Source organism: Panicum virgatum, chromosome 6K, assembly GCF_016808335.1.
Source record: "Panicum virgatum strain AP13 chromosome 6K, P.virgatum_v5, whole genome shotgun sequence".
Taxonomy (NCBI): domain Eukaryota; kingdom Viridiplantae; phylum Streptophyta; class Magnoliopsida; order Poales; family Poaceae; genus Panicum; species Panicum virgatum.
The window spans coordinates 37,956,416-38,027,249 of NC_053141.1; the positions used below are offsets into that span (position 1 = coordinate 37,956,416).

The following is a 70,834-nucleotide window of genomic DNA, read 5'->3' on the forward strand; positions in this document are numbered from 1 at the left end:
TCTACACCTTTTGTTTTGGGCAAAAGTTCATTCGGGCTAAGGTGTGAGAGTTGACTTTTTGGTTTAATTAAACAGATTTTTGACTTTTAAGTAATTTGAAAATCGGGGGGTGTTAACTTGTCATTTCCCATTAATTGCATGTTTAAACAGTGATAATCACTGGAGGTGTCACAGTGGGAAAGCTCGGGAGGAGGAGAATCGGGCAGCTAGCCACCGTGGCGGCGGATCCATTCTACGGACGAAGTCGGCGAGGACGCCATGGTCCAGAGGCCGATGGTCGTGGCGGCGGCGCCGTCGGTGGAGGTTCTGCGGGAGCGGTTCCACGTGGAGGCAGCAGAGGATCTCGTGGCGGAGCGCGGCGCACACGCGGAGGCTAGAGATTCCAGGAGTTCGAGCTACCTGGCATGGCCGGAGGATGGTGGCACTGGAGGAGATGGAGCAGCCGCGCGGCGCATTGCCCGGATCCAGAGCGGCAACACCGGCGAAGGAGTGGCAACGCATGCACATGGTGCCTGCCAACGAGCTCGCCGTGAGGCTAGGCGCAAACGCAGCTGCCTTCCTTCCGTGCCGGCGCCGACGTGGACATCCACGCCATGGCCTCGCTGCAAGCTGGCCTCTGTACAACGGGCGACGCCATGGGCCGCGCCATCCTCGACGTGGAAGAAGTGAGGATGCGGCTGGAGCGTGGCGTGACGGCTTGCTTTGCCCACCGTAGGAAGCTGCTCACCTGGTTGCACAAGACATGCTCGATAAAATGCTTGAGACGGAGATAGAGAAAGCAGGAGAGGACTGAGAGAGGAAATGACTAATTAGCATATCATGTCAACGTTACATGCTTATGTGGAGAGGTATGGACCTGCGATGAACGACTTAACAAGTTTATGTACCCAAAAATACATTTTCAAAGTTAGTGGACTTAAATGATACCTCTTTACATGTTGATGGACCTCCGGTGTATTTTATTCTTAAATAATTATAGATCTATACAAATATGATTTAGCATTATGTCCTAGGTGCCGCATTAGGTTCCCGCTGCTGATTGAATTAATTCTCTATGTGCCGTGTTAGGTTCTCCGCTACACCTAAATCAATCCCAATGCCTTTCACATTAGCTTCTTACCTACCTGCTGTTCTACTTCATATTAGGTCTCCGTACTGAGTTCCCACATTTACCAATTGTTTCCTAAATATGCAGGTTGGTCTAATTGCCGTTCCACATCGCATAATTGGTTAGATACTGATGATTGTTCCCTGCAAATATAACTAAACAGGATTGGTCCAAACATTATCTACATTCATTATTATAAAGGCAAACACGACTCTTCTTTCTCTTTGAATGCTAGCAATTCTTCAAAAAACAAGATTACAAAATATATCCTGCTTCTCTTTCCTTCGAGTGCCAGCTGCAAACCTAATGATCGCATATTACCAATTCATCACCATCTTCCCAGTTTAATTACTAATTGTGTGGTACTTTTTTATTTCTACTCTCATTGCTACACAGTAAGAAATCTCCTGTACGAATGAAAAGCTCCAACTGAATTGGACACACCTTCCACATCGACTTTATTATTGCTGGTAATATACTTCTACTCTTGCCTTCTTCCTGATAATTCCTGCTGCGTTCTTTAATTTTCCAACCCCCATGGATTCAAATAGAAGTGTCCAAGTCATTACAGCTTGTGCATTTAACCCTTGTCAGATTCACGACTAATTTAAATTAAGTAGAAAACAATTATATACCCTACGCTTATATGTGCACCATGACTGTATATAAACTTACGGATTGGCAATAACAATAGGCATGGTGTCTCTAACTGGTTCCAGTGGTTCTAACTATTGTTATTAGTAAAATTGAAGTGAATATCTTACTTACTAAAATTATCTTACCATATATACTGTTACTTCCTTTGCTTTGGCTTCCAACCTGGAAACCCTGTGCCCATTCAGACTTGAAATTCCGTTTTCTTTTCCTTTGCTTACTCTGAGCCCACATCCTAAATTTGCATGTATTCACTTCCTACTGTTTACATTAATTTACTCTTTTAATTCCTTTTTCTCTGATACACATTTGTAACTTCTATTCTTTTCTTTTTACTTTGATTATGTTTCTCTTTTTTTTCTTTCTCTTTTTTCCTACAACTTTTGTGCAATAGCTCTACAAAGGAGAGGTGCAACACCTGGCACTGTCACAAGAACACCATGTTTGTAAATGGACCATCTCCAATTGCACTCCTCCATGCTGCAGTTTCCGAATGCCGTTTACAATATGCATCTCTTATCACTGAGATTGCAGATGACCCAACGGTACTATGTGGTGTCGAATTGGAACTGCCGCAGTTGGAGCTGATAGGACCACACCATGAACTTTTTTTCTGGGAAGCTACATATTTAGATCCTTCCAATGCATATGAGAAAGCATGCCTCAGAGCAGTTTCCTTTCTACAGCTTTTTTACAACCTCAAAATTTCAAATTATTATTCCAATGGACATTATTATTCCAATGGTATACCTCCCCATGCATTTCACATAAAAAGCATGTATTTCACATAAAAAGCCTTTCTGTATTGCTTGATCCCTATTGTGAGATCGAAACCTATGCCATGGACAAAAAAATAGGAATTTGTACTGTCGAAGGGACTGCATTGAGTGTCAATTCCATCCCAATCATAGGTTTCCTCTCATATCCATGCCGTTCTGGTTATGAAACAGCACACATACATTCCCTGTTACCATGAAAATCAGCTTGCTATCTGTACCAGAAAAGAACTCCTCTGATTGGCTACAACCTCCTTACCTCAACACATATCCGCACAACGAAAATACATCTTGCAATAAAGTTAACTATTATTACTCCACTGCAGCAATGTATTTATCATACCTAAAATCTTATCCATAACTCTTTCCTTCCAGATCCAGAAAAAGATGTAAATTCAGACATGGTGAGGGAATGCAACAGAGCTGTGTACGAAGGTCAGCTACATTTTTTCCCCTCTTCAAGAAATAAATTATATTTCTTTCTACGCAGCTGTATTCTTATATACAGCTGCATCAACACTACAGTTGAAATAGAAGATGAAAGAAGGATGAAGAACTTGCCTACCTTCCATGGTTTCACATATTCAGGAGAAACTTCAGACGAGGACGACCCAAACGAAGCGGAGCCAACTATTATGCAGGTGAATTTACTACTCAACAAAGCATGTCTACTCCTTCATGTATAGCAAACCATTCTGAGTGCATTAACATCTAAATCCTATTTATCCTTTCAGATCCAGATCTCGAGCCAAAGAACTGGCAGCTTAAAGCAACAGGTACTTATTCCGACTGCAAATGGCTCTCAGAAATTTTTTTTTTGAAATAGAACAAAACTCACACCAATCTATCAACTTGCAGGCTCATAGCAGTTCAAAAAACTATCCAGACCTGCCCCTACAAACAACATAACATCCAGTGTCGCACCCAAGGCTCAAACGACTCATCTTTTGATATTAATGCATATGTCTATGTATGTAATATATGTATGTATGTATGTATATACCTACGTCGGTACGCAAACTGTCGATGTTCTTCAAAAAACAATAACCATTGCTTACTTACAACTGCCTTATGTAATATATCCGCATGCTCGAGAGCCTACCAAACAATTTTACTATTCCATACTAAATTTTTGAACGGCTTCTTCTTGCTCGCCAAAGATTAGATACATCCAACTTAGAATACTTAATTTAAAAAACAATTTCACTATCTTATATGGCAAAACACGCAAGGCGCGCGCAAGCGCGCGCAAAGTACTCGTTGCTCAATGAAAATAGTTCTTGTAAATGAGACCACCAGCTCTGGAAATTCTTGGACCGGCTCCCTATGCATCCGTCCGATTAAAGGTTGGCCGGGTTTCCTAGTAGAATGATGTCGATAGTATTAATGAGGCTGTCACTTAAAAAATTTGGTGACATGATAAGAGGAGTCCCAATAAAAAAAACTGACACAATTTTTATATCACAAGAAATCATCTATAGAAACTATCCTCCACAATGACAGTGTCTTCGAGTAATAAATATTTTCTCTTTCTCTCCCCTAACTCTATCTTCTTCCTCCAATAGCAAGCCAGCATGAACCTCTTAGAAACTAGTGGTTTCTCCCCAATGGTGATTTTATAGTTTCTTGGTGCATTGAGTGAGGTGAAAACTTGGTTTCTTCCTTAATTATGTTGTCATGCCAACATTTTGTTCTCTTTCTTTATTAATTATGTTGTCATGTCAACATTTTGCTTAGGTGGCAAGTCATTTAATGAGGATAGAAACCATCATCAATACACCATTGGGATTGCCCTAAGAGAGTTAATGAGAAAAAAGATAGACATAATTTTTCATACAAAACACTATGTCTACACAAGAACCAAAAAAGAGAGAAGAGTGATAGGGTGAGATAAGAAAAGAGATAATTCGATGAGATTTATTTTCTTTATTTGTCATAGACACTATGCATTAGGGAGGTAGTGTTTATGTGTAGTTTTTTTTTCTTAAACAGCACCTATAGGCACTATAGGTTGGGAATGGCGTAACTGTCTAGTATTTGCAGGTATAATTTTTAGCTAATCCAACCATGCATTCTCTAGAATTAGGCTTCTCAAAAAAAATTCTACAATACCTGTTACATCGAATGTTCGGACACATGCATGGAACATTAAATGTAATTAAAAAATAACTAATTACACAGTCTAATTGATTAGCACGAGATGAATCTTTTAAGTCTAATTAGTCTATAATTAAATATTATTTGTCAAATAACAACGAAATGTGCTGCAGTAACAAAATTAACAATTTTTCACCAATTAAATAGGGCCTACTTTCAACCTGTGCTGAAAAATGACTGGCAGCTTTGACCTCAATCACTGCGTTCGGCTGGTCTTGTATCCTCCTGCGCTACAGTAGTTTTCTCTCACACCACTCCAGCCACCAGCTCCAGCTCCAGCCAGCCCAACAGTATTTTTCTCTCACACTATTCCAGCTCCAGCCTCCAGCTCCAGCCTGCCGAATGCTGTGAATGAAGAGTTGTATAGAGTATAGACTAGATCCACCACATTGTCCTTTTGTATGCTTCCACAAAGATTTCGAACCATGTTCTGGTTCTACACTTCCACTGCTACGGACTCTAGCAAGTTGACCTATGAACCTAGTGGCATTCACTCACAGTGGGGGCCCGTCTCTCTCTCTCTCGGTCATTACCAGGGCCCACTGGCAGTGGTATCAGTAGTAATTTGGCCCAGCTGCCCAGCATTATAAACCGTGAGGAGGGATTTAATTGGGCTTTGAGCCGCTTGCTGATAGACGTTCTTGCAAAGTCAAAATTAGGTTACCAAAGATCCAACTAACCATGCCTTCTCCTAACTCGGTGTTGGTGCTACGTGCTTCTAATCTCTCTTCTCTTTTGTCCGTAGTTAAAAAGTCCACACACCATCTCAGTTAGGAGTCCCACTTGCACTAGTTTATGGCTCCCAAGGCAGTGGTTTTGTTTCGAAAGGATGAACAAATCTACACTCGACACGAGTGATTTTTTTAAACGAAGAGCGATTTTTTTTTGAAGATGCAACTTCTATCTAACCATCCATGCGACCATGCCAATATGTTCCCAGACATTACTAGTTGTACGCATAGTACAGGCGCACTAATTACCCAAACCTACCCTCTTGCTCAGCCATGCGTCTCCATTAAACTCAACAGGTTTTGAAATGAACTCCCTCCTCCCCTCCATGATGATCTGGGATGTAAACTTGATGGTCCCGTTTTAGATGGTCACGTACTGTCTCTGAGATTTACTCCAATGAGTTTCCTTAAGGCCAATCTCAGTGAAAATGTCATAAGAGTGTAATGACATTAAATTTGCTAACATGTATCAATAGTATGAGGAGAGAAGAGAGAAGTGTCATGAAATGTGAGAGGAGTGTCATAGTGATGACATTTCAGTGGCACAATTCTTAAGATTTCAGTGTAGGTAACTGTGTCGATAACACTCCTATTAAGACTGGCCTAAAAAAGATTTACTCCAATAAAAGTAAAAGATATGACTAGTTCCAATGAGTAATGAGTTCCAACCTTGAATTTTGTTTTTTCCTCGGCACACATCAATCCAGAGTTGAGGTTAGGATTCGGGGTTGGAGTTAGTGTTCGAGTGTGTTTTCATAGGAGTCGAGCAATTTTACAGGGTAACTCAGCGGCAACAAATCAAGTTGATAGTGGCCGGCATTTTTGGGATAGTAGTGGAAATATGGGCTATTGGTGGGGTTAGAAAAAAAATCATAGGGTAATGACAACGATATGTTAACGAGAGAGGAGATGGTTAACAATTATATAGGTCTAGAGAAAAAGACGCTGGGCATGGGGAAGGAGGGAGATGGCTAATGTGACAGCAAGAGGAGATATATTATTTTAGGCTGGATAAGAGAGAAAGGTGGAGTATTTGTGTTTTAAAGCTCATGATGAGTAATGGATAGGAATAAGGAGTTGAGTCTGGAGAGTTGTACATGCAAGCAAACATCGATTATCTTCCTTGATTAAAAGAACTTGAATGCTACACACATGAATCATACCTACTCCCTTCATACTAAAAAAGAATGTTCTTTTGGACAGCGACACGGTCTCCAAAGCTTAACTTTGATTTTTTATTTTTATAAAAATATTTATCGCAAAGTTATATATTTATATTTTTATGAAAGTATTTTTCAAGACAAATTTATTTTTATGATTTTGTATTTTGAAACTTAACAATTTGAAAGTTAGTCGCAAAAAAAATAATTTGAAAGTTATTCATGATTTATATTTTCAATGTTTGACCCAAATCTTATTCAAAACGACATTTTTTTCGAGTATGGAGGGAGAATTCTATAATTTCAATTCAATTTCTTTTAATCCGCCCTGGAATATGTATTGATATTGCATTTATTTGGTATTGTAAGTAGATGTTAATGTAATAGTACATTTTTTATAAACTTGATCAAATTAGAAAACCTTGATTATTAGGCTGAAATCATAACATCTTAGATACTGGAGTATTTTTTTTAAAACACAAAAATTTTGTCTGGGATCTTTTAATTTTCTTTCAGTTAGTGGTGACAAAAAAAATAATTTTCGTTTTCTACTCCTCACCATCACCATCCTTCCCCCCTCCAATTTTTTCTCCCCTCATTAAGGATCCATCTCTTTCCTAACATTGACCTCTCTCTCTCTCTCTCCAAACCCGCGCCTGTTCAAACTCTGCCTTTGTTCCTCTGTTCTTCCCTTCTTTACAACACAAGGATCGAACACAAGATTCCCAGTGATGATCCCCTCTTCCTCCTTGGCTTCTGTCTCCATCGCAAGAAGAGGCGACAGACAAGAAGACGACACGCGATTCAGGCGGCACTCCCACCATTGCTGCTGACCTCCTCCAAATTGTCTTCTTTTCCCCCCGCTACCTGGCTCTCCAGATCGAGTCACGGGTCAGGCGCCCCCCCCCCCCCCCCCCCCCCCCGACCCGGCGCCATGAGCCACTACACCATGCATGCAACCATCAACTACGCCGCGCTGCCGCCCACGTCGCCGCTGGAGCTCCCCCTCCCGTACCTCCCGCCGCCTCCGCCGCCGCCGTTATCGCTCCCGCCGTTGCTTTCGCCGCCGCCACCACCGGCGGCGGCGGCGGCGTCCACTGATGCGGGGTTCCAGAGCAGGATCAGCCCCAGCGTCCTCCTCATCATCCTGATCTTGGCCGTCATCTTCTTCGTCTCCGGCCTGCTGCACCTCCTCGTCCGGTTCCTTCTCCGCCCGGCGCCGCGGGACGCCGGCGACGCGTACGGGGGCGACGCGAACGCCACCGCGTTCCAGGGGCAGCTCCAGCAGCTGTTCCACCTCCACGATGCCGGCGTCGACCAGTCCTTCATCGACGCGCTGCCGGTGTTCCTCTACGGCGCCGTGGTCGGCGCTGGCGGGAAGGACCCCTTCGACTGCGCCGTCTGCCTCTGCGAGTTCGAGGCCGACGACCGCCTCCGCCTCCTCCCCAAGTGCAGCCACGCGTTCCACGTCGACTGCATCGACACGTGGCTGCTCTCGCACTCCACCTGCCCGCTCTGCCGCCGCAGCCTCCTCGCCGACTTTGCCCCCTGCGGCGGCGGCTGCAGCCCGCTGGTGTTCGTCCTCGAGTCCGGCTCCGAGGGCTCCGTCTCCGATCGCCTCGACGCGGCGTCCTCCGCGCGCCTCAGCTTCGTCATGGAGCAGGAGGAGGCAGGGCAGCAGGACCGGAAGCACGCCGCCGCCGCCGCGGAGGCCGCGGAGAAGAAGGACGAGGTGGTCGTCCCCGTCAAGCTCGGCAAGTTCAGAAGCCAGGCCACCGAAGGAGCCGGCGGCAGCGCCTACCATGGCAGCCAGGACGTGAGGCGCTGCTTCTCCATGGGGACCTACGAGTACGTCATGGACGACAGCTCCCTGCTCCGCGTCGCCGTGAAGCCGCCGGAGAAGAAGCGCCCCGCGACGCGCATGCCGGGGCACCGCGTCGCCATGTCCGAGTGCGACTGCCACTCCAAGCGCGAGGGCTTCCGCGGCTTCGACGCGCCGCTCAAGCAGCAGCAGCAGCAGGTGTCCAAGGCCGCGGTGGACAAGCGGGAGAGCTTCTCGATCTCCAAGATATGGATGCGCGGCGGGTCGAGGCGGAAGGACGCGTCCTCCGGCGGCGCCGCGATCGCCGCCGGGTCGTGCAGCTCGACCTCGCACCGCGCGTCGTCGTTCCGGCTCTCCTCGGCGCTCCAGCGCGCGGCGAGCGACGTCGGGGCGGCGGCGGCGGCGGCGGCGCCGAAGCGCCGGGCGGACGTGGTGAGCCCCGTGACGGAGTCGGAGTACAACGTGTCGGCGTGGGACAAGAGCACGAGCGGCAGCGTCGTGGACTGGGACCTCGAGTCCGCCGTCGGCGGCGGCGGCCGCGTCCTGAGCTCCAGGGCCGACGAGGCTCCGTCGTTCGCGCGACGGACGCTGCTCTGGATCAGAGGTCACCTGTGAAGCGAAGCGAATCAGAGATCTCTTGGCTTCTTCCATCACCAGCTGGTTCTTCTTCCTCCTCCTGCTCCCCTGTGGAACCGTGTACGCATGCATGCCTGCATCTCCTTCTGCAAGCTAACATGGCATCTCAGGAAATTTGCCTTGCTCCGCTACCGGAAGAACAAGAACCGGTGGATGAGTTCGACGAGTCCAGAAGGATTACAGCTTGGGATTTCAGATTTTCCCACCCACCCGGCATTTCACAATTGTGTGTAGTAGATTAGCTGTACTTGCATTCGTTTTTACTGTACATTCAACATTTCTTCAGAGTAGGCAGGGCGATTTCTGAAGGCACTGAAGATCTGAAACGGCTGGAGTCTAGTACTGCATAATTAGCTGGGAAGACAGGATCATAGGTTTGAAAGAAACATGACCTAAACAAGAAAAGCAGCAGACACAACAATCTAACAAACATTTGATTCAAACAAAATCGTTTTAAACAAGACAAGTCAACACAAAACGTGAACTCGAATAGAAGAGTATTACAGCAATTCAAGCAATTTCCCAGTCACGATGACTTCATTCACGGAACACTTCTCCCATTCACGGAACTGGATAGCATTTACTTCTCTGGATCTGGGTGTACAACGACGCAGCAGGTCTGAAAACCACAAGTCCAGCCGCTCGCCTCCCGTCTCATTTACTCCCTGCCTTGTTCAATTGAGCGACACGCTGCCGCCATCATTGCAGCCTTGAATGCGGGAGCCTGTTAGTAGGTGCTCCACTTTTATTTCGCGCCTCCATAGCGTCTTGACGACTTGACCTGCGAGGAGTAGTAAACTCGGACGCGCTGTTTGGATTGCTGTTCGTCAGGCCGTTTCAAAATATGCATAATTTTTTAGTTATTCATAAGAATACTACTAGTATGGTATAGTTTTTTTAAAAAAAAAAGTGGTACTGAAAAGAGGTGATGAAAAGTTGCTGCCGGAGCAAGTCGCCTCGTACTGTCCCTACTTTAGTTAGGCTACTGGAATCCTTGATCATGTGCCGGTTGAGATGATTAGACTGAGGCTGTGTGTTTAGTTCCGCGAAAAATTTTCAAAATTTTCCACTGACGTACATCACATCGAATCTTACGATACATGTATGTAGTATTAAATATAGTTAAAAAATATAATTAATTACACTGTTTGGTTGAAAATGACGAGACGAATCTTTTGAGACTAATTACTCTATGGTTGGACAATAGTTACCAAATAAAATTAAAACGTGCTACACTAACTTTTCGCGAACTAAACACACCCCGAGGGTCAATGCGTGCCTCACAAGAAAAATATCTGGATACCATGGAAAGGATAAAACTAACTTTCGAACCGTTTATTTGATGAAGGAGCCGTTTGGTTGTCGTGTTCTTTATTAATTTTTGTTGGCAAGTCGGCATCTGCTGATTGGGCAAACGAAGATATCTGGATGATTCTACTCTCGCGGTTTTGCCCCCATACTATCTTCGTTCCTAGTAATGCTATTGTCAATATTTCAAAAAAAAAAGTAATGCTATTGTGTTGTCAAACTATGTGAAATTTTATAAGTTCATATGACTAAAGATAAAAAAGAATTGGCATAGAAGCATGGGATTCATGGACACGAGAAGGGCAATATAATATATCGCCGTGGCGAGGCAGTGCAACGCACGGTGGACCTAGTGTAAGGATACAGAGGTGTCCGAGGGCAGGTGCGAACTTCTACCATTTGGTCTCGTGGAGGGCTTGATTCATACCTCTTGCTCCCTCCGTTTTTATTTACATGTCGTATTAAGTTTGTCTTAAAATAAATTTGATTAACTCTAATTAAATTTATAGAAAAAATATAACAACAACTATATTATCCAACGTACGCCACTATCAATATATTATTCACGGTAGACTCAATGAAACAAATTTGATATTCTAAATATTATTATTTCTTTCTATAAATTTGATCAAAGTTTGCTAAATTTAATTTAGTATAAATTTAATTTAGTATAAATTTAATATAATATGTAAATAAAAACAGAAAGACTGAACGGCAGAAACGAGGGATTGCCGTCGGTTGAAGACAAAGTCTTCACCTCATTGCCCCAATAATCACATCGTACAGATAAATGGCACAATCAAAGGCTCTTGCTATCAGCACTTGAGTTTAGTTCCTAAAAAATTTTCTACAGTACGCGTTACATGAAATGTTCAGACACATATATGGAACATTAAATGTAATTAAAAAATAATTAATTACACAGTCTAACTGATTAGCACGGAATGAATTTTTTAAGCCTAATTAGTCTATTATTGGATATTATTTGTCAAGTAACAACAAAATGTGTTACAATATCAAAATCAATAATTTTTCACCAACTAAATGGGCCTTTAACGAGTGTTGACTCACATCCCAAGAACTTTCCGGAAAGAGGGGGGGTCTCGCGATCGGTTCAAGCGAAAGGGCCATTGTTGCGGTGATGAACAACAGTGGCTCGCTCGCCAGGTGCGCGAGCGGCTGGGCGTGGGTTCGATCCCTGGGATCGCAACCCACGTGCCTCATGTGGGGGTTTTTCCCCAGTTTTTAGGTAGCCATCATCCGACCATGCTTCGGCACATGAGCAGACAACAATAGAGAATAGGTTGTACTAGTTCTTAACTTACTTATAGGGAGTGTTACGTGAGGTGTGAGTGGATGCGTGTGGTATGCGTCTACATGTGAGTTTAGATAGTTGTACTTAGCCTAGAGCCCCTAAAAAACAGTGCGCCGCCCATGCCCACACGAATGGCTGCTCTTTTTTACAGGCCGGACAAGCTGTGCAGGACTTAAAAGGCCCTAGAGCTAGCTGGGCCTGCGCTATTTACCGACAGCAAGTGTGCGCGTCACTGTTCATGGCACGGGCCGCGTCACGTGGAAGCCCTCATTTAAGGCCGGTGGGCCATTTGCCAGTGTCACGAGATATCCCTCCCCTGCACTAGGGCCGTGCCATGCCCTGGCAGCCCGTTTGGCCATGTATTCAGTTCCCTGTCATCTGCGATTGAGAACGTCTCCGGTGCTCCAGCACCCATAGGTACTCCCATGCTCCCACAAAAAAATGCAAAGGAAAAGTGCACGGTAAATTCAACCAAAAATATATGTGGATAGATGATTCCATTCTCTACATTGTTGCAAAATTTCAGATCCAATGAATATTTGTGCACGGAGCAAGGAATAAGACAAAATCAGCATGTAAACGGGTCCGTTTTTACTGTTTATCGTGCCCGCTAACAACATGCTGATTTTGTCTTTTTTGTTACTCTTTACAAAAAAGTTCGTTGGACTTGGAATTTTGCAAAAATGTAGAACCTGTAATCATGTATCCACACATATTTTTTGTTGAATTTACCAAGAACTTTTTCTTTGTATTTTTTTAATGGGAGCATGGGAGCACCTCATGGGCTGGGAGCACTGGAGACATCCCCATCTGCGATTTAGTCGGGAAAGCAGCCCAATCCATTCTATTGGGCTACAAGGCCGGCCCTATATCGCCAAAGGGATCCATGAGGTATGTGCTGTGGCACAGCCTGGCGTCTAGTTTAGTCCCAACCTGCTTAGTCTCGAGGGTGATTACCGAACAATCACACGACTTATAGAGCGGCAGCTGAAGGATTCAAACTCAAGCAGCTGCGTGGTGAGCACAGAGCGAACTATTCTTTCGCCTTTTACTAAAGAATACCGTGTGCACGCCACAATAAGCAACATACCCCAATTTTTGGAGGGTGCTTTCTTGTCGAGGAAGCGCCCAACAAACTCAAACATTCAAATCTTAAGTTTCTCTTTTAGGGTTTCTTCGTGGAGATGACGATGTACTTTTTATCTTTTTTTTGGGTAAGTATAAGTATCCTTTTATCGTTAGGAAGAATAGCCCACCAGCCGTTCGACCATATTGTTAAGGATCTATTCAAATTCTGTTCTTCTAGTTAAAGAAACCTTCAATCTTCTGCCGAATCCGTGTGGTGGCTTAGTCTACTTGTGCTGTGGTGCCGAAGTGAACAGAGAAGCCATTTACCAACTTGGTGCCTTCAGCGTAAAATTGGGAAGAAGAGGACATCCGGCCCAAGACGGGAGTCGAAGGCTAGGCACCGGCCCCAAAACAGGCAAATGCTACTTCAACGTACGCGCCGGCTGGTGGTAAGCACACGTATTCGTATTCGGCAGGACGCCAATCGAGCACTTCCGGACGCCGTCGCCCAACCCAAGCGAAAGCAGCGCTCACCTCAGCGTAGCCCGCTCTGCCCTACCGCGCGCCGACGTCTTGCTTGAACTAGAAAGCCATGCGCAGCTTTGCTGCGCAGCTAAGTTATTGCACCAGTATGTAATGAACGTAGAGCAGATTAGTTCATGTATTTTTTTAATGCATATGACGTTTTGGTATGTAAGCTATGTGATGGTTTTTAGTTTCGAAGTAAGTTGGGTTCATATTAGCTACTTGGTCTATTCCAAAATGTAGGTTATTTTGATTTTTTAGATACATTGTATTTTTTATATATCTAGACATAATGTCTATCTAGATACATAGTAAATTGAATGTATCTAGAAAAGTGACCTACATTTTAAAACGGAGGGAGTACATATTAGCTTATATTTGGACTCTCTATTGTCATGACTCTATTATTTAAGTTGGGTATGGAAATGGAACTATCCTTTTTTGTTATATTTGCTGTTTCTCGTTGTAGTATTTGTTTAATCATTTTTTTTAAAAAAATGTCGTGCAGTAAGGCTTTAGGTTATAAAATTTTGAACAATGTTTGTATTGCAACCTTATTTTTTTGACGTAAAGACATTTCAGTCTCCGAATCATAGGTAGAATGGATCTTACGTAAATATTTATGCAGACGAACAAATGTGTAATTGTAGTATGTAATAAAGCTAAAGATTTTGAAATTATGAGCAACTTTTGTTTTGAACACATTTTGATTCGAAGCTGTTTTGGTGTCCAAATCGTAGATACAACAGATCGCATGTAGCCATTTGTGCAAACTCGTTTTGAATTTTAAAATTTGATCTATAATACAATTGTAGTTTTTGAATTTTTAATCGTATTCTGTATTGAACAACATTTGAACTCGACATGTTTGATATTCAAATGTACATATAATGCTACTCGTGTAGAAAAAATGAATGGAATGGGTTGTGGTTTGACTTAATTGAAAGCCAAAGGTTTTCCTAAAAGAAATCCTAAGAAAGGATCAAGACACAGCGGGTTGATTTTATGGAAACTTAAGTCTTTCTTTGTTAATTTTCCAAAACCTGGTAGGTCGGGCTGCAGGTTGATTTCGCTAAAGTAGGAGGACCTTTTCAAAAAAATTACCTAAGAGAGAAGGTACCGTGAGTTGATTTCACTAAAGTTCAAGGGCTTTTTGGAAAAATAACCGGGAAATGCAAGATCTCCGCCATGTGTGCGCTCGATTAGACTGCCCGGAAATGCGGACATGGATGAGGGAAGGCATACAAATTGACTAAGCAATATTAACCTATTTATCTTCGAATGTTTTCACATGGTATGATGGTGATTTGGTTAATCAACAAACAAAAATATATTTCTATGAAGTAGAAATCTATAGATATCCAATTAAGCAAAATACTTCTATCAAGTAGAGAAATGAGGTGAGCAGTTTGTTTGCCGGTCGGTAACAGGGAAATGGGGTTGAGGCTGTTATTGTTACTTTGTTCAGACACTAAAAATCCCCTGCCCTGCTGGGGGGATGATTTGTATGAAAGAAAACATAAAGAAGTTTTCCAAATTAGACATCCAAACCATTAAATAACCCAAAAAGGTGCCTCAGCAAAGATAAGTACTTTAATTCATTCATTCTTTGTTTCTTTCATGGTAGCCTTGAGCACATTTTTCTTTCTGTTTTTGCATCAGCTACTTCTTAACCCCCTTGAGTTCCTGTTGAGCTATGCAAGCCAGTAGGACATTGGACTGCTACGCCACAACAACTTGACAATCAGTCTTGTTGAAGGAGCACACATATTACAGTGATGCGATCAGATTGTTTTCATAAATACTGAGAGATAATATGTTTAACTATCCTGTTTCACTGACATTGCTACTGTTAACCTCATCCAAATACACCAGCGGCCCTCGAACTTGTCTCAAGGTGCCACTTAGGTCCACGAACTTGCAAAATCAAAATCTAGCACCCTGAACTTGTTAAGTTGTGCCACTTAGGTCCATAACCCTTCAAGGGGCATGAATATATCAAAAGAGTCCTTTAATTTTACCATCTTCTATATCTACATCCTCATATGCAAAACCCGCCGTGCTCCAAATGCCGCTTCTCCTGTGGCTCTGCATGGCCACCGGCACCGGCGACGGGGAGGACAGAGGCAAGGGTGGCGGCGGCAAGCTGACCACGGCGGTTGCGTCCTCCTCGTCGACCGTCTCCACATCGTCCTTTGCCCCGGCGGCGGCCGTCAGAGGCGTCCCCGTCGGCGTCCCTCCTTTCGCTCCCGTCGCTCTCGGCCGCGGCGACTGCCAGCGCCCTCGCCACATCCTTCGCCCATGCCGCCATGCTCTGCCCCCTATCCGTTGCGCCATCGGCCGCCATCATCGCCGCGGGGGGGACTCCCTCCGCGGGCTCGTCATCGTGCGGCCGGTGGCCATGGTGCTCCACGACCTGCCCACGCTCGAGTCCACCTCCACCTCTGACGCGCGGCAGACGGCGCCACGGCCACGGGCTCCGTGCAGTGCGCAGTGTACCTCCACGACGGTGCGGCTGCGGTGACGAGCCACCAGAACGGGCAGTTGTGGCTGTGGCTGTGGCGGGTATCCTTGCCCTCGCCGGCCAGGCTCTATCTCGCCACCGCGCTCCCCACGCAACCAGGCCCACTGCCAGGTCATCTGCCGCCGCTGGCCAGCACGCGACGCGCGCTCTGCCGAGCCCTCCCCGGTGCGGGCGAGGCAAGCACGCCGACGCGAGCTCGCCCGGGCGCTCCGGCCCCGGGGGTGAGCACGCCGGCGCGCGTTCCGCCAGGCGCTCATCCGCGGCTGCGGGCGAGCACGCCGAGGCTTCCTCCACCGGGGGTGAGCAGGCCAACGCGCCCTCCGACGGCCCTCCGCCGCCGCGTGGGGAGAGAGAAAGAGATAGAATGGGAGGGAGGGGGTGAAGATAGAAGATAGCAATTTTGGAGGGTTTTTTTTATATATTCATGCCATATGGCACCATGTCAAGGGGTATAGACTAAAGTGGCACAACTTAACAAGTTTAGGGTGCCAGATTTCGATTTTGCAAGTTCGTGGACCTAAATGGCACATCGGGACAAGTTCGAGGGACGCGGGTGTATTTAACTCTAAATTCACCTTGTAATGTAATAGAAATTACAGAAATAGCTTTTTTCATCCAAAAAGATTAATGGAATAAGGATTCATAATGTTGATAATTTGCTTTGCAAGAGCAGAGAACATCTAAATATAAATTCACCTTGTAACGAAATAGAAATTACAGAAATGACTTCTTTCATCTAAATAGATTGATGGAATAAGGATTCATAATGTTGATAGTTTGCTTTGCAAGAGCTGAACAATATCTTATATTGACAGAATATTTGAAAGAAACGGGTTAGGGTGATGGGATTATTGGCACAACTTGACACCTATACTGTATGCATCCAATTTTTAACTCAATAATGAGAATTGGAGAATAGAGAAACTGACAATTTTGGATATGGCAGAATAAATGTGACTCCTGCTTCATAATGGTATCTCTTCATTTTGCATTCCTATATAGAATTCTCAGGGCCAAAGGTGGACGATTCAACAGACTCAATCTTGCCAATTCTTAATCTGACAAATCCAAAAACATATAGAATGTCATATTTGAGCTGTTGCAGGTAATGGTTTGGAAGCCACTTCCCTTACTGTCCACCTGCTGGTGGTGCTGCAGGACTTTCCAGCTCCTGGATGGCCATATCTTCGTCACCATGTTGTCCTTCAAGTGCCTAAGCATACTCCATTTTGCAGATGCGGTGCCACAGTTAAATCGACACTTGTGCAATTCATCGAATATCTACGGGACATATTAGATATTTAGCTTCAATTAGGTTCTGTAGTAGACGAATAGAAAAGAACAGCGAGAAGCACACCCAGCTGGAAGGAAAGAGAATCTTGCTACTCGTGTGCTGCCTCCAAGGCTCCAAGTTGGTGCGCTCTGCTGGGAGGGGCGAGGAAGGCGACGAATGGCAGGGCAGGGCGGGCAGAGGTGATGAGGAAAGGGCGGCAGAAGAGTTACGGGAATGAGGTTGTGGGTGGTGGTTCGACACCCACGCCATGATGCCCGAGAACGCCGCTCCCGCAGCGCCACCGTGCCTGCACCCGCCGCAAAATCTGGGTTGCCCGGAGCCGCCATGCCCACACAGCTGGCCGCGCTGGGTCCTAGGGTCACTGCGTCCGTACCTCGTCGGGGTCTTTGGGGCCCACCCGCGGCGGGATAGCCGTGAACGCCGCACCCGCGCTGGGCCGTTGCATCTCTCCCTCGTCGGGAGGATGAGGGAGGTATGGCGGTGGCGGCTGGTAGCAGGAGACCGAGTCGCCCGCGAGCTGGTTCATGAGGAATCGCAAGCACACGGGTTGACGGCTCAATGGGTGAGAGACCCGCTACGATCCGATCGAACGGTTCATATCGTGTTTTGGCTGGATCCAACGGTTAGCGAGTAAGCGGGTGATGTGGACAGATCCACAGCCCGCAAAATAACCCAGGTTTCGATATTAAAAGATAACCAATGAGTTAACATTTGATTTGGTCGGAAGAACCAGTGATTTGGTCCGGAGTTGTTGATCGCTGCTACACGTGAAGTGAGCCGCTGGAGTTTCCAACAGTTTGTGACTGTCTGCACGAACCTGAATGTCTATTGTTGACTTGTTAGATTGCCAATCAAGTCAAATGAAAAAACAAAAAGACCAAATGGGCACTGCAGCGTTTCCCCCCGATAACGTGCAGTGGATGTGGTGTCCAGATCAGGGTTTGAAATTTCGGCAAAATTTCGCCAAATTTCGCCGAAAAATTTCGTTTTCGCTAGTTACCGGGAAAAAAAATTTCGGTATTTTTCGGAAAATTTCGGTTTTAAAATTCAAAATTCAAAAAAATTCGGATAAAATTCACCGAAATTTCGGAACGGAATTTCGTTACCGCCGATCACCGGGATTCGAAAAAAAACGAAATTGTAAACCCTGGTCCAGATAAATCGAGATGAAATATGCTTGCTCAGAATAAATTGGATGCAACAATGCTTCTTGTTCCTAGTCATCAGTTTTTTTATTCTTGTCTTTTTCCCGTGCAAGTAGTGCTTCCAGCTAAGAAAATTCTTCTTGCACAGTGGAGCAGAATTGCCAGCATCTCAATGCAGGATTTTCAGACTAGGTTATAATTAATCTTCTAGAAGAAAAAAAAACAGCATTGTGGAAACCTCCCACAAGGAACAACCCATGACATCAATGTCACATTCACTTGTAGAAGTAGTAGAAACAGAGATAAAAACAGCATTGTGGAAACCTCCCACAAGGAACAACCCATGACATCAATGTCACATTCACTTGTAGAAGTAGTAGAAACAGAGAAGCTTGGAGCTCTGCCTGACCGAATCTTTCCTCAAGCAGGACTGCAGGGTCAGGAGCCATGGACGCACCCCGGGGTGTAGTTGCCGTTCTAAGCGAGGCCCTGTGCCTCGCACTCCGGAGCAAGAAGCACATGCTCCCCTGCCTCCTGCTCGCCCTGATCCCGAGCTCCCTCCAGCTGGCCGGCGGCCATGTCTCCGCCTACTCTCTTCTCCTGGGCTTCATCGCCAGGCTGCACTCCCTCGGCCGGGAGCACCCCGTCACGCCGCGGTTCTACGACCTGCTCGTCCGCCTCAAGGCCGACGCGGACTCCCTCTCGCACGCCAGCGTCGCCCTCGTCGCCGCCTCCCACCTCGGCTACCTCGCGTCCACGGTGGTCATCGTGCACGCCGCCTCGGCGGCCTGCGCCGGCAGCAGGCACCTGACGGCGAAGGACCTGCTCGCGAAGCTGGCCGCGTCGTGGAAGGGGCCCCTGGTGACCTATCTCTACTCCACCCTCCTCTCCGTGGGCTACACCGCGCTGTCGGTCTCCCTCATCGCCGTCCCGGCCCTGAATTACGCGGCCGGCGGCGGCGGCGGGCCGTCGCTCGTTCGGCGCGCCGTCGTCGCCGCCGCAGCCGCCGCAGCCGCGGCGCGGTTCTTGCACATCTACCTGGCCATGGTGTGGACCGTCGGGGTGGTGGTCTCGGTCGTCGAGGACGGCTGCCGCGGCCTGGAGGCGCTGCACAGGGCCGGGGAGGCCGTGAGGGCGCGGCGGGCGCAGGGGTTCCTCATCGCGCTGGCGCTGGCCGTCGCCAACGCCTTCCTCGGCTCCGGCGGCGGCGGCGGCGGCCGGGGGTGGAGGGACGCGCCGGCGTGCGCCCTGCGCGTCCTGCTCGGGATGTTCTCCCCCATGGTGTACACCGTGTTCTACCACGAGTGCAAGAGGAGCCACGGCGGCGACGGTGCGCCGCAGGAGCTGGCTCATCGCACCAAGGCGGACCATGATCGCGGCGCAAGCAGCGAGGGAGTGGTTTGAGGTTTGAGTAGGATTCTCAGATAATCTTTTGAATTTTGTGTGTTCTTCCTTCTTTGATCTTTACCTCCCGATCCGCCGAAGGCTACGGGCGTTTCTGTTTCAGCGTTCAGAATAATTTTAGACGTGAAATGAACAGCAAATCATGCTGGTTTTTTGATAATTTGGGAAAACATTAGTATTCAGAAGTTTCCCTGGCTCTGGATTTTCGGGTTCAGATGAAGCTTCAGTTTAGCTGAAATATTTTCAGAGAATGCAAGTCCCTGCCTCTGACGGTACAATTACATTTTTGATGCATGAGTTCATTTTCACCACCCCCCTTGCATTCTCCGTCAGCCTATGAACTTCAAGCGCTGCTTTAACTGTACCTCGTTTTTCATCTCAGTACCTGACACACAATTCTGTGGACAGAAGACAAGGTTGACCCAACAACGGTCTTGTGCCCGAAAAAATTTGGCACGGCCTTCAGTTCCCGTCGTTCTTGCAAAGCGAGACCTGTGCTTTTCACCGCTACATTTTTTTTCCACCCTGAAAATTCCCCTCGGTTCATTCATTCTCGCTACCTGAACATGACTTGCCTTTTGCTTTGCCACAACGACACAGCGGCGGTCACATCAAGCATGTCCCCAAAACAGACGGCCGGTTAGCATCGGCATTTGCTGGGAAAACTGCCGGCCGAAACAGCTGTTTTGGGGGCCTGCGCTTGTCGCTGCGGCCACCTGGAAGCATAAGCGCGGAAGGAACAGAAGAAAATAAGAAGAAATATTCCTTGAAGAAATCAGCACGGCCTGTCTTTTGGTGTCATCAGGTTTGTCCAGATGCCTGTTCCTTTTTTTTAAAAAAAAAAAGCTTGCGGGAGCTCCAGATAGGGGTGGGCATTCGGTTTAAACCGAAACTTCGGTTCGGTTTCTTCGGTGTCTAGAAACTTCGGTTTGCAAGAAACAAGAACCGATCGGTGTGAAAGAAAAACAAAAACCGATGAATTCGGCTTCGGTTTTGTCGGTGCGGTGTTCGGTTTTTACCGAAGTTTGCCGGCTGCACCTCACGAATCACATCTGTCCACTCGCACGGGCTGTGAACGGGTTGCTTGCTTGCGTGAATGGCTGGTGCTGGACTGTTGGGCTTCTATTTGCTTGTTGGGTCATCGTAGGCTGCTGGGCTTCTATTTCCTTGTTGGGCCAGACTAGGAGCTGGGTACACTAGCGTACACAGGAAGTAAGCAGGCGCTCAGCTCGGTTCCTTCGGTTCTTCGGTGCCGCGGCCAAGAAAACCGAAGCCGTTGACAAAACTTCGGTAGATAAGAAATAGAAACCGAAGCCGAAACCGAAAACCGAAAAACCGACACTTTCGGTTCGGTTCGGCTCGGTTCGGTTCGGTGATCGGTTCTCGGTTAAAAAGTGCCCAGTCCGGGCTCCAGATGCCTGTTCCTTCGATGCTCCAGTTGCAGTTGCTCAACTTTGTATCGGCCTGCGAGGTTCGAAATCGCGAGCTGACCTTTGTTTTTTTAAAAAAGAATTTTATCCTCCATCGAGGTTTAGTTCCCGAATCAAAATATTTTCAACTAATCATTCATTTAATTTTTTTAGACTAATCATTCATTTAGTATTTTTTTTCGAGTCACAGTCATTCATTTAGTGAGCAACGGCGCCGGAATAAATGCTGGGCCTGTGAGCCTCAACGTACCCAAAAAAAAAAACGAATTGCTGGGCCCGCTTTGCAAGATGGGCTACGTAGGGGATAGAGCTTGCTGCCTTGGCAGTTGGGCCCTTTTTCCTATATACAAGACGAAGCGTGAGGCCCATGTTAGTCAACGCATGCATGTTCCACCAATCCTCGAATTGGGCTACACGGCCTTTTGTACCATACCGAGTTGAAAAAAAATATAAATAAAAACTGCGGCACCATCACGAAAACAAAGAACGAACGAACATTTTTTTTTCTAGAACGCCAGCACCAAACTTGCGGGGCACTGCCAAGCCAACGCGCTCCGTGTCTTGGACCGGCGCCGGCGGCGCACGTGCTGACATGAAGCTAGCACGTCATAAGGCATACTCTTTTACTCATAAAAGAATGCAACTCTCACTTTTTGAGAAGTTAAATAATTTTGAATTTGATTAAATTGATACAAAATAGTATTAGTCTAACGAGCAATTTCAGAATTTAATATCCCTATCCACATGTCAATGACATAGATTGACTCCACATGTTATTGTGATAACATTGATAAGAGTGTCTAATTCTGAAAAGGTCACGAACTGTGACCCAAATTCGGCACCTAGCACTTTCGGGCTGTAGCTCCTGCCAAGCCAAGGCACTCCGTGTCTGCCCTACCTGCGGCGCACGTGCTGACATGGAGGTAGTACGCCGTAGGTCTGCTCTGGCCTCTGGCACACAGACACTTCCGTAACTCGTACGAGGACGACACGTCCGAGATTCACCAATCGGCAGCCAACGGTCGCGAGGTACTCTCCGACGAATATCCTGGCTGACCATCACATATCCTGCCTGAAACTGAACCTGCCAAGATATCTATCCGATTGACCGATTCCCCACCTGAAACAAAGATTTGGCGCAGGGATATGGTGATCCTTGACTCTCGTCTCTCGAGTCTCGATATGCTTCGGCCGGCCGGGCCGGCCTGTCCTGAACTTTGCATTTCTGGGCACATTGTGGTGACAGCCTCTGACCCTTGCGCCAGTTCTTCTGGTTTGGCTGCAAGGCCGTGTACAACATACTAACATGCCGAGCTGCAAGCTGGAATCTCGATCGGACTCCGGCCTCTTTCACTCGGCGTCGCTTCGCTTTCAGCGCGGCGACGAGGAGAAGATGAACTGGGTGTCAGTGTGTGCAGTGTGCTTCCTTCATTTTTTTTTGAAATTGCTTCCTTCATTTTTCAGAACAGCCAACAATTGGAAAGTTGGCAACTGCATAAGGAAAACTCACAACCGATGGGCAAGGTGCCCATAATCTTATCCACCATAGGGGCAGTTCATGCTGGTAGATTTTGCCTTGCAGAAGACAAGGTCCTCGGTCATACAGTCACACTCATTTGCACGCGTTTACAGACCCATGAAAAACGCTGGCGCGGGCAGAGAACCAAAACATAAAAGAAAAGGGCAGCAGAGACCTGCGCTGGTCACCCACCCGTTTTTCCGTCCCCGCGGCAGCCGGCAGGAATGGCCAGAACTCATACGACACGGGCGAGGTTTTGTGCCTGCTGACGGATCTCATGAGCAGCGATCGGACTCTTGTCCTGGTCTCCTGGACGTACGCGGACGGCCGCCCCAAATCCGAATCCTGCACAAGGAGTACCGCCCCGACTGTAGGATACTAGCTAGGAATAGGATGGCACCCCCCTGCCGTAGACTGGCGCATACGTGTACGTTGTAAATCTTGCAGTGGTGATGAAATTAGAATTAGTACTACTCTCTGTTCTTAAACACTCCATGGCATTATGGGTGTTGGCGTGTTGCCTAAATTTGGATAGAGAAAACAAGCTGAAGTTGCACGAATCATGCACACAGAGAGTAAGTTGCAAGTAGAGAAGCTTAAGTGTAAGCGTATTTTTTGTGCACATCTGTGTGTATATGAGTATTGTCCGAAGCAAAAAAAAAAACAAAAACAAAAATATGAGTACTGTTGGTGTACAATGTATTGCAAACACACACGGAAAAACTAGAAGAGAATAGAGAATGGATCGGGTGAGCAACCAGTCCTAGACGTATTCTCCCAACTCCATAGTTTCTCACTCTCTCTCTCCAACTTACAGAACCAAAAATTCCCCCGAAATTAAATCCATCGTTAACGCCCAGTACGGTCTCCGCAGAGCGCAGAACGGCCCGGCTGCGTAGGATCCGAGATCCTGCGCGCGATCTTCTCCTCTCCACCAAATGCAGCGACGCGACGTGGTCTGGCGCATTGTACGACGTACGCCAAGAGCACGGGAGTCCAGCGCGGGACACCGGCCGGCCGGGCCGCTCGCTCGTGGTACGCACTGGCCGCTGCGTCCATGCCGGCAGCCCGTAGCGTCAAAAGTCTAAACCGCATCCGCACAGCCAGTCAGCCGAACAAACGAACGGACACGGACGGATCGGAGACGCCACGGTACTCCCTGTCTCCCTCCGTGCGCGTCGTCCGTGGGGCGGCCCGACGGCACGCGTTGCGTGCACCAAGGCGTCGTTCGTCGTCCTCTCGCTCGCTCGTGCCGTGCAGCCTGCCATGCCCACGCGGCCATGCCAATCGGAAAGTTGGCAAATTGGCAACCCGTACGAGCTGAAGGCTGAAGGAACGAAAACGTGTCTGCCACGCACCAGCGTGTCTGCTAGACTGCTATGCCTATGCATGCACCAGCAGACAATGAAATAAAGAGGTTTTTTTTAAGATTTAAGAAGCTAAACTTTAGCCCACTTATTTACATGTCGATTAGCAGTACTAAATAGTATGGGCCAACCGATGACTCAATTTATATTATAAGGATCCATGACAATTGAAACACTCATCATCAAAATTATCCTCCGTACCCACCTCACAAACCCCATTTTAAAGCCCACATATAAACACCAAATGTTTGGCAGTAACTTGGCAGGCGGAAAACAATCCCTCCGCCAATGCAATCGCGAGGGCGCGCTCGCCCCCCCCCCCTCTCCATTTTTTTTCACCGCGCAACCTACCCGCCCACGCGTAGGGCTGGAAACAAGCCGAGCCGAGCCAGGCTCGGCTCGGCTCGCCGCGGCTCGGTCATCCAGCGAGTCGAGCCTGGCTCGGCTCGGTAATTTCACGAGCCGTTGAAAGAGGCTCGGCTCGGCTCGTTATCGGCTCGAGCCACAGCTAGTTATTACATATTTGCATCGCAGTTCACACATTCACAGATCACATACAAGAGTGTAACCACATCAAGATTTTAACAATACCACATAAATATTTTAACAGTACCATATCAAGATTTTAACAGTACCATAGCCACAACAAGGTAAAATGAAGAGAAAACATTTTAAATTACATGGCAATTGACAAGTGGTCCATAGGTGGCTCAGCTCACGAGCCGGCTCGCGAGCCAGAGCGAGCTGGCTCGGCTCGGTATTTTAGCGAGCCGAGAAAAGAGGCTCCGCTAGGTTCGTTCCAGGCTCGCGAGCCGCTCTGAGCCGAGCCAAGCCGCTCCGAGCCCGAGCCGGCTCGCGAGCCGCGAGCTTTTTTTTCCAGCCCTACCCACGCGCCATACCCGCCTCCTTGATTGCAGCATTTTCTGTGATTTCAGCGTCTTCCGTGATTGCTTCCCTCCCACCGTGGCGCTGCTACCCTTCCTTCCCCTCCTTCCTGCCTCGCTGCGCCGGCCCTCCTCACTCCCCCTCCCCCACCGCGGACCCCTCCTCCCTCCCCTGCTCGGTCCCCTGCGCGGAGCGGCAGCGGGGCTGGCGCGGCAGCAGGGCCGATGCGGGCGTGGGGCGGCGGTGGGGCCTCGCTTCCTCCTTCCTTCCTCCTTCTCCTCTCTCTCTCACACACAACAACGGCGGGCGCTCGGTGTCGTCTGCTGGCCCTGCATGCGGCCACCACGCCGGATCCGCGCGGGTGGTGGGAGCGCGTGGCGGGGCGGCCCGGAGGCGGCAGCGGCTGCGCGGAGGTGGAGGCGGAGATGCGGCGTGTAGCAGGGCGAAGGCGCAGCGTGCGGCGGCCAGGCTACCGGGGCGCACTGTCTACAAGAAAGCACGCATCGCGCCGAGATGCATCAGCCGGGGATGGCGGCGGCACGGCTCGCCGGGACCTCATCTGCGTGACTGGAGGTAGCGGCTTCATCAGCTCATGGCCTATCTGCTTCCTCCTCGACCGCGGCTACACTGTCCACACCACCGTCATTGACCTCGGTGACATGCCCCCTCTCTTCTCCAGGCGCCAGATGCAATGGTACGAAATGATCTCTGGTTCTTGACGGATTTTCTCCCCCTTGCAAATGATGAGGACTTCTACGAAGCACTTGCTGGCCCTGATCTACTCGACCCTGCTTCCGGCCGGTCGGCGATCGTCAATAGATCAGTTGGTGAGTTCTATCTAGATTGGATATTCTCATGCATAAACAGGGGTAAGATAATAACATGGTAGGCGATAGTGTGACACACACAAACTACTCTCTTGGATAAAAGAATAAAGGTTACTTTAGGCCGGGAGCAAGGTAAAAGTCAGAGCTCAAGTCAGCTGTGCTAGGCTAGCTATATCTACACTTTCTCATTAGTTAGCTCGTCAGAGATTAAACTACACAACAGGGAGATCGCTATCGAAGTAACGGAAGGAGCCCGTACACCCTGGCGACTTTATGTACCTCCTACCCCCTATACCGAATGTGGAGGATTACTAAAAGGCACGGACTGGGCTGTCACCACCTGCCGGCTGTCTCTACAAACCGTGGGTATAGTTGACATCCAGCAACTCTTAGCTAATCTAGACACCATGCCTACACTAGTAAGGGATACTCTAGTGTCCCGCGCGGAGCCCCCACCCTCCGGATGGACAGACATCACACTAGAGCAATCATGCGAATACTGGAGCAGTTGATAGAGTTCTAAGAACAAAAGACTAACCATCTCCAGCACAGGGCAATCATGCAATGCAAGCATTGAATAATAACGCAACCATGACAAGAAACATATACTCGATAACTCAGAATATACTTCAAGCAGATATCGGTAACCATAGTCTAATTCTATTACAAACGACTGAATATTACAAGAGAGAGCTAGAGATGAACCCATACCAGACTCTCAAGCAACTCCGGCGACTCGATGACTTCTAGATTTCTCCTAAACTCCACTAAACCTAAAGACTATGCAAGGAATGCAAGAGAGGAAGAGGTGTGTGGTGTGTGTGTTCTATTCTCTACCCCCTTCTATTTATGTAACATCCCAAAAAGTTATCAAATCAAATCACGCGCTAAATAATTTCAAAACCACTTTTCAATCGTGGAGCTCAGTTCATTCAAAATCGATCCCCGCCCGATCTCCCGAAAACCCGGTCCCGATATCCAATCGTTGTCCTGTCTCGCTGTTTGCCCTCGTCCCGCGCATCACGCCTGACCGACGCGCGTGCGCGTCTAGCCGCTATCGCCGTCGCGATCCCCGCCATCTCTCTTTCTCTCTCTCTCTCTCTCTCCCTCTCTCTCTCCCTCTCCTTTTCTTTCTCTTTTTCTCTTTTTCCATTTTCCTTCTTTTTCTTTTTCCTCCTCCTCCCTTCCTTCCCTCTCTCCTCTCCCGCGCGCTGCGGCCTGCTGCCACCCGCCGCCGCGGAGGGCCGCCCACAAGCCACCCTGGCCCAAGGTAGGGGGCGCACCGGGATCCCCTCGCCTCCCCTCTTCTTTTCCCCTGCTCCTTGACCGCCACCGAGCTCCGCAGCGGGGCCACCACGGCCGCCGCCACCCTCGTGGCTGGGCCGCCTCGGACCACCCCAGCCCAAGCCACGGCCAGGGATCGGATCCTTCCCCCTCCCTCTCTATTTTCCCTCACTCTAGAGCCGCCTAGATTAATGTCTGAATGTGTTTTGTTTGGATGTTAATCGCTGCTAGAACGCTTAGGACCTTATACACAATACAACTTGTTTTATAAAGAAAAGGTGTGCGTGTGTGGGAAGGGAGAAATGTGGAATTTCGAAAGATGCGTTTAGACGGGATGGATGGCATTTCTGTGTGATTTGCCGATTGGTGTGCTCGTGCCCGTGTGGCAGAGCAAGGAAGGGAGATATCCATCTTGTCACAACTAATGACCGAGTTGGTGTGTCATCTCACCTAACTCCACTATCGTGCAAACAACTCGACCGTTGAATGGGCAACGGCTTAGCATAAACCCCACTAGTTAGTCTGATAGCCATCAGGAGAGCTGAGAGCAATGGGTGATCAAGGAGAAGGGATTAGCTCTGTGTGACTTATGCCCCGGTTAAAACCTCTGTGATAGGTCAACGACCCCTTGGTGGATCCCGTGATGGCTAGTCAAGTCTAGCTAAGGTGGGTAATGGCTTTGTTGGGATCTACACCGACACTACGGTGTTCGAGCTGTGGTACCCCGCTTGTGGGTAAAGTTGCACACCTCTGCAGAGTTGAAATCTATTCGAATAGCCGTGCCCACGGTACTGGGCGAGTTACGGTGTGGTCACATAACTAGTGTTTATTTTGGGATGGGTTGGCGTGAGTTGTTTTGGGAAAAGTGTCCGGCAGTTGTGCCGTGTGCTACGGCGGATGAGGAGTCCGGTAGCAGCTTAAAACTTAGATCCTGTGTGGGTCAACACTATGTGTTACTCAGTACAAGAAAACTTGCTTTGAAAATCCTTTCTTTCAAATAAACCCCTGCATAAAAACTAGCTTTCCACAAAATGAACCCTAGCCTTATCCTTGGTTTACCCCGTGCATTATATTCTGCTTATATTCCCTCTGTGGGTGTGGTTGAACTTACTGGGTATGTTTGTACTCACCCCATTCTTAATTTTTACAGAGGAAGATCCAAACTTCATTCCCGAAGAGAGTAGAGGTTCCGTCCTGCACCCAACCTTGCCTGTGTATTAGGGTCACCCGCAGGAGGTTCCGCATGGCGCAAGACTCTGATGACCCCCTTTTCGTAATTAACATCATTGTGTGGGTGTAGGTTGTTATCCTCGCGATAGTGGCGCTTCACTGCCCACTTCCGCGAAGAGTTATACGGTGATGTACCATCTGATGTAATAAAAGTGTTATCAGCCTCCTGGGACTGATGATGGTATCATATTTAAGTCTTCTCTTATGAGGGGATGCTTCAGGTGGTATCAGAGCCGTAGGTGGGCCTTAGGACGTGACCCTAGGAGCGAAACCCTTTTCAGGCCCTTTCACACTAGGACTTTTCCTTCCTTAATACTTCTTTCACACAAACACTCACCACTGGTTCTTGCCCTGTTCCAAATGGCTGACAATGGATGAATTGGCGGAATCTGTCACGCAGAGCCCGGCCTTCCTAAGTTATTGATACTCAGTCTGGAACGCATTGGAGTAGTGGACCCACCAGAGTATGTCTACCGAGAGTACGACTCCAGGGGCACTCTTCGGTGCGACATAATGATTTTCATGGGAAAGAGCACCCGCTACCCTGATGTGGATCCCTGGTTTATCTCCACCACTGGATTTCGTTTCCCTGACACTGGCCGAAAAGCCGCTCGAAAAGCCCTGTGACGTCTACGTGTGATCTACAAGCACCACCTTCAGCGGACCTCTATGGGATTTTTCCCGCCCACTGAAGGAAGAGGACGCACATGGATTGCCCGGATGAGAGGACTTGGGAGAGAAGAAGAGGACTTAGAAGATACGGTCTCCCACCTATCCATCTACCTCACCGGCCTAGATGAACTTTACCGCGAACAAGTGGTGCAATTGAAGCAACAAATCCATAGGGCAGAAAAGGCAACCCAAGAACTGGAGGAGCAACGGACAAGAGCCGCACGCGCCGAGTATTCCCTGGCTGCTCTCCAAGCCCAAATGCAAGAATACGAGGCTCGCAGAGGAATAGTTGGGTGGATAGAGGAGGAAGAAGAAGATCCCGAAGAAACTCATTGGGATAAAGGTACTCAGACCGAAGATGATGTGATGGATCAGTGTCTTCCACCAAAGAAGCGCCCTATCCGGAACGAGGAAGAGTCCCCATGATAGGAGTAGCACTCCGAGCTAGAACCCTATCCTAATAATCATGTATCCATGAAATCTGTATTTCCCATATTGCAGTAATAAATACCATCTGTCCCCTTTGTACCCAAATACTCGTGCAAAATTTGTTCAGCCTATCTTTGTTTTCAGATGGCTGAGGAAGGATGGACCCAGGGCAATTGCCAAGCTGCGCCTCGCTTCCCCAGCCTCTTGATCAATGCCCTGGAAAGCCTTGGCGTTACGGAACGCCCAAGGTACTACAGCAGAGAGTACGAGCACCATGTTACCCTCCGTTGCAGGGTGATTCTGGTCATCGCCAGAAGTGACCGCTACTCCGACATTCAGCCGTGGCGAGTAACCGCTATAGGGTTTAGGCACCAAGACACCTATCCCTTGGCCGTCAGAAAGGCACTCCGTTACCTATGCCGGATTTTTGAAAGACACCTCGCTCTCACACCAATGAGGTTCTTCCCGCCGGCCATTAGAACCCCAGTTTGGGAAGTCCGCATGAGAAGTCTGGAACGGCGCCGCCATGAAGAGGACCATCTATACCAAGTGGCTACTTACCTAGCGTCCTTGGATCAGCTCTTTGACGAGCAAGCCAACATTCTGAGGGAGCAGACCCATCGAGCCGAGCAAGCAGAGCTCGCGGTGAGACTGCAATAGATCAGAGCAGCCCAAGCCGAGGCAAGAGCCGCAGCCACGGTCAGCAGTGAAGCAGTTGCTCAGGAGAGCCTCAGGTAAGCCCGAGACCGGCGTATGCAAGAATGGACCAGAAGTGGAACCCCAGTCCCGGCAATTGGGGAAGACTATGTTCTACTCGGGACGCCCGTCATAGGATGGGGACCACTCTTAAGAACCCCACAAGCTCCACCCGAGAACCCTGAAGGATCTACTGCTGCCGTTGAAAGAGAAGCTGCTGCGCAACCATTGGAAAATGGAAACCTAGAGGACGGCGAGCAAGGACTACTCGCACACTCCGCCCTGGGAGAAGGCTCGCCCCGCGAGTAGAATGCCCGACGCCACCCTAGTGTTGTACCTCCCAGCCCCACTGGTTTAAGCTATACCCCAAGTGTGAACCTGTACCCGGACGTGTAGTACGCGTTTTATTTTTGTCCCCGTGTAGTACCCTCTCTTGCAATAATAAAGTTGTTCGTGCTTGTTGTTTGCTATGTTTGTGTGCTTGTTGTGTGCTTTTCGGCAGAAGGTAGATTCTGCCTTTTCAAAAATACGAATTAAACAACTTAAACATCACATAATCTTAATCCCAATCTACTCGATCAACAGATGGCTTCCCGAAGCGTTACGAGGGCCTCCTGCATCCGGAACCCTGCAGCCGCTGATGCAGGAGCACAGCCTATTGGGCAGAACCCTCCTCAGGTAGAACAGGAAGTGAGCCAGGACAGAGGAGAAAACCAAGTAGAAGGGCCACTGCCACCACCACCACCACCACCCCTCGGAGACCTGGCATAGATAATACACAACCAGACCCTCATACTGGAAACACTGGCCAATGCCCTCGTTAACAAGCGACCACAAGAGCAAACCATGAACGACAAGCTGACAGCTTTTCTGAGGACCAAGCCGCCCACTTTTGCCGGATCCAGCAACCCCTTGGATGTAGACGACTGGCTTCGTGTGATCCAGAGGAAGCTCGAGCCATTTGAATGCCAAGATCGGGACAAAGTTCTTCTGGTAGCACACCAACTCACCGGGACTGCCTTAGCCTGGTGGGAAAATTACTGTGCCACTGCCGAAGATGCCTCCACCATCACATGGAAAGAATTTGTGAAGGAGTTCTGCCGATATCATATTCCCTCGGCCACCATGAAATGCAAGGCGGATGAGTTCCGCGCATTGCAGCAAGGGAGTATGTCAATAGAAGAGTACACCCACCAGTTCATGGAGCTGGCCCAATATGCACCAGAAGAAGTGAATGATGATGAGAAGAAGCAGGACATGTTCAAGAAAGGATTAAACCCAGAACTCCGGACCTTGCTAACTCCGCAGATCTACTCGGACTTCAACACCCTGATGAACAAGGCCATTCTTACAGAAAGGGCCAAAACTGAAGAAAGAAAGGATAACAAGCGCAAGTTTCTAGAAAGCAAGGCCCGCTAGCAGGACCGCTTCCAGAAACCAAGGAATTCCAGCTATATGGCACCAAGATATCAGGGCCTAATGCAGTATAGGACTCAGTCCCAGGTGACAGGGCCATAGGCCCCTAACACACGGTTTAGGAGCCAGAACACCATGAAGGCCCCGCCGAGCAATGCCAGTCAAGTCACCACCAACAACAGCAGTGCTAGGGTCTGTTTCAACTGCCGAGAGACAGGGCATTTCATTGCCAGCTGCACATATGCCAAGAACAAGCCTGCTACATCAGCCTTCTCCAACACGGTGAATGGACCAAGGCCAGTTCTGTCAGGTGACAACCGAGTGCCCATCCGCAACAACAGCAACACCAACAACAACTGTTAGCTGATGAGGCAGCCCCATCAGTCATTTGGACGAGCCCGCGTCAACCACATCAACGCGTAGGAGGCTCAAGGAGCTCAGGGCGTAGTGCTCGGTGGGTACCTAGTCAGCTCAGCTCTTGCAACAGTATTATTTGATTCTGGAGCATCACACTCATTCATATCCTCAAGTTTTGTGGAAAAGCACAATATACCTACAGTACTACTAAAAACACCCCTATTAACTCAGACGCCTGGAGGTGACATCAAGTGTCAACTAGGTTGTTTACGGGTAAGGATCAATTTAAGTGGGGTAGAATTTCTAGCAGACCTAGTAGTACTTAAGTCTAAGGGAATAGACGTGATTCTTGGAATGGACTGGTTAAGCTGACACAATGGTCTCATAGGTTGTACTGACAAAGTGGTACACCTAACGAACCCAGAAGGAGTACGAGTAACCTGCCATACCCAGGAAAATGGATCTAACCCAATGGTGTTTAGCATGGAAGCCAAGTCCTTGGAAGAAGTCCCGGTAATAAACGAATACCCAGATGTTTTCCCTGAAGAACTTCCCGGAATGCCACCAGATAGGGATATAGAGTTTGTCATCGGCCTTGTCCCTGGAACCTCTCCTATAGCCAAAAGACACTATAGGATGGCAGCTTCTGAATTGGCAGAACTAAAGAGGCAACTGAAAGAATTACAACGAATTGGCTTCATCAGGCCAAGCTCGTCACCTTGGGGAGCCCCAGTCCTATTTGTCAAGAAGAAGGATGAGAGTATGAGGTTGTGTGTAGATTATCGGGCGCTGAACGAAGTTACCATCAAGAATAAGTACGCCCTCCCCAGGATTGATGACCTTTTTGATCAGCTAAAAGGAGCCAAGTACTTCTCTAAGATTGATCTGAGGTCGGGATATTTTCAGCTCAAGATTAGAGAAAGCGAGATCCCAAAGACAGCATTTGTCACCCGTTACAGGCAGTTTGAGTTCACCGTAATGTCATTTGGACTAACTAATGCACCTGCTTATTTCATGAACCTCATGAACAAGGTGTTTATGGACGAGTTAGATAAGTTTGTCGTAGTCTTTATCGACGACATACTTATTTACTCCAAGAGTGTACAGGAACATGAGCAACATCTGAGGGCAGTTTTGGAAAAGTTGAGAGCAAACAAACTCTATGCAAAATTCAGCAAGTGTGAATTTTAGCTAGAGAAATTGGCTTTTCTTGGACATATTCTGACCGCAGAAGGAGTAGCAGTCGACCCTGAGAAAGTCGAAGCGGTTTCCAATTGGCAGCAACCAACTAATGTTAGTGAAATCAGAAGCTTTCTCGGATTAGCTGGGTATTATCGAAGATTCATCGAAGGATTTTCCAAGACAGTCCGGCCCATGACAGAGGTGCTCAAGAAGGATAAGAAGTTCAACTGGACAGAGTCATGTGAAAGAAGTTTTCAAGAATTGAAGAGAAGATTGATAACTGCCCCAGTGCTGACCCTACCGGATATTCATCGGTATTTTGTTATCTATTGTGATGCATCCCGACAAGGATTAGGGTGTGTACTGATGCAAGACGGGAAAGTTGTTGCATACGCTTCCCGCCAACTCAGGCCTGATGAGCAGAATTATCCAACCCATGATTTGGAATTTGCAGTCGTAGTGCATGCCCTTAAGATTTGGAGACATTATTTGATTGGAAATAAGTGTGAGATTTACATCGACCATAAGAGTTTGAAGTATATCTTCACCCAGCCGGATTTGAACTTAAGGCAAAGAAGATGGTCGGAATTGGTTAAGGATTATAATTTGGAAATCCATTACCACCCCGGCAAAGCGAACATAGTGGCCGATGCCTTAAGCCGGAAATCCTATGGACCCAAGGATGATCATCTACGAGAGGAAATGGCACGATTGAATGTGCACATTGTCCCTCGAGGCTCTAGCCACGTGCTGAACGTCCAATCCACACTAGAAGACAGAATCAGAAAGGCTCAAGGTTCGGATAAGGATTTAATGAAGATCCGCAAACATACTGGAGAAAACAAAGCACCAGATTTTCAAGTAGATGATAAGGGAACCTTGTGGTATAAGGATAGAATTTGTGTACCCAAAGAAGGGGGCTTCCGGCAAGTGATCATGGACGAGGCTCATAACTCAGCATATTCCATTCACTCAGGATCCACCAAAATGTATCTGGATTTAAGACAAAAATACTGGTGGAATGGAATGAAGGCGAATATTGCACGACTTGTCGCCCACTGTGATACGTGTCAGAGGATCAAGGCCGAACATCGGAAGCCAGCAGGATTGTTGCAACCCCTACCATTCCGGTTTGGAAATGGGATGAGATAGGAATGGACTTTGTAGTGGGTTTGCCCAGAACACAGAAAGGACATGACTCCATATGGGTAATAGTGGACCGACTCACTAAAGCGGGTCATTTCATACCCGTACGGACCAACTACGGTGGAGAAAAGCTAGCCAAGCTGTATGTGGAGAACATAGTAAAGTTGCATGGTGTGCCTAGCAGAATTGTTTCAGATAGAGGAACCCAATTCACCTCTATATTTTGGAAAAGTTTGCATAAAGTCATGGGCACCAAATTGGATTTCAGCTCCGCTTATCACCCGCAAACGGATGGCCAGACAGAAAGGGTGAATCAGATAATGGAGGATATGTTGAGAGCATGTGTCCTTACCTATGGTAAGGATTGGGAGCAGAGTTTACCTTATGCAGAATTTTCATACAACAACGGTTATCAAGCAAGCTTGGGCATGTCACCGTTCGAAGCTCTCTACGGGACAAAATGCAGAACTCCTCTGATGTGGTCAGAAGTTGGAGAACGTGCCCTAGTCGGACCCGCACTCATAAAGGAAGCAGAAGAAAGAGTTGCCGAGATTAGAGAAAAGATGAAAGCAGCCCAGTCAAGGCAAAAGAGCTACGCGGACAAGAAAAGACGGGAAATAAGTTTCAACCCAGGAGATTTCGTTTATCTCAAGGTTTCACCCATTCGAGGAACCCGAAGGTTTCAGGTACAAGGAAAGTTGGCCCCTCGGTACATTGGACCATACCGAGTCCTGAAGAAGGTCGGAGCCGTAGCATACCATCTGGAGCTACCAGAAGAAATGTCGGATATACACCCAGTGTTTCATGTCTCACAACTAAGAAGGTGTTTGAGGATACCCGAGACAGAACACGTACCAGTAGAAGCAATAGATTTGCAACCAGACCTGCAATACCAGGAAATACCGGTCAAGATTTTGGACACTGTCACTAGGAGGATAGGAAACTCCGAAGTACGGATTTGCAGAGTTCAGTGGAGCAGACATGGATTAGAGGAAGCTACAGGGAACACGAAGACGCTCTGAAGAAGGAGTTTCCCCATCTGTTTAGGAGCCAGCCAAATCTCGAGGATGAGATTCAATTTAAGTGGGGTAGGTTTGTAACATCCCAAAAAGTTACCAAATCAAATCACGCGCTAAATAATTTCAAAACCTCTTTTCAATCGTTGAGCTCAGTCCATTCAAAATCGATCCCCGCACGATCTCCCGATCTCTCGAAAACCCGGTCCCGACATCCAACCGCTGTCCCGTCTCCCTGTTTGCCCTCGTCCCGCACGTCACGCCCGATCGGCGAGCGTGCGCGTCTGGCCGCGGTCGCCGCCGCGATCCCCGCCATCTCTCTCTCTCTCTCTCTCTCTCTCTCTCTCTCCTTTTCTTTCTCTTTTTCTCTTTTTCCATTTTCTGTCTTTTTCTTTTTCGTCCTCCTCCTCCCTCCCTTCCTTCCCTCTCTCCTGTCCCGCGCACTGCGGCCCGCTGCCACCCGCCGCCGCGGAGGGCCGCCCACAAGCCACCCCGGCCCAAGGTAGGGGGCGCACCGGGATCCCCTCGCCTCCCCTCTTCTTTTCCCCTGCTCCTTGACCGCCACCGAGCTCCGCAGTGGCGCCACCACGGCCGCCGCCGCTCACCGCCGCCGCCCTCGTGGCCGGGCCGCCTCGGACCACCCCGGCCCAAGCCACGGCCGGGGATCGGATCCTTCCCCCTCCCTCTCTATTTTCCCTCACTCCAGAGCCGCCCTCGTGCCCTGAGCCGCCGGCGAGCCACCCCTCCCTCCCCTGTTCTGCGATCGGGAGGAAGGAGAGGAGGGCAAAAATGCCCAAAGCCCCCTGGCCTCCTTCCTTTTTATTTAAGAACCCTCCCACTCTTTTGTCTTTTTGCAAAAGAATCCCTCCCCTTTATTCTATTTCAAAATAAATCCTTCCCTCATATAAACATAATTCTGAATAAACCCCTGACCTTTTCCAGAATAACCCGGATAATTTCCAAAATACCAATCAAGCCCCTACCTTCTCAGAAATAATTACAAACAGGTCCCTGACCCCTTATTTGACCCCTGAACTTTTATATGACCCATCATTTCATGCGCCAAACAATCTCAGATCGACCTGAAACTTTACCACGCCTCTCATAACATAGTTCTGGCCATGCCATTAGGAAATTGCCCAAAAATATTACCCCTGTCTCCATATCCTAATCATTTCCGATTCGATCTCAACGATAAAACTTTTATTTCTTTTTCTTGATTGTGTGCTTGTTTGTATATGTCATAGATCACGGTGTGAACGAAGGAGAGCCCGTCGACAAGCAGTACAGCAAGCAAGTGAACGAGGACCAGTTCTGCGATCCCGAGCCCGAAGGACAGCACTTCGATCAGGAACCCCCGGAAGGATTTGAAGACGGCAAGTTCAATCCCGCCCTTTGATGCATGTTTTGTCCTAGTTTTTATAAACACAACCTATTGGCCTATTTTATAAAATTGCATATGTTTTGCCTGCTGAAAACATGGTTGGATATCCACCCCTTGATTTGTTATAACCATTCCTTGACCACCTAGATTAATGTCTGAATGTGTTTTGTTTGGACGTTAATCGCTGCTAGAACGCTTAGGACCTTATACACAATACAACTTGTTTTATAAAGAAAAGGTGTGCGTGTGTGGGAAGGGAGAAATGTGAAATTTCGAAAGATGCGTTTAGACGGGATGGATGGCATTTCTGTGTGATTTGCCGATTGGTGTGCTCGTGCCCGTGTGGCAGAGCAAGGAAGGGAGATATCCATCTTATCACAACTAATGACCGAGTTGGTGTGTCATCTCACCTAACTCCACTATCGTGCAAACCACTTGACCGTTGAATGGGCAACGGCTTAGCATAAACCCCACTAGTTAGTCTGATAGCCATCAGAAGAGCTGAGAGCAATGGGTGATCAAGGAGAAGGGATTAGCTCTGTGTGACTTATGCCCCGGTTAAAACCTCTGTGATAGGTCAACGACCCCTTGGTGGATCCCGTGATGGCTAGTCAGGTCTAGCTAAGGTGGGTAATGGCTTTGTTGGGATCTACACCGACACTACGGTGTTCGAGCTGTGGTACCCCGCTTGTGGGTAAAGTTGCACACCTCTGCAGAGTTGAAATCTATTCGAATAGCCGTGCCCACGGTACTGGACGAGTTACGGTGTGGTCACATAACTAGTGTTTATTTTGGGATAGGTTGGCGTGAGTTGTTTTGGGAAAAGTATCCGGCAGTTGTGCCGTGTGCTACGGCGAATGAGGAGTCTGGTAGCAGCTTAAAACTTGGATTTTGTGTGGGTCAACACTACGTGTTACTCAGTACAAGAAAACTTGCTTTAAAAATCCTTTCTTTCAAATGAACCCCTGCATAAAAATTAGCTTTCCGCAAAATGAACCCTAGCCTTATCCTTGGTTTACCCCGTGCTTTATATTCTGCTCATATTCACTCTGTGGGTGTGGTTGAACTTGCTGGGTATGTTTGTACTCACCCCATTCTTAATTTTTACAGAGGAAGATCCAGACTTCGTTCCCGAAGACGTTGAGTAGAGGTTCCGTCCTGGACCCAACCTTGCCTGTGTATTAGGGTCACCCGCAGGAGGTTCCGCATGGCGCAAGACTCTGATGACCCCCTTTTCGTAATTAATATCATTGTGTGGGTGTGGGTTGTTATCCTCGCGATAGTGGCGCTTCACTGCCCACTTCCGCGAAGAGTTGTACGGTGATGTACCATCTGATGTAATAAAAGTGTTATCAGCCTCCTGGGACTGATGATGGTATCACATTTAAGTATTCTCTTATGAGGGGACGCTTCAATTTATAGCAGGGAGCCACCTGCCGCAGCACCCCAAACCGATGTTGTGAGCCAACAGGGAAGCGTCACGTGCCTTGGTTGAGGCGGTGGGGCCCACGGACCTGGCCGGCCGATCAGGTAGGTCGGTCGGCCTGCCCGGGCCGCCAACCGCCCCCAACTTCCTGGAGTGGGCTTGTTTTGGTCTCCCCTTGTCCTAAAGTTGGGGCACGGCCTGCCCCAGTTGGGTTTGCTTCAGTTATTGGGCTTCACTTGGTCCATTTGAGCCTAAATCGGTACTCTGATATTTTCTGTGATTTTGTGTCTAGCAAAAGTGTGCTTGTAACCTACATATTAGCTTGAAAACACAACTTGCATATTCTAAAAGATAAAGTGTGATTTAGGAACTTTATTGGATAAGGATGCATGTAAGAAATACAAACTCTCATGATTTTCTGATCAAGTTGACGTCTGAAAATGGTCATTAGTGAGCGTCAACAAGATCCCCCAAGCTGTCCTTTACTCGTCCCGAGCAAAGTAGGACAAATCAGGTTGTTGATCAGAAAATCACTTTGACTCGTACCTTACCTGTCATGTCATAGTCTGAAGTAAAGAGATTCATCTTTAAGCTTAAATAAGTTGGTTAGCATACCTTTGCTCAATTACCTTACTCCCTCATGGGGCTTTTTAGCTGTCTCCGTGTCTTGGGCTGTTGAGAGTTAGAATGGTGCATAAAGCAGTACTTACTTATTCATAGATCCTCAATCCATCCGGAGACACTTTTTTTTGAAAGATTTTTGAAAATATGGCAAAGCTCTAGGATAACTCTCTCGAGGCACTCATCTTGTATTTTCTTACCAGGGCAGTGTTTGCCTTTGATCTTTCCTACTACTACAAGCCTTTGTGGAGCTCAAAGTAGGATAAGAACAGAGCACACTTGTATTCTATTTATTGTAAAGTCAAAGAGAGGATCCATGGAGAAACAAGTCATGCAATCTCGATCAAAAGGTGCAAGTGTATGAATGGATGGATAGGTGGATGAATATGGCTTACTCCTTGAGGTAATGGCTTTTCTCTCTCGAATCATCCCTGTCTCTCTCTCTTTCTTTTTTTTGAGACATGGTTACCCCTTTTTCTCTCCTTTTTTTGGGTCATGCTTCTTTGGCATGCCATCTTTTTTCTTCTTTTTAGGGCAACCATAATCTGACTTTATTTTATTCCAGGCATGTTCTACGAGAGAGATCACCAAGACATGGAGCATTTATAGATGTGAAGTGGATGGTGGTGCTAATTCCCAGTGTAGGAATATAACAAATGGATGGGACGTGTATGTGCTTATGATCGAGAAAGCATGAAGAGCATCTTATTAGGGTCACCCAATTTGACAAAACTCAACAAAATATCAAGCAACATATGTATAAGGGGTTTTCATGGAATATGACATATGGCTCTGGTAGGACATTGCTCGCTGGGAAACTTGCCTTTTAATTTTTTTTAAATTTTCTTTTTTCGAAAACAATTCCAGACTTCAAGCATCACTAGAACAAGCTTGCATAACCTTATTTACCATATCTAAACTCACAACTACTTAGACTCGGATCAAGCATATGCAACCCACGAAACTTTCAGGTTTATTGGCAACATATTTGTATAACCAACGAATATAAACTCAAGAGAACTAATATTTTCAAACTAGGCACAACAGACATGATAGAGCAAAGCAAAATTCATCCTTTCAACTTATCAAAAGGGAGTTAAAACATTCTTACCGCGTATCATGGAAAAGGGAAATAAAATAGTAAATTTTTATTTTATTTTTGGAAGTTTTTATCAATTTTTAATTGAAAGCAAATAAAGGGATACAGTTGACTTAGGGGAAGGAACCTCCCCCAAGCTAGCTCTTAGTTTAGGGTCAAAAAGCAGGACCTTTCTCCATACCTGATCAGGTTGAGGTCGTTTCGTCCGTACCTGGAGAAGTAGTAGCGGTCGATGATATCTTGTTCTTCTTGCGCCACACCTTCTTGGTCTTCTTTGGTGGCATAGGCGGCGCAGGAACAGGATCCTCGGATGTTGGATAGACAATTTCCAAATCTTTTCATACTGTATTGGTGATGAAATCAGGAATCTTCTGATCATCTTCCACTGGCTCGGTTGGTGGAGTATGAATTTCCCAATCCTCCCAAACTGGCTTGGAAGAGGGGTGATAGCCTTGATCATCCCAACCGGGCTCTGCCCATAGCCCTTGTTTCTTACTATTCTCATGAATCAGGAATACATCTTTCTTGTTTTGGAATTTAAATTTCATGGTCTTTCCCATGATACGGAGGCTGATTCTTCCTCTCCCCACATCAATTCTGGCATTTGCATCCTTGAGGAATGGTCGCCCAAGTATGAGCGGAATTCCAAGATCTCCTTCCATATCAAGGACTACGAAGTCCACCAATATGTAGGTATTCTTGACTTTTATCATTAACCTTTCCACAACTCCTTCTGGATATCTTATCGTGGAATCTGCCAGCTGAACACACATAGTGGTAGGGGAAATTGATGGATAGCCTAGCTTCTCGAAAGTCACCTTGGGCATGATATTAACGCTGGCTCCAAGGTCACAAAGGGTGGGATCAAATTCATAATCAAAGATTGAGCAGCTGACCACTGGGGTTCCGGGATCTTCTCTTATTGTGGCTGCCAACTCGCCCCACGCACCTCTTCTTGGGCGTGTGAGCTTCTCTACATAGCTGAGGGAGGTCCTGCTAAGGGGCTCTTTCCACATAGCATTGATGACATCCACGCTTTCTAGAGTTGATTCGGGTTGCCCCGGAATCTTCCCTAGTTCAGCAGCAGTTGTAGCAGCAGCTAGTTGAGCCAATTGAGTTTCTAGCACCTTATTGAAACTCAGCTGGTTCTTCATAGCAGTGGAGAATCTGTCCATCTTAGCATAGATGATCTCCATAGATTTGTCTGTAGCGGCCAACTTCTTCTGAAGGGACTCATTGATCTTCGCTTGGCCGTAGACAAGATCTCTCAAGGTAGGCTGGTTAGGACCGAAAGAATTCGAATTCTCATTACCTCCTTGGTAATATGGGCGTGGTTGATTCCACCCCTGACCTTCTTGTGGACGAAACCCATTGCTGCCATTGAGGAATAGAGCTTCTTCTTGGGTTTTGGGCAATTGTCGCCCGAATGTCCAACATTCCCGCAGACCTCGCACGTCATGCGAGTTTCCAAGGCTTGAAGTGTTTGCATCTGAGCCTTATCTTGGGAATAATCCTCAAATTTCTTGAGGAGGAGATCAATCTTCATAGCGAGCATGTCGGCCTCCTTGACGGAGTGCATACCTCGCTGGCGCGGTTGGAGGTGATCATCGCTCCAACCTTAGTTGGAAACCATCTTCTCGATCAATGATGTAGCTCTTTCAATGGTCAGTGAGAAGAAAGCTCCACCTGCAGCGGCATCCACATGATCACGGGATGACTGTGTCAATCCGTTGTAGAAGTTCTGTAGAATGAGCCAATTATCCATTCCATGGTGCGGACACGCCAGAATATACTCCTGAAGCCTCTCCCAAGCTTCCAGAATTGACTCATTTGATGCATGCTGGAAGTTCGAAATCCGACCACGAAGAGCATTGTTTTTGCCCGTCGGGAAGAACTTCGAGAGAAACGCCTTGGCACATTTGTCCCAAGTATCCACAACAACCTTGTTAGCATAAAACCATTGCTTCGCTCTCCCCAAGAGAGAAAACGGAAACAGACGGAGCCGGATAGCATCTTGCGATACACCCTTGATAACAAAAGTACTGCTGAGCTCCAGGAACTGCTAGAGATGAGCGCTGGCATCCTCATTGGCCCTGCCACAAAATGGGATGGCCTGCACCATCGTAATGAGACCCGTCTTGATCTCGAAATTTTCTCCTCCGGTGTTAACCTCGGGTCCGGTCGGGACCTGGCTAGCAGACGGAGCAGAGTAATCACAGAGTGTCTTCTGGGCCATAGCTCTAGGAGCTGACGACGATGCGATGACTGGATCAACTGCCGAGAGTGACCTCCAAGGTGATACGAGACGAGCTCGCGTCCTCCTCGAAAGTGACTCTGGATCAGAATGAAAGTTTTACGGCAAGTCGAAATCGGTCATACACTACCCTGTTTTCATATTAACAAAGCCAAGTTAGCTTGTTTAGCAAGCGAATACCAATTTCGATTTTGTTCACAACTCTGTCTATATATTTCACTCTGTGCCTTCTCCGGCAACGGCGCCAAAAATGCTTATTGGCGCCTACCAACGTCTCCTAGCGATGACGCCCGCAGACGCCAATTTGGGACGGCAGTATTTCATGAACCACGAATAGATCCGCAAGCGCACGGAATACCGCTGTAGCATTTTACCCGGGAGTATACCGGGGTGTCATTTATATTTTCGCAAGGAAGGCGATGAGTGAGAGAATATATAGATCAGTTGGTGAGCTCTATCTAGATTGGATATTCTCATGCATAAACATGGGTAAGATAATAACATGGTAGGAGGTAGTGTGACACACACACAAACTACTCTCTTGGATAAAAGAATAAAAGTTACTTTAGGCCGGGATCAAGGTAAAAGTCAGACTCTCGAGCAACTCCGGCGACTCGATGACTCCTAGACTTCTCCTAAACTCCACTAAGCCTAAAGACTATACAAGGAATGCAAGAGAGGAAGAGGTGTGTGGTGTGTGTATGTGTGTTCTATTCTCTACCCCAAACCGACATTGTGAGCCAACAGGGAAGCGCCACGTGGCTTGATTGAGACGGTGGGGCCCACGGGCCTGGCCGGCCGACTAGGTAGGTCGGTCGGCCTGCCCGGGCCGCCAACCGCCCCCAACTTTTTGGAGTAGGCTTGTCTTGGTCTCTCCTTGTTCTAAAGTTGAGGCACGGCCTACCCCAGCTGGGTTTGCTTCAGTTCTTGGGCTTCACTTGGTCCATTTGAGTATGAATCGGTACTCTGTTATTTTCTGTGATTTTGTGTCAGCCCAAAGTTTGCTTGTAACCTGCATATTAGCTTGAAAACACAACTTGCATTTTCTAAAAGGTAAAGTGTGATTTAAGAACTTTATTGGATAAGTATGCGTGTAAGAAATACAAACTCTCATGATTTTCTGATCAAGTTGACGTCTGGAAATGTTCGTTAGTGAGCGTCAACACATGTTAGTTCTTTTGTAGGCAAAATGTAAACCTTTTTAAGATAAAAGGCTAGAGGAATGATAGGAATCAACTGGAAATGGAAAAGCCTGCTGCTAAGCAGTGTCCAGGGGAGTTGCATCTCCATAAAGGTTTGTCATTACTCTTGCTCTGCAGTTAGTTAGATATGTAAATAATGTTTCTACATACAACGAGGTTGAGTGAATCGTGTTCCATACCAGCCTGACCATACTAAACAGAAGGTTTGTTTCTCTTGATTGTTGATGATTCGTTGATATAATTGTCGTCGGTGCAGCACGCCAACCTCCTCACCCCCAACCGACGCGTTGGAATGCATCGTGGCCAGGATTACATGGCGGAGGTGTGTCCCCATCCACCTCGGCGACGACGCATGGACAACAAGTAGGGGGTTCGGGGCACTCCAATCCTTCCTGGACATGGATGGGCGTGGACGCAGGCATGACGATGGGCGGCGCTCCCATCCATTCCGGCTGCAGCGCCCAAGCAGCAGGTTCATCTCAACACCCAATCCCGCATGACATCTTCATCTGAACACCTGGTCCCACGCGTCGGTTGCCTCTGGGCCGCCCCTTCGATACTTCCACCAGGTTAATCGCTCTACTCCCAATTTCTTTTCTTTACCCATGCAAGCATAGCGCTGTTAATTTCTGTACTGGATTTGTAATAGCGAGGTCTCATTATCACTCGACAGATTTTATTGCTTCCAGATTGTTTGCTTAGGCCCGGTTATCAGTGAATTCGTTGGGCATGCCAGTTTAAGTAGCAGAATTATGAGTGCCTACCTAAACAACAACTTTGTAGACCTGAAAATCTTCGGTCTCTGTACTGAATCGTTCTAACATCTGAACTTTCCATTCAGTGGTTTATATGTTGCGACCTCAAGTTCTCATCCTTTGTATTTTCCCACTTCATGCTTGATGTTTCGCTAAGTTAGTTCTTTTGACATTGCAGGGATCAGTTGGTCAAAATTAGTTGGCCTCATTCGTGAATCGTGATTGAAGGAGCACAAGGAGGACCAAATATTCTGGCAACCCACAACAAGAGAAAGCCTCCTGTGCAGAGATGGAGACCAATCTCAACAGAAGCAGTTTCCCAGAAAGGTGTGTATGATCCATTTGCAACCTAAATTCCTTTTTGCACTGGAAATAAGACCATCATAATGAATAACACGTTGCATTTCTACATTGCCGTACCCTAATTCTTATCTTTTGGAGACTCTTACCCTTTTCCAACACACTTGTATTAACATCTCTATTTGGATTTCCTATATGTGGGAAGGGCATGTATAGTTCACAAAATTTGTGGAGGGTCCACCTTGAGAAAAGAAAAAACAAAAACAAAAGTAAATGCTGTGTAGTGGTTAAAACAAGGAAGGCCATAGAGTGTAGGAAATAGTTAAAAGTTAATGATACTGCTATATTTGGCATTGGTGATAGGGTTTGGTAAATGATCAAGTCTATATGGATTTGGTAGGAATCCAGAAAATTCTGTTCTTGGAAGTTGAAAGGATGTTTTCTCATGCCTAGAGAGAGCATCAAATGGCGGAATGGAGTAGTTGAGATGAAGGATATATCAATTGATTGTGGCTACATTTTAGGGAAAATGCGGTAGTGTTTCCTTACAGTTTGTTTCATAATTTATACTTAACTATTTGGAGAATTGGGTGAGATATAGCGTCAAATGTGTTTATGAATGACATATGCATACATCCATATCTAGCAGAACCTTCTTTAACTTTCAGAATAATTTTATTTGATGGTTGGCACGCATTAGTTATCAAATCTGGTGATGTTTCTGGAGACAGTTACATGGATATGTCTGATTTTTTTTTGTTGTAAGATATGAAGGCAATGAATAATGAAAAGCTGATATCTTACTTTCATTTATAGTGTACTTAATCATTTGTCCCTGAGGTGTTAAAAGATTAGAGGAAGTGTATAAAAGCAGCTGCAGCAAGGCTAAGATTTAGTTCATCTACATTTTGAGTGTTCTTGTATCATAATGTACACCCTTTTCATCTCCTGGGTAAGTGATAAAGAGATGGGACCTGGGAATCGTGATCATGGAGATGGGCCATGCCATTGTTTAAGTTGTAGGATTATTCTTAACATTATGAGTTTGATCAGAAAAAACCTAAGCATGTTGCCATGCAGGTAGATGAGAAAAAGCAAAACTAACATTTGTTACATCTTGGTTGCGACCAAGATGTAATAGGAATTGCAGTGGTGCTTTTGTGCTCTGGCGCTCGGCAAGGCGTGGAGCAGCAGAGCGGAGCCATGCGCGGCCGTGGCATGGCGCCGAGGGCAGCGAGCTGCTGTGCGCTAAGCCGGCTGCGAGCAGCGGCGAGGGAGGCGGCGACAGACGCGCAGCTGGCATCGGCGTGGGTGTTAGCGGTGGAGCGGCGGCGGCTCTTGCCGCTGGGCTCGACGCCGCCAAAGAGGATGGTGTCGCTGCGCTCCTATGGCTCAAGGCCATCATGGAGGCCACGGTACGGCAGTCTCCCTCCATTCCCCTCCCAGACCTCTTGGTCGAGTTTGCTCGTGGGTTGAGCGTGTGTTATGAATCATTGGCGCTTGGATTGTATTTGGATTTTGCTCGTGTGCTTGCAAATAGTCAAGATTGGAGGGTGCAAGCTTTTGCGTTTTAGGGGAGGATTTGGGGGGTCTATTGTTTCGAAAGGGATTGGGATTTCTGTTTCTTTTAGTCGGGTATTGTGGCTGAATGTCCATTACAAATTTCGCATTCAAATGGTAGTGGAGCTCATTGGATAGAAATTTGGGTTCCTTGGTTTTGTGCTTTTGGTTTCTGTCATATGAATTGCATTGGTGAAGGTTCAGTTCAAATGTCACATTAGCGTGACTTGGATTTGGAGCTCGTGGGATAGGGATTTTGTCTTCTCAATTTTGTGCTTCGGGTTTCTGCTACCAGGATGTTGGTGGTCCAGCTGAAATTTTGGATTTGGATGGCTTGGTTTTGCACATCAAGAACCGTCTGGTCGCGTTGTCAGGGCGTGTGCAGAAGGTAGGAAGCAGGGATCCTGTTCTTGGTTGAAAAGTTTGAAGTGACTGCTGTTATATTTAATCATTCAGCGATCTGTTTTTTTTTTTATGTGGCTTGTTCTTTCATAGGTCAAGGATGAACTCGAGCACTTGCCGACAATGATATGGATATGTCTAAGATATATCTGACAAGAAAACTTGCGTTCCAAGGATTCACACATGACAATGGATTCTTTCTCCTTTTCAGTATCATACATGACTAAATTGTTTCTTACTTCAAAACATGCATGACAGCTTTGCTAGATATATTTACTGATTACTGAATTTTTAGTTACCCTCTTTTGGCAACATTCTTTATTTAATGTTGCGCTGCTTGACATAATTTTTTATGCTCAAATGTGGGGATGCATGACAAGGTGTGATACGACCGACCCGCTCCGCACCTACTTGAGCCCTTTTTGCTCTATGTTGGGAACTCAATTCTTTACAGGAAAATGGACTAGATATGAAAGAAGATGCTATCGTTTGTTTGCCTTTTAATTTGCAGCAGTTTTAGTAAACAAGTAACTAATGTAGCTTTATGTATCATGGAGGTGACTTATTTGTTATTGTAGGCATAAAGAGAAAAAGATATTTCTGCCAATTGTTTGGAAAGCTGCATAAGTTGGCTGGCCTGCATGTCTTCCTGTCATACACTCATATTTAAGATGCACTAGCTTGAGTGCTGATCCTAGCACTTCATTATATTATTTCAGCACAAATTTTGGCATAGGTATTTAAGGTTTCAACAGAAATTTTGGATACAACAAGGAGTGGATCTTCCTGACAACTTCAATTTTAATCTTGATTTTGGTCGTGCTATATTGCTATTTTTTTGTCAACATCCATATAGCAGTTTCTAGGCTGTTAAATGAAAATTGAGCCAAGGGCACAAGCAATTAAGGTTAGGGTCCAGATTACTTGCAAATGAAACATCAGGAGTGGATCGAGTTAAGGATAACTTACCATTACTCTTCTTGAACTCTTTATTAAGGAATTGTACAACCTGGAAGCAACGACGACAAAGGTAGCAAATTATTCTGGATTTAAGGAAGAAATGGCTTTCCAAGGCAATATAAAGACAAGCTTTATTGTATTTTAGTTAACATATGTTCACGTGTTATTTATCAGAGCTAACTTAGTTCTGTAAATGTAAGTAAAGGTTTGAGCAATCCATGTTGAACGTAGTGTGCATGAATTTGTTCTTTCAGTAGACTGGTGTCTGATAATACAAAGGGATCTTGATGTTGTGATCCAAGTGTGTTTCATCAAGATATTTTCTATGGTTTAGTAATATTTTCTGGCTATATTAACATTTCTTAATTTTGTTTGGATGTCCTTGGATACAAAACCTTGCAGTGGCGATATAATTTTTTATTATTCAATTGATTCTTATTTATTTGTGCTACTAACTACTTTTTCATAACTGTAAGTGGTGGTATGAATTCATTTATTAGTTTATATTAGATTCGATTGCTATGAAATTTATAAATATTTTTAAATTTTTAGTAGGTGTTTGATACAATCCAGTTATTTTTAAATAATTGTTCTTTAAAACACGTACCGGGCACGTGCACCCTACTAGTTACATATATGATGGCTAATTGACCGTTAGCTAGAGCCCACTAGCGCATGATTAGCTCTCCTCTTTACTTCCACTAGCCCACCTTGACTAAACTATAGCACTTCAAATGCCCCTAAAACGCACGCACGGCAGTGGCAATGAAAAAGTAGCGAAGGGATCCATGAGATCATGACGGTTGAGGGACCACCCATGTCACAACCCAAAATTTTTAAACATGATTAAAATTTAAGTAATATCATCATGAGCATTATTAATGCATAATGAAGCATCATGTGCACATGTTTGCATATGTTTGATTAATTTTTGTGTCTTGTTTGAATGTATGCTTGTGAAGTAAGTTCAATTTTTGTTATGCAACTATGGCTCCAAAATTTTTATTCAAATACTAGATTTCAAATGTTAGATTTAAAATACTTTTGTAGGATTTTACGACCTTTAAACGGAGTTAAAAAATTCTTGGAAATTTCAAAAATAGACTTTTTGTTCTTTTTCCTGCAATCAAACTACAAAAGTTTTTCGAGTGATTCTTGTTGGAAAGTGTTCTTGGTGATTTTATCTTCCTCCAAAAAAAGTTTCATAATTTTTTTAGCCCGGGAACACCTTCGTTTAGATTTTCAAACTTGCACCTTTTTTTTCTCGCTCGGGCCCACGCGTCAGCCTCTGCCTCTCTCTTCTCCCCTGCCTGCTCGCCCTCTCGTTGGCCAGCAGGGGCGGCGCACCACGCCGGACACCGCTGGCTGGTCCAGCGTGGCCGTGGCCGGGGCGCCGAGCCATCCGCTCGCTCGCCTCCCTCCTTCTTTAAATACCAAGCCCGGCCGCCCCCCCCCCCCCCAAAACCCTAGCCCTCACTCCCTTGTTCCCCATTGCAGCCGCCGCCGCATCCATTGTTGCCGCCGGCAAGCTTCAATTCATTCTCTCCGGTGAGTTTCCCCTCGATTCCTCGCAGCCACGGCCTCCCCTAGCCCTCCTCAACCCATTCCGACCTTAATCCTGTCGTTTCCCTTGCCGTGCAGGGCTTCCCGGCGGAGCTCTCCCGTCGGCGCCGCCTGTCCTCGTTGTGCCGCCCCCTTCGCCGCCGTTCCCTGCAGCCTGTGTCGCCGGTGAGGTTCGCCAGCCACTCCCCTCCCTTGTGCGCGTGCCCTAATGCTCCTCTACTTGCGCCGCTACGCATGGCAGCTTGCTGGTCATCTCATGCGTGTTCTGGTGGAGAAGATGAACAGTGGAAGCTAAAAAGGAAAAAGTCTATATCACCCCCTCACCTATGGGGGTGGACTACATAACCCCCCCAACTATGAAACGGTCTATATCACCCCCTGAACTTTCCAAAACCGGTCAAATTACCCCCTAAATCAGTTTTGAAAAATCATAGTAAATCACAGAAAAATCATAAAATAAAAAAATCAAATTGTGTTAGACTCCAAATGAGTAGATCTATACAATGAACATATAATATGGTATGCTTTAGTACAATTTTTTACAGCTATGAAGAAAAACATAGATCTAAAGCTATAGCAAAAAAATATACTAAAGCATACCATATTATATGTTCATTGTGTAGATCTACTCATTTGGAGTCCAACATAATTAGATTTTCTATCTTATAATTTTTCTGTGATTTACTATGATTTCTCAAAATTATTTTAAGGGGCAATTTGACCAGTTTTGGAAAGTTCAGGAGGTGATATAGACTATTTCATAGTTTGAAGGGTTATGTAGTCCAACCCTTATAGGTGAGGGGGTGATATAGACATTTTCTAAGCTAAAAACAATTCCTTGTTGTACTTGTGTGTGTTGAGTTTGCAAAAATCGTAGTAAAATAAATATAGATCCAAAAATAGTGAAACTTATTTTGTTTGGTTGGTAATGCTTAGATCTACTCTGAAAAAATATTATTTTATATGTTACCTTGCTGTTGATTTATTTACTATTTAATGTTGCAAAAGTGAGATAAATGCTTAGTTAATTGTGTACTGCTCTGAAAATGCCATACCAAATTTTGTTAGATTCCTTGTGAAGTTCTCTTTCCAGTAGTACAACTTGTTTTAATGTTTCCCTGCTGCTTGTTAAAGTTTTAGTGTGATTTCTTATGCTCTTTCTGAAAATAGTTTAATGTATAACTTTTTGCTGGAAAGTGATAAAATAGTGAAACTAGTTTTGTTAGCTTTGTATTCATGCCTAGTATCTGTGGTAATTTTCTTAGATTTGTTCAGTTAAGTTTGCATGTCCTTTTTTGATTTATCTTGCTTAGAGTGACTGAAAATTGATATATTTATGGTTAAATCTAGAAAAATGTTTTTGCTGCAAATCCAAGTTTCATGGGTTCCTTGTAATGTTCTATGCGTGCTCAATTTAATTCATGATTTATGTTTGCTGTAATAGTTCTTTTTTAAATTCTCGCTTTAGTTCCTTGCTCGCATGTTAATTAGTAATCGGTTGTCATCGCATGTGTACAATTGTGCATCATCACATGTGTGCCATTCATTATTCATGTCATATAATTCATAAACCAACTATGGCATCATTCTAATGCATACATCTCATTCATGCATGATAGTGACCGAGACACCGGAGAGCGAGACCGTCGAGTCCACCGAGTTCGTTGAGCCCGAGCCCGGTGTTGAGTTGGTTGTTGACCCTGAAGAAAACCAAGACAAGCAGCTAACCATGATCCCTTGTACCATTTAAATTGATGCAATTTAGTTACCTCATTTGGGTATTATTAGGTTATATATTTAGTATGTTATTTATTGCATTCTTGTACCTACTTTTATGCATTGCCCTTTCTTGATTTGTTTATCCTTATCCTTATCACTTGTTAGTTAGTGAATTACTTAACTTGAATAGATGCTTAGCCATGCTTAGAGTACTTTACCACTTGATAGGAAAGGTTGGTCAAGAGTCATCACACTTATCCGGTTATCTTTGATCACACTTGTTCGGCTTGAGTCATGTTGGTTTGGAAGAGTAGTTTCGTGGTCCGGGCGGAATGGTAGGGCCTAGAGAATGAAGTCACGGGCATAGTCCGCTTGGATCGATTAAGGACAGTCCGTGGATGACGTCGGTTTTGAGCAACTTATCGTGCTACCACATATCCAAAATAATAGAAAGGATGAGCCAAATACCTTCTAGACTTGGTCTTTGATGCACGGTCTTATATACGTGGCCAAGGGTGCTATGTAGAGAGGCCTAGGGGTGTCCCCGGTGGACCTAGGTGGCTCTCCGCATAAGCCAGGCGTGATGTTCAAGGGTTGAGCCTTGTTGGGAACGGTTGACGCGAGTACCCCCTTATCCAACTTGGCCCGTTGGGTGAGCCACATGGTCCTTACGTCGTGTGGGTAAAGTAGTATACCCTTGCAAAGTTTAAATCAATTCGAATTGCCGCGCTCTCGGTTATGAGCAAACTCTTTATCCGTTGAACTCTTCGTAGAAGGTTTCGGTTGATGGTGGTATATGGTTCATGGCACTTCTATGGTCAATTACTTGGTTTACTCATAATCAACTAAAACTTGAGTTGTGGGTTGGGCAACATAATTAATTTTGCTAGAGAGCTAGATGTTGGTTTAAAAAGCTAACGCTTATGCAATAATTACTTAACCTCAAAGCCTCATTGTTTGAGCCCTTGCATACTCCTTGTTTATTTAAATTGCATAAGACTTTGCAAGTACCTTTTGTACTCACCTTGCTTTTTAAACTAAGTTGCAGGTGAGCCGGAAGTTGTGTTCGGTTGGTGTGGCCGCAATGGTGCCCTTGAGCAAGATGTCATTGCTTGTTACGCTTTTATCGATTTATCTGTTGCATAGTTTATCTTTTGTGAGAGCATGTTGAAGCACTAATAAACTTTAATTTTATTTATCCTTTATATCATTCGTGAGCCCAAGGCTTGTAATTTGAACCCTCCTATGATGAACTTGTAATAATTAATTGTTGTACTTGTAATAATTAATTGTTGTACTCCTTTATGTTTAAAATTGCTCTTTATGGTTTTTTGGTGATGTATCTTTTGTAAATGGTATTGTGCTTGATCTTGGACATATTGTGGAGCACATACCGGGACTACCGGATTTGATACCATTTTAAGTGAATGACGTGTCGATTGTCGAAGTCTTTAGATGTGGATTAGCACGTGGCACGCTCTTAGGCCAACATGTGGTAGCTCTCATCTTAAGAATGATGGCCGGCGATTTGCTTAAAATGGTGTCAAATTGGGCGGGTCTTACAAGGGTATCAGAGCCGAGGTTTCCATGGAGTGAACTTAAAATTTGTGTAGTGGGGTGAGAGTAAAATAAAATTTGATCACTTGAACTAAGATTTCTTTTTGTTAAAACTTGAACTTAAGGTCAATTTCTATCCTTCTTCCTTTATCCTAGAGCTATTCCCTCTCTATTACTTCACTTGTTTAAATCAAAATATGCTTAACCCCTCTTTTCTTCATGAGTATATGACCCCTAGTTCACCTTGACCATAGCGAGTCATGCTTCGGACATGGTTTATTTTCTCACACTTTTCCATGGGATGTTGAGAAGGCACACTATATTTGAGTTCCACATGGCGGTTCTCCATCGTGAAGTGAGAATGGTGGTTAGATCAAAAGCCTACAACTTTCAAGCAAGAGGAACTTCACCGGACATAGCCATTCAAGAGGTGGATCGTCAAGCAATAACTCAACTTCATCAAGAGCATCGAGAGCTTAGAAGAACCCTTACGCCTACCTTCCGATGAGAGGATCCAAGGAACCTTTTATGCCTTAAGCCATCTAAGGGAGATGAGAGGATGGGAGCCACCCATTGTCCCAAGTGCTAGTAGGAGGATTGTAGCGCCTTTGGGCAATGCAGTTATTTTGGGTCGTGAGTGAGTGTTAGGACGTTAGGGCGTGCTCTTTGTGTGATGTGTTGAACCTATGTTGTTGTGTGAAATGGAGTGAGGAGACGTCATATTGCACTTGCATTTTGCATGCATGCATTAATACATTTATAATACTTGTTGAAATATATATGTGACAATTTTCTCACCCTTTCGTCCCAAAAATAATCCACTCTCTTAATGAAGTTCATCTTTCTATTCTCTCATATGTGTCCACAACCACCATCACAAAAATTTAGATAGCTCTCCACATGACATCATGCTTTCTTTATAAGAACGTAATCTCCAGTTCATTTTCCTTATATGCGTACACAATCGACTCAAAGCTCTATAAATATTCTACACCACCACACCACTGCACCCCTTGATTTTTTTTCTTGTCTAGATGAAAATGACCTCAATCCATTGAAGCTTTATCCATTTCTTTCTACCTACAAAATCTCGGGATGAGATTTTCTTAAGGGAGGAGATTATCACGACCCAAAATTTTTAAACGTGATTAAAATTTAAGTAATATCATCATGAGCATCATTAATGCATAATGAAGCATCATGTGCACATGTTTGCATATGTTTGATTAATTTTTGTGTCTTGTTCGAATGTATGCTTGTAAAGTAAGTTCAATTTTTGTTATGCAACTATGGCTCCAAAATTTTTATTCAAATACTAGATTTCAAATGTTGGATTTAAAATATTTTTGTAGGATTTTACTACCTTTAAACCGAGCTACAAAATTCTTGGAAATTTCAAAAACAGTCTTTTTGTTCTTTTTTCTGCAACCAAACTACAAAAGCTTTTTGGGTGATTCTTGTTGGAAAGTGTTCTTGGTGATTTTATCTTCCTCCAGAAAAAGTTTCATAAATTTTTTAGTCCGGGAACACCTTCGTTTCGATTTTCAAACTTGCACCTTTTTTTCTCGCCCGGGCCCACGCGTCAGCCTCTGCCTCTGTCTTCTCCCCTGCCTGCTCGCCCTCTCGTTGGGCAGCAGCGGCGGCGCACCACGCCGGCCACCGCTGGCTGGTCCAGCGTGGCCGTGGCCGGGGCGCCGAGCCGTCCGCTCGCTCGCCTCCCTCCTCCTTTAAATACCAAGCCCGGTCGGCCGCGAGCCACTGAATCGGACGCACGGTGCGGCGGCCGAGAAAGCGAGAAGCCCGGGGCCGCCGGCAGGCAGATCGCCACGGGATACTGCGCCGGGCGCCCGATCGGCGTGGACGCGGTGCGCCGCTGCCGCTGCCGCTGCCGCGAGCCCGGCCGGCGCGCGCTTGGCGTGCAGCGCCGCCACCGCCCAACACGACGCTTCGGCCGCGTGGCTGCGGCGGCGAAAAGTGCCCGTGCTTTTTGCTTGGGCAGCCGCCCCGACTCCGAGTTCGAGGCGTGGACGATCTCAGTCTCGCAGAACACGCGCGCAGCCGCCGCCCTCCGCCGAGCGGAGCGGAGCGGGCGCTGGGGCCAGCTGGGATCTGCCGAGACCGACCGAGCGGCGGGTGCGCGGGTCGCAGAGCCGCCAGCCGCGTCTGGGAACTCCCAGCTCGTGCGGGGTGTGTCGGCCTGCGCCCCGCCCCGGCTGGTTGGGTGGGTCCAGTCCAACCCCAAGTCTCCAGCAGGATGATGTGGTCGGGCGGGGTTGGCCACTTAGCCGTTGGCCCGGCCGGATTCGGGGTGGGGGCCGGGTTGATCGGGCCGAGTCGTCGCAGGTTGCGGCCGAAACGTTGCCGTTGACGCCCGCCTGCCTGCCTACACGCGGCTCGTTCTGAGCCCCGCTGTTTCTTGGAAGCCGGCACGCTGGGCGAGATGTTTCCTCGGCAGTTGTTTAAACTTGCTTGTCACGTGTTTCTTCTTCGGCATTGGCATCGTAGTACTACGTTGTTTGCTTTGACAAGAAGAAATCCAACGCGGAACGGTCGTCGCTACCTCCTACTAGTCGGTTCCTTGGCAAAACGTTTCTTGATCACGCAGTGCATTGCCCAAGGGAACTTGTGCGAGTCGTGCACCGCCGCTCCGGAGGGCGCAGTGCATGCGTTTCGTATCTCCTCCTTTCACCCGGCCCGTTGGTTCATCACGTCGTGCGTGCTAACTGCCCCTTTTTTTTCCTAGAACCTATCAACCGAGGATTATCCGTTCCTGCCTATCCGCTTATTAATCTCACATTAACGCGGGCCTGGCACGTTTTCTGGGCAACCGATGCCTGCTGCCATTCCTCCCCTCCCCTCCCCGATCGGAACCCCATCCCCATCGCATTATCCGATTACCTATCTGCCTGCCGATTTGCCGTTTCAGAAAGAAACTTCAGAGAACAGCGTAGCTCGTGTGCCTGCCCAGAAATAGACGGGGGGCAAAGATCAGATCAATCATTCCCATCCAAGGCCCGGCGAAATGGCACCACAAAGAAATTCCCTTTTGAGGAACAGTAGCTAGAACGACCGCTCGTGTAGGCACCAACGGCGTGCTCGACCCTTTTTACCTCTGACGTTGCCAAACATGCCCAAAACACGGACGCGAGCGGCGCCTTTTTTTGTCCCGGTAGTACTTGACACGGTAGGAAACATGAGCCAATCGCAAATGATGCAGATCACCAGGAGAGAATTACCACACGGAAATTAAACCACCCATTAACATCTCCTTCTATAACCGTACGGAAATCTGTACCTTCTCCTCCTGGATGAGACACGCAGCGCACCCTTAAGACTCGGATCGATAACCTACCCAGTTTACTGAGATCCTTCGTTACTGGTATATAAACTGCCGTACAACGATCATCGCGAGATTTAACTCTCCCCAAGTACGCACCGAGATTTACTACCTGTTTATCTTTCCTGCGATTTACTTCTTTTTTTGGCGGAGGAAGGGAAGGAGCTCTCTTGCGTGTGAAACTGAAACTGAATCACCGTGGACAATAGGAGTAGATCCTAGGACTATCGCAGTGCTAAGCATAGTTGCAGAAGAAAACAAAACGAATCAGAAAACACGATTTATGGAAGGCAAACATGGTAACAATATAAACAGTATCTGTTGCTGAACATGATGCCGAGCAGGAGGGGCAATTACGGAAATCCATTTTCTGATATGGATAAGCCAGCGGCCCAGCGCACCCTCTGGAGATGATTACATGGCCACCCCTGAAGCTATTGCGAAATTTGAAATTGGCCCTTACATTTTTTATAGCATTTTGCTCCGTGGTCTTTCTCAAAATAATCTTGTGAATATCCATTTTTGACACTCACGAAAGGTCGTGACCCCCTTTTACATTTCACAAACCCAGGAAACACATGTGTACTCAAATGATTTGATAAATTATGAGTGTTCTAGGTTAAAACCTGAGTTGATAATGGTGCGTTTGATTTTTTTTTGTGCCTAAAGACATCACATAGAGAGGCACTTGAAATCAAGTATATTAGTAGTTTCTTGCAGGGAAACCCTTTAAATATCCAGTATATCACATGGGAAAAAATACATAGAACAATATTAGAACATGAATTTCTATCATCTATTGATCTCATAAGCGGCTCTTGTTAACCGAATATGTATAAACAACAATTTGTAAAAATGAACACATAAGAGCCATTGGTTTTGAGACATACTAGGTGGAGTAAGTGATTATTTTACTAGCTTTTGGTGACAATAAGAAGCCTAAAAATATGAGGTACCTTATTGCACGGTGTATGCGTCACGAGGTAGCGATCATGATAATGTGGCACTATGGTTCTTATGAGTTATTGAGAAGCAATGTAACTATACGTTAACTCGATTCTCGTGAGGCATCACAGTCACAAATCACGCCCCTCCTACATTTGGCGAAGTCTTTGATATGTTATCGAGGGTCACAATACAGTACATTATATGGTACCCATTGGAATTACAATTTTTGTTGTTAGATATACTCACTCCAAAAATTCATTGGGAGATGAGTTATCCAACCATGTAAAAGTACAAGGCCCTTCATAGTTTTCAATATTGATGGAGCGTTTATAAGATAACATTGGGAGATGAGTTAAATTATTGTATCTATCAAATACTATGAACCATACACAAGATCAAACTGTAAGGCAGACATGCTAGGAAGTTGATATTTTGTTAATAAAAACTTGTATACACAAACATAACCCGTGAAAAGCATGCTCAATCCATCCTAATCATTTTGTTAGCAACCAATGAGGATGCATAAGACGACACAATACCAGTTCGTTGCCAACTATGAATCCTGATCCATCCTACTCTATTGATTGTGCATCAGAAGCCTTATCAGAATTTTTTGTCTAACTTGATTGTGCATCAAAAATCACGTTGCGCAAGCGCAAAAGATTCGTAACGGATGCATTGGACACGTAAAAGTTAAGTAAACATTTGCATTTTTAGAACCTTCTTTACTTATAAACTTTAGTATGCTAAAAAAAAGACACACATGCATCTATCGTATTTGCTAGGTTCATTTTCAAAGAAAAGATGGTTTCTAGAAACAAAAGAAACGACTGCTCGCACGGAACCATCGTACTGCCACGCTGGCACGCAGCCCTCGTTTGATTTTTGAAAATACAACAAACTGGAGGGCCAGGCTGGAAAAAATCTGTTGCCATCTTGCCATCAGGCTTCAAAAAAAAGAGTTCGAGGCGTGGCTGCCCGGCTGTCAAATACCCCGGCGGCCGGCCCCATCCCCTCCAAATTCCCACGAGAACCCAAACCAAACGGCCGCACCCCTGCGCTGCGCAGGTCGCACCCGCCGCAGCAATGTCCTCCCCCTCCTCCTCTGACGGCGAGCGCCCGCCGTCTCCGGTGGAGGCGCGCCGCGTCGTCGTCACCCACCGCCTCCCCCTCCGCGCCGAGCCCAACCCCGACGCGCCGCACGGCTTCGATTTCTCCCTCGACACCGACGCGCTCCCGCTCCAGCTCTCCCGCGGCCTCCCGCGCCCCGTGGTCTTCGTCGGCGCGCTCCCCTCCGCCGCCGCGTCGATCCCGGCGTCCGAGGAGCTCGCGGCCGATCTCCTCGAGCGCTTCTCCTGCAGCCCGGTGTTCCTGGGTGCCGGCCTCCACAAGAACTTCTACGACGGATTCTGCAAGCACTACCTGTGGCCGATGCTCCACTACCTCCTCCCGCTCGGGCCCTTCAGCGGCGGCGGCGGCGGCGGCCTCAACAACTTCAAGGCGGAGCTCTACCGCGCCTACCTCACCGCCAACACGCAGTACGCCGACCGCGTCTACGAGCTCCTCAACCCCAACGAGGATCTCGTCTTCATCCACGACTACCATCTCTGGGCGCTCCCCACCATCCTCCGCCGCAAGTCGCCGCGAGCCCGGATAGGCTTCTTCCTCCACTCGCCCTTCCCCTCCTCGGAGGTCTTCCGCGCCATCCCCGCCCGCGAGGACCTCCTCCGCGCCCTCCTCAACGCCGACCTCGTGGGCTTCCACACCTACGATTACGCCCGCCACTTCCTCTCCGCCTGCTGCAGGCTGCTCGGCGTCAACAGCCACACCCGCCACGGCAACATCGGCATCGACTACTTCGGGCGCGTGGTTGTCGTGAAGATCCTCTCCGTTGGCGTCGACATGAGCCAGCTCCGCATGGTGTTGTCGTCGCCGGAGACAGCCGCAAAGGCCAAGGAGATCGCCGCGAAGTTCGCGGGCCGTAAGGTGTTGCTCGGCGTGGACGATATTGATCTGTTCAAGGGGATTGACCTCAAGCTCTCGGCCATGGAGAAACTGCTGGAGTCGCAGAAGGGGCTGCGCGGCCGGGTGGTGCTCGTGCAGATCAACAACCCGGCGAGGAGCCCTGGGCGAGACATCGACGCAGTTCGCGCGGAGGTGAAGGCGATGCGGGACCGGATCAATGCCCGCTTCAGCTTGCCGGGGTATGATCCGATCGTGTTGATCGATGACCCCTTGACGATGCACGAGAAGCTGGCGTTCTACACCTCGGCGGACATCTGCATTGTCACCGCCGTGCGCGACGGCCTCAACAGGATACCGTACATCTACACCGCGTGCCGGCAGGAGGGTCCGCTCGCCAGCGGCGTGGCGGGCGCGCCTCGGGAGAGCGCCATCGTCCTGTCCGAGTTCGTCGGGTGCTCGCCGTCCCTGAGCGGCGCGGTTCGCGTCAACCCGTGGAACGTGGACGACGTGGCCGATGGGATGGAGTCGGCGCTGTTGCTGGATGTGCGCGACCGGCAGATGCGGCAAGAGAAGCACTACAAGTATGTAATCACGCACGATATTGCCTACTGGGGGCGGTCGCTCGACCAGGACCTGCTGAGGGCGGGCGAGGACCACGCGTCGATGAACATCTTGAGCGTTGGGTTTGCCATGAGCTCCCGCATCGTCGTGCTTGGGCCCAACTTCCAGAAGCTCTCGCCTGGGGACATCAATCCATCGTACCACCGGACCTGCAACAGGCTCATCTTACTGGACTATGATGGCACAGTGATGCCGGAGGGGGTGACCGTCAGATATCCTAGCCAGGAATTGATTCGCGTCCTGAACGAACTGTGCTCAGATCCAAAGAATACAGTCTTCGTAGTCAGCGGGCGGGGGAAGGATGAACTGGCTGAATGGCTTGCGCCCTGTGAAAGACTGGGGATCTCTGCAGAGCACGGCTACTTCACAAGGTAAACACTACTGTTTCTTTCTCATGGCATGTCCTTGTTTGCTCTGTGGCTGCATTGCTTTTGGCATTTGATAAGTGACAAGTGGATAAGATGGCCTAGTTATGGGGATTTTTTGGTGCTTTATGTTTGGATCGATACAAGTAGCTTATAGAGCAATGGGATTGCTGATTGTTTTGGTGTCAGGCAAATATACTGTTCTGTTTGACTAACTGCAGACTTAAATTGTGTTGTTGATGGAATTGATGGTGTTAGCTCATCCAATGTATTTCCTGCCATAAGTGTTTGAGAGTACAACAGTTCTTGAAAAAAATAAAATTAAATCTGATTATACACAAACAGAAGTTGCCTTTTCTGTTATAGCAGAAATTAGTGAGGTTTTTTTTTTACTGGGGCCACTGGGATTGCTCTGTCAAGTAGTATAGTTGCAGAGTTTTATATATGTCCAAACTTCTACACAGTAGTGCTAATATGCGATGATACTTGCATTTCTTTTCTCTGTATTCTACTACTACTTAATGATTACGCGCATGTGACTGTGAGGAGATTAAGGAATAAGATTGGCTGCTTCTTGAAGTAACTCTGTTTTGTTTATCAGGTGGAGCAGGGATTCTCCATGGGAGTCACCCAACTTGGTGATAGGCTTGGATTGGAAAAGCCTTGTTGAGCCTGTAATGAAGCATTACACTGATGTAACCGACGGGTCATACATTGAGGCTAAAGAAACAGCACTAGTCTGGCATTACGAGGAAGCAGATCCGGATTTCGGATCATGTCAGGCTAAAGACCTCCAGGACCACCTGCTCAGTGTGCTTGCCAAGGAGCCCGTGTGTGTGAAAAGCGGCCATAAGATTGTGGAGGTTAATCCTCAGGTAAGGAAGCATCTAAAAATCTCACGTGCTAGCTTTTTAGATAGCTACTGCTATGCCACTCTTTCATCATTCGGGAAAAGGGATCGCAATCCTATCTTGGTCTGGGTAGCCATTTCACTTTCCAGTATGCACAGGCCAAGACGAAAAGAACAAGTCTCAAAATTCCACCGGTAGATGTCATGATCAGTCAAGTGTAGCTTTCAGACTAGAACACATCTAGATTAGACTGACTGTAAGAAAAGATTTATCCAGCTCATGTTCAGCTACCATATCTCTTTTTCACATAGTTTAACATTTAATCTGTGTTGGTTGTGATAACATTTTCGTCGGCCATGCCTACTTAGATTGCCTTTATTGCTGCCTATGTTTTACTACTGCCAAGTTATCTGCATTTACCGATCTGGTCGAGTTATCTTCATGAATAATACTACCACTTTTTGTACTGCCACTTTACTCCTTTTTGCCTAACGAGTAATTATATTGTTGTGAAGGATGTGGGCAAAGGAATCGCAGTGCGGAATCTGATTGCAACCATGGGCGCTCGCGGAAGCTTGCCAGATTTCATCCTATGTGTCGGCGACGACAGGTCTGACGAAGACATGTTTGCGGCAATCACCAAGCCCTCGAGCAACTTTGCGTTCCAGGAGTCTGCTGAGATCTTTGCTTGCACACTCGGCAACAAGCCAAGCCTGGCCAAGTACTACCTGGAAGACTCGGACGATGTCCTGAAGATGCTAAAGGGCCTGATGGACTCGTCGCGTCCCGGAGGAGCGTTGCAAACTCAGGTGTTCGAGGACCCCTTCGAGTGAGCCAAGAGTTGCCCGGTTCTCGTTAGAGCAATTTTGTTCGTGATTCCATTTTGTAACCAGGGGGGAGGAAATGGTTGGGGCAGAGGCAAAATCCAGTAGACTAACAAGTGACCAATCCATCGGTCGTTAGCGTAGATGACATCGGCTTTCTTGGTCATGTTTGCCTGGTTATAGTAGGTTTTTTTGTAGAATCGGCGGAAGTTTTCCTATTTTTGCTCCTAGAGATAGCAAGGAAAACGAAGTAATCAATCAATCATGCATGGTTCGTTGATCCAGCTCTGGTGCTGATTGTTCTTTACTCTGGTCTGGATAGCAACAGTTTCCCTCTTTTTGCTTCTTGAGTTCGGGTTTTACTGTACATAGCAGCAGTGGCAGGCTAGCAGTGCAACTGTTGCATCTCCTGCAGGGTAGATTTGCTGTGCTTTGATTTTGCTTCCAGCCAATCGATTTCCCCAATCTTTCCACTATGTGCACCCCCCGCTGCACACGGCGTGCAGAGCTTCCACGCCCGCACAGCGCTGTCGCCACCCCGTCGCGTCAGAGTAGCTTGATTCCGCTTCTCCACCCCGGCAGTGTTTAGATCCCTCAAAATTGGGTAGAAAAAGTCACATCGCACACTATAGTACACTGTAGCATTTTTCGTTTGTTTGTGGTAAATATTGTCCTACCATGACCTAACTAGGCTCAAAAGATTCGTCTCGCAACGTACATTAAAACTATGCAATTAGTTTTTTTATTTACCTACATTTAGTACACCATGTATGAGTCATTTGCTATATTTAATGTTTCGATGTGATGGAGATATGATGGAAAGTTTGGATTTTGGGTGGGTTTTTGGTGCATCTAAACACACCCCCCGTCGTCAAGTCACAACTCCATGGATAACGAAACGTCGATCAGGTACGCACGTGTGACGACTTGCTGTGCTGGCAGCCGGTCATCGTGATCTAGGCATTTACCCCGTGTCCGGTGCGCGGCTCGCCCGGCGCTCGCCCCGTCCTTGACAGGGGCCAGTTTCTTCGAAGGACACGGCGTATCCGCGACGATCTCCGGGGCGCAGTTGACGGGGGCGCCGCTGGCGCGTCCACCGCGGGCCCGCTCGACCGAAAGCCACGGCTCCCCGCCGCGCGTGGTCGTCCGTGGCCCGCGTCCCTCCTCGCCCCCGCCCCTACCGCGATGTCCGCGGAGCCCGGCGACGACGGCCGTCCCCGCGCGCTCTCGCGGTCGTTGTCCGTCGATCGCCGTCGGTGACTCCCACCGGGGAGCTTGCTCCCCCGCTGCCGTGCCGTGCCCTGCGGCGCCTGCTCCTTCCCCGTCGCGTGCCGGATGGACGAAACGGAAGGTCGCCCCCCCCCCCCCCCCCCCCCCCCAGATTCTCCGGTTCCTCCATCGGCATGCAATGCACCTGTTGCCTTCCAGGTTGCCGAATTCTCGGAGAATTCTAAGTCTCCTCGCCGCACTGACCGGACGGGCTAGCTCGGACGTTCTTTTCACCGCCAAAGTCTAAAGTCCATACGTGACCGAGTTCCGGTCATACACTCGGACTTGTATCACCGGTGCCATACACTGCATCCCGACATTTTCGTTTCTCGACCCGTTTGGGAGCGTGTGGATAGGATCATAGGACCCAGATGCCTGCAGGAGAACCGTGGGATACCAGGTCGTCGCAAGGGGGAGGAAGGTTTCTTGCTGCGCTAGCTTTGCAAGGACAACGGTGCTGCATCAGCAGCAGTTGGTGGACTAGGAACGACGAACGAACAATCCTTCTGGCATGCCACTGCCGTGTGTGATGGGTCTCTCCTCTCGATAACCGCATCGCGAGTTGTCGACGGAAGGCAGAGAGAAAGAGAGAGAGGGAGAAATACGAGGCCGGACGAAGGTCGCTTTCCGGGTGCAGATCTTCTCTTTCCGATCGAAAGCGACGGCACCAAAAGCGAACAGGGGCGCTACGGCAAGGCGTGTGTGCTGAACTGCTGATGGAGTGGATAACCTTTGCTGCTGCTGCTGCTTTTGTCTGTTAGCGTATGAACTGTCGCTGGCTAACTTGCCATGCAATTAAGCAGCCGCACATGAGAACAATTCCCTATCATGGGGTATTCGTAATAAGCTTCTTTTTTTTCCGGCTATTTACGTGTACTTTGTTTTTTAAAAAATAAAAAACTGAACGAGCGTCGTTTTCAGAGTTGTGAGCTTGTACGATCCATATCGTCAATGCTTGAAACGCAAGGCCCGATCAGTTTTCTGTTTTTAAATAGAAGTGTGTCCCCAACAAGAAAGGGACGCGTACCATTTTTTATGAGACCGAATTGGGAGCTTCCCTATCCCATTTTGCACCGTGTAAAATGTCGATAACTACGAACTGAGATTGAAGAAGGATACGGTGTCAGGGGCGGGCCCAGGATTTTTAGAATGGGTATTCAAAATTTGAAAGGTAATTTTTTTTACAACCTTAATTAAGGATTATTAATACATAATTGCGTATCAACATCACATAATTCATAAAATTGATCATAGCTTTGAATGTTCAATGTATAGGCAGTAAATAGAGGATAAAACAGTAAAATTATAAGAAAATCTACAATTTATCAGTTAACTTTTCTATCCTTAATGCTTTAGAAATGAGTGATAATATCCTCATTCTTAACTTGCAAGAAGAACTGACTCGAGTTTCAGGAATATTGTGACCACTACATGTTATCGCCAAAAATTAACATGGTTAATTAATGGGCCGTGAGTGAGTTGAGCTTAATGAAGAAATTGAAGAAGACTTACGAATCGGCTCCTGCGTGAGCATTTAGGCCGTATGGGCATGTATCCTTAGATTTAGTTCAGATTGAGTTAGAGATAAAGTCTGATATGGACACATTAGTTTATATTGTTTCCCAAGTATCCGGACTATAAATATGTACCCTATGATATTCGTAAAGAGAGAACGTCATCACGTTTTGCAAACAACAACTCTTGGCGCACCGCCACCCCTAATTCTAGGGTTTCATCCAAGTAAGCGTCATGCTGCCCTGATCGTCTTCTTGCGATCAGGACAGCATTGTTCTTGCTTTTACCTTGGTATTACTCGTACTGAAGCGTTTTTGATGGCGACTAGTGCTAGTTATCCTGATGTTCGTAGCATGATTTTTAGTAGATCTATCATGTTCTTATTGTTTACCATCTACGAATATCATGTTTTCTCTATGCGTTCATGCTTGATCTTAAGCTAATTCTCATCGTAGAGGATTAGTTGCGTAGAGTTAACATCTTGCTTCTTTTCTATCTAGTAGATCCAATCTGTTACGGTTTGTTCTTATTTTATAAAGATTAGCTCAATATCTGCTAGGTTAGGCCCTGCAAACGGATTGGATGTTCCGGCGATGTAATAGATGCTTTATCTTAGTCTCGATAGGGATTGTTCCGAGAATCAGCTCTTGCTAGTTCTTAGGCCTCTGTTTTTTGTTATGATTTAGTTATCTGTTATGTTCACTAGGCCTAGTTACGTGTAGGATGTTCCGATCTAGCGGTGAAGCTTTTACCGTCGTGGATCGAATCAGCTAGATTTAATTGAAGCAAGTTCTTCATAATTACTTACTTTATTCATCAATATCCGGATAGATGCAGATCCAATCTGACACCGGGACTCGATCGGCTCTTTGAAAGCCGATGCAAGAGTCGTCCCAGGGAGCCGACCACGGCTCGGACTAATATTTACACGTGTTTGTGCATGCAGGCAAATCATTCAATGCATGTTCGCACCTTCCTGATCGGGTATAGGTCAGGTGGCACGCCTTACATTCTCCAGAATCCTCGGCGTGTGCTGGGATTGCGGGCCGTTGACCAGGGAGCAGTGCCTGCCAGCGCCCCGGCGACCTCTCGGCTCTTCGTGTTGTCTGTCGCTACTCGCCGGTGGGTTTTGACCGACAACACATTCTGGCACGCCCGGTGGGACGTTCATCAACAACAATGCCTGCTGCAGAGATGACTGGACCTCAAGACCAAGCTCCTGTTCCGCCGGTCACCAAACCTGTCACGTATGAAGAGCTGACTCCAGAACACAAGCAAAAATACGATGAGGTCAAAGCTCGGTTCGAAGCCGATCTCATCGGCTCTTTTGAGAGGACCCGCAACCACGGCATCAGGTGGAAGGGGTTCTCACTGTGGCAGAACCACTTGAATTATCCCGGCTCAAGTGCGCAGGCCATCATCATAAAGGCAACACTGGCACAAATGCACTTCAAACGGAACAATTCTTGGTCTGTCGGGTAACGTCCCGATACAACCACCGGTTCTCGGATCGAACAAGCATACCCCGCACGAAGGCGAGTCCAGAGATATTACAACCACAAGTTTTGCATCACAGGCATAAAAGTTATTACAAACCAGTTCTAAAGCATTATTACAAGACCTACCTTATTAAAACAGTTATCCAAGCCATAACCATAAGTTAAGAGTTTAAACACAGCGGAAGATAAAACACGACGGCTACAACACGTCGTAAAAATGGTGCCAAGCTAGCCCAAGCATGGCATCACTCGTCAAAGTCATTGCCGGCCGAAGACGTATCCCACTCTACGGACCAGCCAGGAGGCAAAGAGCATGGATAGATCAAACTAGCGATCTGCTCTTCGAACTCAAACCTGAAAAAAGGGGTTCAACAGCAAGGCTGGGTATTCTAATACTCAGCAAGACTTAACCGTCAACGGGTATAAGTAGCCCACTATAGCTAGACTATGCAAGGTTTGTGAGGCTCTGGTTTCCTTTTTGCTGAAAAGCAATAAAGAGTAGATCCTTACTTTCAAGTTTTAGCTTTCAAGATTCTAGTTGATTAACCATTCTATGTAAGCAACTACTAACCAATCATGGTAGAAAACTAAGCAAACATCAATATTGATAAATAATATTATTGCTCTTATTACTCTGTGTGGCAAAGGGATCAAGTAGTCTCATTTCATCGTGAGAGGCGGACGATTCTGAATCGAAATTCAACCTTGCAAGGATAAACCTAGCACACACGTCTGGAACACCGTCGGGTCATTCCCAAACAACCGTTGACCTTTCTTTCCGGCTTGTGGATAGGAACACTCTCCCCGACTACAGGGCTCCAAGGTCCACCCGTGCCCGGTCCACCCTTGTCCCTTGAAGTCGTAGTGTGGCGCAACATAAAAATAAAACCTATCCCTACGAGAGAGTGTCAGGTATATCCATTCCCCGGTCCAATCGGCTACTAGGCTTGCCGCGTACCATATTTACGGCATGTGGCTAGTACTTTCAAAAACTTAACCACCGCTACCACACACCGCGACCTTAGCAAGTTCATCAATACAGACGGGGTCTCACCAAAGGTCATGATATCGAATACGACCCCGTCCGTCGTCCTTATATTGATAACAGAAAGTAAACAAGCAATTCCTATAAAGCTCGCGAGTGACAGGCAATCACTCGACTTTTACCGGTCCTATAAGCTTAGCAAGTAGTCGAACTCAAGCCTAGTATTCAGTATATAGGTTCATAGGATCATGCATCTAGGGTTTCAATTCAAATCCTAAGAACTGTAAATGCACAAGTAACAACAGTAAATGATCATAATTTGAAATATGGGTTATGTCCGGGACTTGCCTTCTCGGTAGTCGCTAACTATCTCAGCTCTAGGCTCTTCCGAACTTTGGTTCGGGGCTTCAGTTAGTTCAGCGGCGTTCACTTGGACTTCTGGATCACCTCCGTCAGACTCCGGAATCAGCTCGTACGTCCCGTCCGATAAGGCAGTCGTGTCTATATGTAATGCAAGAACAACATTAAAAACACACATGGGCAATCGTTTATAGAGTAGTTAACTAACAAACCTAACTACACAAGGCATCATGATCAACAGCACAAATGATGTTGACTACTCCATAAACAAGTGGGGGTGGTTTTCTATAACAAACAAAACATGGTTTGCTAATAAATTAAACACTCAGAGCATAACCAATAATAAATTTTGCCAAAATTTCACTAAACAGAACATGAACAAAAAAATCTACCCTGTAAAAATCATGCCATAACATCTAACCATTTAATCAGAATAAATCAATCATTCAGACAGCACATAGAACAAACTTGAATTATACAGGTCAAACTAGAACAAAGCAGAAGCTCAAAATTTAACAGGAGATCTACACATAAATAATTATGAGAAAATAAACAAAACAGAACAACAGATTAGCAAGATTCATTTTTAACTCCTGTTCTTGTCATGAAATGATGCTCAAACTTCATGGACAAGCTAAGCTACTCAAGAAGAATATGCATAAATATTTTCATGATTTATTATGAACAGAAACTATTTACCATAATTAAAGTCTATTAAACAAGGATTAAATCAAATAAATAGCTACACCAGAGAACTGATCATGAAATTTTTATAGAAATACTAGTGTTACATGAGTAAACTACCATAAAATTTCAGAGCAAGACAACCTTTCAAGCATCAGATAAGAAAAAGATTAAATAACTAGTCTTTATTAAGCTAGTGACACAAAACAACTTGTACAACAAAAACTTTCAACAAAAGCCTAATATATTATGATTCTACTGCAAAGATCTACTCTCAAGGATTCCAAAACATCCAAGTTTACATTTTTCTGAATTTCTTACGATTTTCTATGGAATTTCAAAGTTTACTGCAAATATTACAAAGGAGTCCTTAGTGGCACTATTCAAATGAGTCACAGTCTATTCACATAACCCCCTGGGCTTTCTTTTCTTTCCACCCGAGGTCCTTGGCCGCAGGGGAAGGACAGGGGCGGCTCGGCCGGCCTAAATCCGGCAAGGGGGCTCACCGGAGTTTGGGGGAAAGTGGTGGAGAAGCACCACGGCGTCGAGAGGAACCCGTAGGTGGCTTTGGTTGGAGCAGGGACGGCCGGTGGTGGCTCGTCGGCTTGACAGTGGCGACGGCGGAGGGGTGGCTCAGCGGTGGCGGCGCTCCGGCGACGGATTGGCGGGGAGAAAGGGCTGGGGAGCTAGAGCGGCTCCTGGCGCACCAGAAGGTGCTCGAAGTTGGGGTAGGGGTAGCCCGTAGCGGGCTGTCCGCGGCGGCCAGTGCACGCCGGCGGCGAGTGGTGGCCGGGGGCGGTGGTCCGGTGAGGGGGAGTGGAAGGGGTGGGGCCGAGGAGACTAAGGGGACCAAGGGGTTTCGATTCAAGGGTCTAACTGGGGAAGTGGAGGTTCGAGGTGGGCGCTCCACGGCGGCCGGCGAGCGGCGGCGCATATGGAGGGAAGGGGCGGCGGGATGCTGAAGCAAGGCTCTGCCGAGCGATTTGTTAGGCCGAGAGTGGAAGGAATAGCAAGGAAAAGGGCTCGGGGATGAGCTCGGCCGAGGAGAAGGCGAAATTGGGGACGGCGGCGTGCTCCTGTGGGCGGCCAGCGAGGTGGCTCTGCGCGGGCGGTTCTGGGCGGCGTGGCGAGAGGAGAGGGCACCAGCGCGAGGGGTAGAGCGGCGGGGAACTCAGGCGCGACGCGTGGAAGCCACGAGGAGTAGGAGGTGGCGCGGGGGCGGCCCACGGCGGCAGGCGGCGCTGGACAGCGGCGGCGCAGAGGAGCAGAGCAGGCAAGCAGGCTGGAGAAGAAGATGAGGACTATTTTGCAATTTCCAAAAGTTCCAGGGGCCAAACTGTAAACAAGCAATAACTTTTAAACCAGGGTTCAAATGGAAAAGTGCCCAATATGAAAGTTGTTCAATTTTTCAAGATCTACAACTTTGATGTTGTGCAAAAATTTATTTGATCAAAGATTCAAGAGCTAATTTTGAAAACATGGAAAGGATTTTGAATTCCAGGAATTTTGTCTTTTTCAAGGTAATTTCACTTTAAAATTAGACTTAAAAGCAAAATTTGCTGCCATGCAATAAATGCACTGAATTTTGCAAAAACACCCTCCACAAAAGCTATAATTGCACACCCTATTCAAATTAAACTCTAAGAAAGGACCTTGCATAAAATCATAATTACACATATAACCTTTACATTTACAAAAAGATCCTTTTTCAAGCAATTTAAGCATATGATGCATAATTTGGTTCTAATTACCCTAAATTGGCTATTTAAAAACCTGGGCCGTCACACTCACCAGAGGGCGCTCTCGACAACGTTGATATGTCCGTGCCGTCAGAGGAGCGCACCAGGGCCCTACGCCAGGAGATGAACTATATGGTGGCTCATACGCTCCATCGGCACTCAGAAAGCCTGGTGAACGAGCTTGAGCGCGTGCCACATCGCGTTGTCCAGGAGGTGATCAAGAACCGGTACTCCCCATCGGGACCAGTCCTGGGGAGTCACAGGGGGGAAGCTGCATTGCAATCTAGGCCGCCAGTACCGTACTCGCTCGCGGCAGCAGGACAGCAGAGCTCGCCGATCTACGTCGTATACAAGATCGGCGGTGACCCTGGAGAAGGCCAGTTCCTGAATGAGCCGCCTAAGGAGATCCCGCATGGCTACATGTGCGTGTACATACCTGACAACATCAGTGCAACGCGCGCGGGACAGCTAGTGGGTACTGGAGCCTCAGGAGCAGACGCAGAGAAACAGGCATGGCTGGCAAAGTACGCTACCGGGCCGAGTGCTGAGCCCTCGGCCCCAGGAGTTCTTAGTGTGGAGCAGGTCAGTGCAATACTAAGGGACCAGTTTGGTATCCTGCCCAAGAGAAAGGCGATCGGCTATTCCAAGCCGTATCCAAGTGATTATGACTTGATCCCGTTGCCACCCAAGTATCGGCTTCCGGAGTTCACCAAATTCAGCGGATCAGAAGGAGCCAGCTCCATCGAACATGTGAACCGATACCTGACACAGCTTGGGATGATCTCAGTATCGGATCCTCTGAGGGTCTGTTTCTTCTCCCAGTCTCTCACGGGTTCAGCTTTTGGATGGTACACATCACTGCCTCCAGATCCGATCCGGACTTGGAGGCAGCTAGAAGATCAGTTTCACACTCAGTATCATTCAGAGGCTGCTGAAGCTGGGATTGCCGACCTCGCCCAAGTCAGGCAGAAGCGAGGGGAAAGTGTCTCAGAATACGTGCAGCGCTTCCGAGAGGTCAAGAACCAATGCTACACATCGCGCATAACAGAAAAGGAAGCGGTTGATTTGGCAGTTCTGGGACTCGCTAAGCCGATCAAGGATCTGGATTTTCAGTTGGAATTTTCCTCGCTGGCACACATGGTGCAGAAGCTTACGGCGTATGAACACTACCACCCTGATCTATACCAGGAAAAGATCAAGCACCATGTCAATATGGCCCAAGCTGGTGATTCTGATGATTCTGGCGAGGAACAAGAAGTGGCTGTGGCAGAGTGGACCCAGGGGGCAAACCCCGTCCCGTGCAAATGGGTCAAACAGAAGGGGCATGTGAAGGGCTTTGACTTTGATGTGGCTAAGGCAGAGCATATATTCGATCTACTACTCAAGGAAAAGCTGTTGAAGCTCCCAGAGAATCACAAGCTACCAACGGCACAAGAGCTACAGGGGAGACTGTACTGCAAGTGGCACCACTCGTTCACCCATGCCACAAATGACTGCAAGGAGCTACGTCGGCAGATCCAATTGGCTATCGAGCAGGGCCAATTAATTCTGGCCCAACACACGATGAAAGTGGACAGTCAACCGTTCCCACAAGCTAACGTGGTGGAGCTGTCAGATTTTGGATCCGAGGGCCAGAATTTGGCATTCCAGATCAACATGGCGGGACCCATGCGCCGCCATGACGAGCAGAGGAGAGAGGCCGTTTCTGGCAAACGGCCCCAGGATGAAGACGAGCCAGAGCAGCAATATGTCACTGAAGAGCAAGTGCGTCACATCCGCAATCAACTCCTAGCTTCCAATCGGCTTCTGGAAAAGTACCAGTATCAGTACAAGTTGCGCCGCCGATATGAATTGGAAGAGGAGGAGTATGAGCACCGCACAAGGAGGATGCTGGGGAGGCGCCAGGCAATACGCGACCACTGGCATTGCCCGTTCTTCAGGTACTGTTGGAACTCTGGCATGAGGGGATTGCCTACTATAGATGATT

General features: G+C 47.1%; 4 protein-coding genes, 1 non-coding gene and 1 pseudogene across 8 annotated transcripts; all 6 read left to right on the top strand.

Moving 5' to 3' along the window:
* Window positions 1-7,186: 7,186 nt before the first annotated feature.
* Window positions 7,187-9,370, top strand: LOC120712506 (RING-H2 finger protein ATL13-like). 3 transcript variants are annotated; one of them, XM_039998306.1, is made up of 2 exons: window positions 7,187-8,412; window positions 8,638-9,370. In XM_039998306.1, the coding sequence occupies exons 1-2, from the start codon at window positions 7,521-7,523 to the stop codon at window positions 9,021-9,023; spliced, it is 1,278 nt and encodes a 425-aa protein (XP_039854240.1). In that variant the 5' UTR covers window positions 7,187-7,520; the 3' UTR covers window positions 9,024-9,370. The 3 variants fall into 3 exon arrangements, with proteins under 3 accessions (XP_039854240.1, XP_039854239.1, XP_039854238.1); XM_039998305.1 differs by having other exon boundaries at window positions 7,187-7,614; window positions 7,648-9,370; XM_039998304.1 differs by having other exon boundaries at window positions 7,187-9,370.
* Window positions 9,371-12,675: 3,305 nt separating this feature from the next.
* LOC120639353 lies at window positions 12,676-12,793 on the top strand. The gene has a single exon (XR_005661359.1). It is a non-coding gene; the product is annotated as a U5 spliceosomal RNA (small nuclear RNA).
* Window positions 12,794-15,328: 2,535 nt separating this feature from the next.
* Window positions 15,329-16,179, top strand: LOC120713457 (annotated as a pseudogene).
* Window positions 16,180-18,670: 2,491 nt separating this feature from the next.
* Window positions 18,671-19,627, top strand: LOC120713458. The gene has a single exon (XM_039999417.1). It carries the CDS (start codon window positions 18,671-18,673, stop codon window positions 19,625-19,627), a length of 957 nt encoding a protein of 318 aa, XP_039855351.1.
* A 23,701-nt stretch (window positions 19,628-43,328) lies between these two features.
* On the top strand, window positions 43,329-47,361 carry LOC120712507. Of its 2 annotated transcripts, none has more exons than XM_039998307.1 (5): window positions 43,329-43,638; window positions 44,003-44,151; window positions 45,257-45,539; window positions 45,980-46,072; window positions 46,180-47,361. In XM_039998307.1, the coding sequence occupies exons 2-5, from the start codon at window positions 44,114-44,116 to the stop codon at window positions 46,237-46,239; spliced, it is 474 nt and encodes a 157-aa protein (XP_039854241.1). In that variant the 5' UTR covers window positions 43,329-43,638; window positions 44,003-44,113; the 3' UTR covers window positions 46,240-47,361. The 2 variants fall into 2 exon arrangements, with proteins under 2 accessions (XP_039854241.1, XP_039854242.1); XM_039998308.1 differs by having other exon boundaries at window positions 45,266-45,539.
* Window positions 47,362-50,221: 2,860 nt separating this feature from the next.
* Window positions 50,222-61,080, top strand: LOC120713459 (alpha,alpha-trehalose-phosphate synthase [UDP-forming] 5-like). Its single transcript, XM_039999418.1, has 4 exons — window positions 50,222-50,348; window positions 57,117-59,127; window positions 59,723-59,996; window positions 60,488-61,080. The coding sequence occupies exons 1-4, from the start codon at window positions 50,222-50,224 to the stop codon at window positions 60,803-60,805; spliced, it is 2,730 nt and encodes a 909-aa protein (XP_039855352.1). The 3' UTR covers window positions 60,806-61,080.
* Window positions 61,081-70,834: the final 9,754 nt, after the last annotated feature.

Excerpts from the sequence above, each read along its gene's own strand:
- LOC120712506 (XM_039998304.1), top strand. The coding sequence starts at position 7,521 with ATGAGCCACTACACCATGCATGCAACCATCAACTACGCCGCGCTGCCG.
- LOC120713458 (XM_039999417.1), top strand. The coding sequence starts at position 18,671 with ATGGACGCACCCCGGGGTGTAGTTGCCGTTCTAAGCGAGGCCCTGTGC.
- LOC120712507 (XM_039998307.1), top strand. The coding sequence starts at position 44,114 with ATGGAGACCAATCTCAACAGAAGCAGTTTCCCAGAAAG. Across the intron at positions 44,152-45,256 it reads AGAAGCAGTTTCCCAGAAAG|ATGTAATAGGAATTGCAGTG; the intron begins GTGTGTATGATC and ends GTTGCGACCAAG. Across the intron at positions 46,073-46,179 it reads TGTCAGGGCGTGTGCAGAAG|GTCAAGGATGAACTCGAGCA; the intron begins GTAGGAAGCAGG and ends GTTCTTTCATAG.
- LOC120713459 (XM_039999418.1), top strand. The coding sequence starts at position 50,222 with ATGATAGTGACCGAGACACCGGAGAGCGAGACCGTCGAGTCCACCGAG. Across the intron at positions 50,349-57,116 it reads GCAGCTAACCATGATCCCTT|GCTTCAAAAAAAAGAGTTCG; the intron begins GTACCATTTAAA and ends TCTTGCCATCAG. Across the intron at positions 59,997-60,487 it reads TTGTGGAGGTTAATCCTCAG|GATGTGGGCAAAGGAATCGC; the intron begins GTAAGGAAGCAT and ends ATTGTTGTGAAG.